This window comes from Musa acuminata, chromosome BXJ1-9 (genome assembly GCF_036884655.1).
Source record: "Musa acuminata AAA Group cultivar baxijiao chromosome BXJ1-9, Cavendish_Baxijiao_AAA, whole genome shotgun sequence".
NCBI classification, from domain to species: Eukaryota; Viridiplantae; Streptophyta; class Magnoliopsida; order Zingiberales; family Musaceae; genus Musa; species Musa acuminata.
Window position 1 is genome coordinate 16,610,516 of NC_088335.1, and position 72,089 is coordinate 16,682,604.

The following is a 72,089-nucleotide window of genomic DNA, read 5'->3' on the forward strand; positions in this document are numbered from 1 at the left end:
TAGTGTCGACCCTGATCCTAACAAAGCATCTGTTCTAATCAACTCTATGAATTCTACAAAATAGAGATGATATTCTCGGACTTTTGGTTACTAACCTATTTATAACTCCTTTTTGGAAACTAGAATTCATACAAAAATTATTTTTTTAAAACTAAATTAATATATCTTTCGAATGACACCTAGTTTGTGTAAATTGGAGTATAATTGGTGATTCAAATAATTCATGAAACATGCCTTTCAAATTCTGCTAGAATCGAGCCTTTGTCGATTCTACCTATTCTAGTTTCATCTCTTGGGCATTGAATTTATCTAGCATTCTTCCTTCAATTTAGCTATATATGATTGTTTGGAATCCTTATATACTCTTGCTTTTATTTCCTTTCAAATATGAATATATTTGTGAAAGAATATATTTGCATCGTATTGTCTCATAAAGGCACATATACATTTTATTATTCCGCGTGTACTTTTGATATATGCCCATTTTATTGTTCATAATGTCCTTTTGTACTATGTTTTTTATAAGATTATTTGGATCTTTTCTAGAAATGGTAAAGTGATTATTTGGACTTTTTCTAAAAATGGTAAAGGAATTATCTAGAACTTTACAAGAAATGATAAAGGGTGTATGCTTAAAGCCCGTGATTCTCTAGAGTATATTTAGGATCCCACTTCACCTTCTATATATTTGATATGATATTCAGAGTTTTGGTTAGGTGCTTCTATATGTGCTTTGGATAAGAATAAAATGAATGCAATGTCAAATATAACATTTGAGCTTCTGTTTCATATTTATTCATTAATATATTCTGAAATACCTTATACACCATTGATATGCTTCGAAATATTTCGTATGCTATTGATATGCTTCGAAATATTTTATATGTCGTTGATATGCTCCAAAACATTTTTCTTTTGCCATTGATATGCTCTAAAATGTTTCATATGCCAATGATATTCTCTGAGAAATTACATTTGTTATTGATATACTCCGAAATGTTTTATATTTTATTGATATACTTCGAAATATTTCATATGCTATTGATATGCTCTGAAATATTTCATATGACATTGATATGCTCTGCGACATTTCATACGTAATTGATATGCCCCAAAATGCTTCTTGCATCATTGATATACTCCAATTAATCTTTACTCCCTTGTTATGAACAAAACATGCTTCGAATGAAATGATATTATAATTATGCATTTGATGAGTGACTATCTATAAACTCTTATATCCCTTTCTTGTATTTTGATACCTTATTTGTTTGAAATTGTTATCTTTTGTCATAGATATGTTAGCCGCTTGCTGAGCTTTATATGCTCACTTTGTTGCTATATAAATTTTTTATGATAGCTTATCGCTCACTAAAATGTTTAAATTGGGCTGAGGCAGTGGAAAGCTAGAGAACTTTAGGACAAATCCTTAGTGGATGATATGTATTTGATGTATAAGTACACTTAGTGTCTAATGAAATATTGATGGTAAATATGAACTTATAAGTTTGTAAAAGTTTAAAGGACCTCTCATATTTAGGATCTTGGAATATTAAGTTTAATTTGTGTAATGATATGAACATGTGGTAAATATTAGTTTTGTGATTGTATAGAATTCTACACTTGTAGATTTAAAGCAAAGATATGCATATAAAGTGTTACAAATATTCATGATAAAATATTGCTTTGACTTGAATTCAACTTGAATTCATGGTTCTATCAATATGGCATATTGATAGGGGGAGTTAAAGTTAACTCTGTCATCAATTGGTTGTCATCATCAAAAAAGGGAAGATTGTTGAATGTTAAATTTTGATGATAAAACCAATTGATAGTGTTTATCTGATCTATGTTTAAGTGATGCAGGACTAGCTTTAATCATAAGAGGAAAATCGATTAAAGTAGGAGGAATAAAACGTTGGGCTAGAGCAAACATATCAGAAGATTGGATGTCAGGCCGGAGGATCGGTCGACGTGTCGGTAGAAGGCTTCGGACCATGAATTCAAACACAGAGTAAAGAAGATCGGACATTGCGCTAAGGAGATCGGATGTTGTGAGAAGATAATATGCTGATTGGGCAATACGCCGAAGGAGAGGACGATGCGTTGAAGGATCAAACGAAGCACCGGAAGAACCAATGACATGTCAGACAACATAGGATTCGCTTGTAATCGATTATGTCTAGATCGAGTTAGTTTAGAGTCTAATTGAGTCGGTTTAGAATGTAATTAGGCTAACTCAATTAGGGACCAACTAGGCCCAAGTTTGGGTTGTGTTGGGCCAAGTGAAAGGCCCAAACAATGACCCAACAGGTGAAAGGCCCAAATAGTGGCCCAAACAGTAGTCCAAATAATGACTCAATAGGTGGAAGGCCCAAATAGTGGCCCAAACAGTTCCTAGACACAGTCTCCGAGACTGTGCCACCGACGGTTCCACATGTTGGGTCATTACTAGGCCAAGTGAAAGGCCTAAACAGTGGCCCAAATAGTGCCCAAACACAGTTTCCGAGACTATGCCACCAACGGTTCCACCTATAGAGAAGCTTGGAGAAGCTTGAAGAGGAACTATAAAGAATACCTTGTAGAGATGGTGAAATAGAAGCTTGGAGAAGCTTCAGGTATATTCATGATCAGTCTCCATTTGTCAAACTCTCATGATAACACATGAGTATTAGATACCGGTAGTGCCTATTATTGAATCTCGAATTTTGATGATAAAATCAATTGGTAAATTATTTGATCTAATCTATATGTTGAGATAAGTATATAGGATTAACTATGATAGAAGTAAGGCATAAGCATATGTTGGGCCAGAGTCCATGATCGAACGATACGTCAAAGATTTGAATGATGTGCCGAAAGTTTGCCGAAAGCTCGCCAAGAGTTCATCGGGAGCTCGCTGAGAGTTCGTCGAAAGTTCACCGAGAGTTCGTAGGGAGTTCGCTGAGAGTTCGTCGGGAGTTCGTCGGAAGTTCGCCGAGAAGTTCACTTAAAGATCGCCAAGAGAATAATCTACATACTGGATAGAGATTTCTTGTTTAAATATCATAATTTTTGTAGTTAGACCTTAAGTTAAGTTAGGATTGGGAGGAATTCCCACTAACTCAGTTAGGGGCTAACTGGGCTCTTAATAGGGCTGAATTGGGCTAGTTGAACAACTCATTCAACACCTGAAGTCACGGTCGGTGATGGCACCACCAGGGCCGACTGTGGTATCGCTTGGGACTCAATCTCTTAGGTGCTCTATGCGGTGGTATCGCCAGCAGTTATTAACTATCAGGTGATGGTACCGGTAGAGCTCAGTCTCTGAGAGCTTTGTCATGCGGTGGTACCACCCAGTGTTAGAGTATCAAGTGGTGATACTGCTAGTACTCTGAAATCTAGGAATATGACACTTTTTTACTCAAATTCTAAAGTCATTAGGGCATATAAATACCTCACCATTTTCTGCATGAAAGGGCACTAAAGTGTGAACAAAATATTGAAGTCTTGGGGTGTGAAAGTAGTAAAAGTGCAAAGAGTCCTCCTCCCTTTCTAGTATTATGATCATTCAATTGAGGTGTGAGACTTATAAGGGTTGTCTCCTAAACCCGTGAAAAGGAGAAGAGAGCTATAAAATGGTGATTTGTCTTCGCCCATTGAAGGAAGACAATTAGTGGACGTCGGTGACCTCGACGAAAGAGGAATCAAAAGTGAATGTAGGTCACAATGATCGAACCAATATAAGTTCCGATGTGCTCATTTCGATTCTGCTTTTCATTACTGCCATTACTTTCTAAGTTAATTGTTAGTTTATTTACTCTAAAGTTAAGCACTTTCCAAGATTAGTTTTCAATGAACGAATATTTTACAAAACCGATGACCATTTCCGTTGCACTAATTCACCCAACCCCCCCCCCCCCCTCCTAGTGTCACTCTTGATCCTAACAATTGGTATCAGAGCAAGGTCACTCTCGTTTAGTTTAAAACCCAAGAGAGATGACATTTGCTGGCAACCAAGAGGGTCATTCAATTACACATCCACCCATATTCAATGAGACGGATTACACATATTAGAAGACTAGAATGAGGATTTTTCTAATTTCTATAGATTTTGAGTTATGGAACATTGTGGAAAATGGCTTTCATAAGTATTCTCTTCCAATGAACGATTGAAATGAGTTGGAGAAGAAGACTTTTAAATTTAAATGCCAAGGTTCTAAATGTCTTATTTAGAGATTTAGATAAAAACGAGTTCAATCAAGTGTCTATTTGTGTAACGACTTTTGATATTTAACACACACTCGAAATCACTCACGAAGGCACTAGTAGAGTAAAAGAGTCGAAGATAAATCTTCTAGTTCATACTTATGATTATTTCGGATGAAGCCAAGCGAAACTATTGTTGATATGTACATCCATTTTATGGATATCGTCAATAGTTTAAAAGCTCTTGGCAAATGTTTTTCGAACTTTGAACTTGTTAATAAAATCTTGATATCCCTTCCAAAGAGTTGGAACCCTAAAGTAATAGTCATTCAAGAGGTCAAGGATTTAAATAACTTCCCTCTCAAAGAATTTATCTGGTCACTAATGACCTATGAAATGACTTGCAATGCTCATGAAGAGCTTAAGAACAACCTTCCAAAGAACAAGAAGAATATAACACTAAGAACTCATGAAGACACTTGAAAGAAGTTCAAGTGATGAGGACTATGATGATGACTTGGCACTCATGATAAAAAGGTTCAAAAAATTTATAAAAAGTAATAAATTTAAAAATGACACTAAAAATAAAATTGAACCCAATAAAGAACAAGTTATATGCTATGAATGCAAGAAGCCAGGACATTTCAAAAGCGAATGTCCCCAAGTAAAGAAGAAGCAACCAAAGAAGAAGAAAGCACTTAAAACAACTTGGGACGACTCAAGTGCATCTGAAGAAGAGGAGACAACCAACAAAGAGCAAGTTGCTCACTATGCATTAATGGCATATAGCGATAAGGTAAGTAACTCGATCGAAGCTCATTTATCTTTTGATGAACTATTAAATATTTTTCATGATTTATTTGATAAATATAAATTAGTTATTAAAAAGTATAAACTGTTAAAAAATGAGTATGCTTCTCTTGTTAATGATTTTGATAGATTAAAAATTGAGCATGATAATAGTTTAGCTCATTGCACAAAATGTGATGAATTAGAAACACTTAAAAAGGAGAATTTGTAACTACATGAAACTCTAGAAAAATTTGAAATAGGTAGTAAATCCTTAAACATGATTCTTGCAAGTAAGAATCATATTCATAGAAGAGATGGAATCGGCTTTGTGAGTTAACACTCATAAAAATCCCACCATCTTTGTTAAAGACCCAACTTTGCATGTTTCACCCCAAAACAAATATAACTTTTGTTGTAAATTTGGACATGTTACTTATCAATGTCCGTTTAAGAGATATAGACTATACAAATTAATTTGGGCTCCTAAAGGAACTATAAAAAACTCCATGTAAAATGATAAGTTAAGTCGATCGATTTTTTAGGCACACAAGGTCAAATGGGTACCTAAAAATCACCCTTTTTTTAGAAATGTTTACCATCACAAGTTAGGAGCAAGAGATAGTACCTTGATAGTAGATGCTCAAGACATATGACTAGAGATCCATCTCAAATTTTTAAGCTCACTAGCCTAGACGAAGGGTATGTCACCTTCGGAGACAACAACAAAGGTAAAATCATTGGCAAAGGAATCATAGGTAACAAATCCAACTTTTTGATTGAAGATATATTATTAGTTGATGGCTTAAAGCATAATCTTTTGAGCATTAATCAATTGTGTAATAAAAGATATATCATTAGATTTGAATCTAATGCTTGTATTATTGAAAAGTCATACAAAAACACATCTATGATTGCCCTAAAGCAAAATAATATATACACTATTGACATTGATGATCTTTGTAATGAAATATATTTTTCAATTTTGAATGACGATGCTTGGCTTTAGCATAGGAGATTAGGTCATGTTAGCATGAAACTAATCTCTCAAATCTCATCCAAAGAACTTGTAAGAGGTATTCCTAATATTAAATTTGTTAAAGATAATATGTGTGATGCATGTCAATTAGGAAAATAAATAAAATATAGTTTCAAAACAAAGAATCAAATAAGTACCTCTAGACCATTGCAATTGATTTATATGGATTTGTTTGAACCAATTGATACATCAAGCCTAGGAGGTAGCAAATATGCCTTTATAATTGTGGACGATTATATTAGGTACGGTTGAATCTCATATTTTGATGATGAAATCAATTGTAAATTATTTGATCTAATCTATATATTGAGAAAAGTGTGCAGGATTAACTACGATAGCGGTAAGCAATAAAGCAAATGTTATGCCGAAGTCAAGGTCGAGACTTCATTGGGAGTTCGAGAGTTCGTCAGAAGTTCTATCGGAACTGACTAAGAAGTCCAGGAGCTTGCCAAAGAAGCTCATCGAAACTTACCAAGAAGATCGTCATAAAGTCCAAGAGCTTGTCGGGAGTACGCTGGAACATTGCCGAGAGATCGTCGAAAATTCGTCGGAAGATCGTTGGAAGAACAATTGATGTACCAGAAAAAGAATACTTTGTTAAATGTCTTAATTATTATAGTTAGAACTTAAGTTGAGTTAGGATTGGGAGATAATCCCACTAACTCAGTTAGGGGTCAATTGGGCCCTTAATAGGGCTGAATTAGGCCGGTTGAAATAGCTCATTCAACACCTGAAGTCATGGCCGATGGTGGCACCACTTGGTGACCCAGTCTCCCAAGTGGTCTAGGCAGTGGCACTACCAGCAGCTAATGCTGCCAGTAGTAGTACCGCTAGAGCTCGGTCTCCGAGCTCTATCAAGTAGTGGTGTGTTAGAACCCTTGTAGATTCTAAACTTGGGGTTGATCTCTATTGAATCTCGGATTTTGATGATGAAGTCAATTGTCATTTGTTGTCTAATGTATGTGTTGAGATAAGTGTGCATGATTGACTATGATGAAAGTAAGACATGCAGCAGGAGTTGCGCCGGAGTCATGACAATGATCACGTTGGGAGTTCGAGAGCTCGACGGAAGTTCGAACAATCGTCGGAGGTTCTGTGGGAACAAATCTGAGAAGTCTAGAAGCTTGCCAAAGGAGCTCATCGGAACTTGCCAAGTGGATCGTCGCAAGTCCAGGAGTTTGTCGGAAGTCCGCAGGAGTATCACCGAGGGTTCGTCGGATGATCGACGGAAGTTCGCCGGAAACTCGCCGGAAGAAGCGATTGACGCACCGGAGCAAGCTGCAGAATTTGTCTTAGGAAATAATCATAGTTAGCACATTGATTAAGTTAGAAATAGGAGGTGATCCCATTAGCTTAATCTTCGGGCAATTGGGCCCTTGAAGACTCAAATTGGGCCGAATGGATCAACCCATTCGGACCCAGGTTGCTGTGGGAGGTGCAACCGCCCAGGCAGGGAGGTAGCACCGCCCAGGCTATGTCTCCCAGCGAGACTAGGAGGTGCAACTGCTCCAGCCAAGAGGTGGCACCGCCCCGGGCTCAGTCTCCGAGCGAGACTGGGCGGTGCAACCTCTTCTATCAAGAGGTAGCACCGCCAGAGCTCAAGTTTCGAGCTCTGTCAGGCGGTGCAACCTGTACAGTCAGGCGGTACAACCGCCTGAGCTCGGTCTTCGAGCTCTGGCAGAGAGGTGCAACCGCCCCTGACAGAGGTGGCACCGCCCAGAGGCTCAGTCTTCGAGCTCTGCCAGGCGGTGCAACCGCCCCAGTCAGGAGGTGCAACCGCCTGATCCCGGAATTCAGGGAATTGACAGATTTGAGCTCCAAATTTGAACTGGGTTGGGGCCTATAAATACCCCACCCATTCAGCATTGAAAGCACAGAACACACACTCAAAATCTTGATGTCTTTCTGTGTTTCTTAGAGCTCAAAACTACTAGTTCTCCTCTTTCTATTCTTCAAGTTTGAGTTGTAAAGAGAGGAGAGAAAACTTCTGTAAGGGTTGTCTCCTAAGCCCATCAAAAGGAGTGAATCTGTAAGAGGGTGGTTGGCCTTCGCCTATTGAAGGAAGGCCTCTAGTTGACGTCGGTGACCTCGTCGGTGGAGGAAGCCAAAAGTGGAGTAGGTCAAGATTGACCGAACCACTCTAAATCTCGGTTTGCATTTCCTTTGATTATTTTACCTTCACTGCAAACTTCTCAATAGCTTACTGCCCTCTGCGATTTTACGAACGAGTTTCAAGGTTTAGACGTAAATCTGCATTTAGACGTAAAACTGCGTTTAGACGTAAATCGGCTTTCCTCGTACAATCATCATATTTCAGTTTACGTTTATGTTTTGATTTCAATCATAACTGTTTACTGCCTTCTACGATCTTACGAATAAGTTTCTAAGTTCAGAATTTTCCGAATCTGCGTTTAGACGTAAATCGGCTTTTCTCGTACGATCATCATATTTCAGTTTACGGTTACATTTTGATTTCAATCATAACTGCTTACTGCCTTCTGCGATCTTACAAACAAGTTTCTAAGTTCAGAACTTTTTAAATCTGCACTTAGACGTAAATCGTTTTTTATCGAACGAACGCAGCTTTCGTTTTAATCGCTGAAAAATTTCCGCTGCACTAATTCACCCCCCCCCCCCTCTTAGTGCTCTCGATCCTAACAATTGGTATCAGAGCCCGGTTAACTCTCAAACGGATTAAAACCCAAGAGAGATGGCTTACGCCGGAAACCAAGAGGGCCATTCTATTACACGTCCACCCAGGTTTAATGGGACAGACTACACCTATTGGAAAACCCGAATGAGGATTTTTCTTATTTCTATGGACGTTGAACTTTGGAATCTTGTCGAGAATGGTTTTTCAAAGTCTTCTCTTCCAATGATCGATTGGAATGATTTGGAGAAGAAGGTTTTCGCTCTTAATGCAAAGGCTATGAATGCCTTATTTTGCGCACTTGATAAAAACGAGTTTAATCGTGTTTCGATTTGTGAAACTATATTTGATATTTGGCACACACTCGAAGTGACTCATGAAGGCACAAGTAGAGTGAAAGAGTCAAAAATCAATCTTTTGTTACACTCTTTCGAACTTTTTCGGATGAAACCGAGTGAGACTATTGGCGACATGTTTACCCGTTTCACGGATGTCGTCAACGGTCTAAAAGGACTCGGAAAAAGATTTTCAGATTTTGAGCTCGTAAATAAGATTCTAAGATCCCTTCCTAAGAGTTGGGATCCTAAAGTCACTGCTATTCAAGAGGCAAAAGATCTAAACAACTTTCCTCTTGAAGAACTGATTGGGTCATTAATGACCTATGAGATGACTTGCAAAGCTCATGAAGAGCAAGAAGACATCCTTCCAAAGAACAGGAAGGATATGGCACTTAGAACTTTGGAAGACCACTTGAAAGAAAACTCAAGTGATGAGGACTATGACGATGACTTGGCACTTCTAACAAGAAAATTTAAAAAATTCATTAAAAGAAACAAGTTTAAGAATGACACTAAAAATAAACTTGAACCCAAGAAGGACCAAGTTATTTGCTATGAGTGCAAAAAGCCGGGACACTAAAAGAGTGATTGTCCCCAAGCCAAAAAGAGAACAACAAAGAAGAAGGCGCTCAAAGCAACATGGGATGATTCGAACGCATTCGAAGAAGAGGAGTCCAACACCGAGCAAGTTGCTCATTACGCCTTAATGGCCATCGGAGATGAGGTAACGAATTTATTAGATGCTGATTTATCTTTCGATGAATTATTAAATGCCTTCCATGACTTATTTGATGAATGCAAGATTATCAATAGAAAATATAAATTGAGCATGATAGTCTTACTTGTGATTTTGATAAGTTAAAAACTAAATATCATGATAGTTCAAATTCATGTATCAAATGCCATGATCTAGAAACTCTCCAAAAAGAAAACCTGCTACTTAAGGACACCTTGAAGAAATTCGAGGTTGGTAGCAAGTCATTGAACATGATCCTTGCAAACAAGGGTCACATTCCAAAAAGGAGTGGAATTGGATTTGTGAGAAGTCCTCACCTAAATCCAACCACCTTTATAAAAGGCCCCATCTTACATGTTCAACACCAAGCCAAATGTAACTTTTGTTGCAAATTTGGACACAAGACGCATTATTGTCCATTCAAGAAAATTAGTCCAAACAAATTGATTTGGGTTCCTAAAGGAACTATGATAAACTCTATGCAACATGATAAACAATGTAGATCTATCTTTGAGGCACCCAAAAGCAAATGGGTACCTAAAAATCATCCTTTCTTGTAGAAACCCACACCATCGCAAGCTAGGAGCAAGAGATGGTACCTTGATAGTGGATGCTCAAGGCATATGACCGGAGATCCATCTCAATTCTCTAAGCTCACTAGTATAGATGAAGGCTATGTCACCTTCGGAAACAACAACAAGGGTAAAATCGTTGGCAAAGGAACCATAGGTAACAAATCCAACTTCTTTATTGAAGATGTTTTGTTAGTTGATGGTTTAAAACATAACCTCTTGAGCATTAGTCAATTATATGATAAAGGATACACTGTCAAATTCGAATCTAATGCTTGCATCATTGAAAAACCATATAAGAACATGTCTATGATTGCATTAAAACAAAATAACGTATACACTATTGACATCAATGATTTGTGTAATGAAATGTGTTTTACGGTTATGAATGAGGATGCTTAGCTATGGCATAGAAGATTAGGTCATGCTAGCATGAAACTAATCACTCAAATATCATCTAGAGAACTTGTAAGAGGAATTCCTCATATCAAGTTCATCAAAGATAATGTATGCGATGCTTGCCAATTAGGTAAACAAGTTAAGGGTAGTTTCAAAGCTAAGAATCAAATAAGCACCTCTAGGCCCTTACAATTGATCCATATGGACTTATTCGGACCAATCTCTACATCGAGTCTAGGAGGTAGCAAATACGCCTTTGTCATTGTTGATGACTATAGCAGATATACATGGACCTACTTCTTAAAACAGAAAAATGAATGCTTTAGATATTTTACCAAGTTTTGTAAACTTGTTCAAAATGAGAAGGGTTCTATGATTTCATCAATTAGAAGTGATCATGGTGGAGAATTTCAAAACCATGATTTCCAAGAATTCTGTGAACTCAATGGATACAACCATAATTTCTCTACTCCAAGAAATCCTCAACAAAATGGGGTAGTAGAAAGAAAAAATCGAAATCTACAAGAAATGGCAAGAACCATGTTGAATGAACATAGCCTACCCAAATATTTTTGGGCCGAAGCCGTAAACACTGCATGCTATATTTTGAATAGAGTTCTAGTAAGACCCTTACTCACCAAAACTCCTTATGAATTATGGAATAACAAAAAACCCAATGTCTCATATTTTAAAGTCTTTGGGTGTAAGTGTTTTATCTTGAATGAAAAGGATAACTTAGGAAAATTCGATGCTAAGTCTGATGAAGGAATCTTTCTTGGTTATTCTTCGGTTTCTAAAGCTTTTCGTATTTTCAATAAAAGAACTTTAATTATTGAAGAATCCATCCATGTTATTTTCAATGAGATTTCCGAAATTAGGAAAAATGATCTTGATGATGATGTTAATTTTGATTCTTTGAATTTAAACGAAACCCCGTCTCCAACTAGCAACTTGGATGCATCCACTTCCCAGATTTCCTTACCCAAGGATTGGAAGTATGTAGATGCTCATCCTAAGGAGCTAATCTTAGGAGACACATCAAAGGGGGTTCAAACATGATCTTCTCTTAAAAATTTTTGTGCCAACGCCGCTTTTCTCTCCCAAATTGAACCCAAGTGTATTGACGAAGCCATAAAAGATGATTCATGGATTATCGCAATGCAAGATGAATTAAATCAATTTGAGAGAAATGAGGTGTGGACGCTTGTTCCTAGGCCAAATGACCATTTAGTTATTGGTACTAAATGGGTCTTTAGAAACAAGCAAGATGAAAATGGTATCGTGGTTAGAAACAAGGCTAGATTAGTGGCCAAAGGTTTCAACCAAGAAGAAGGTATCGATTACGAAGAAACCTTCGCTCCTATGGCTCGATTAGAAGCCATAAGGATGCTCCTTGCCTACGCTAGTAGTAATAATTTAAATTATTTCAAATGGATGTTAAAAGAGCTTTTCTTAATGGCTTTATTTCCAAAGAAGTCTATGTTGAACAACCTCCTGGATTTGAAAATAATAGTCTCCCTAATCATGTGTTTAGATTAACTAAAGCTCTCTATGGTTTAAAACAAGCTCCAAGCCCGGGCTTGGTATGAGAGACTTAGTTCTTTTCTTATTGAAAATAATTTCATAAAAGGCAAGGTTGATACTACATTATTCATCAAGATCTTTGAAAATAATTTTCTCATTGTTCAAATTTATGTTGATGATATTATCTTTGGTTCTACAAATGAATCTCTTTGTGAATCTTTTGCTAAAACTATGAGTCTTGAATTCGAAATGAGTCTAATGGGAGAGTTAACATTCTTCTTAGGTCTACAAATTAAACAACTAAGCAATGGCATCTTTATTAGTCAAACTAAATATGCTATGAGTTTACTAAAAAAGTTTAATATGAATAACTCAAAAGCTATTAACACTCCTATGAGCACCTCTACTAAGTTAGAAATTGATGAAAGTGGAGAAAACTTCGATCAAAAAATTTATAGGGGTATGATAGGAAGTTTACTTTACCTCACTGCAACTAGACCAGATATCATGTTCAGTGTAGGACTTTGTGCTAGATTTCAATCAAACCCTAAGATATCTCATCTCAAAGCAGTTAAAAGAATACTCAGATATCTTAATGGTACCACAAATCTAGGATTATGGTACCCAAAATCAGAGAATCTTCAGTTAATTGCTTATGCTGATGCGGACTTTGCTGGCTGTAGATTAGATAGAAAAAGCACATCAGGAACATGTCAATTCTTAGGACATGCTCTTGTTTCCTGGTCATCTAAAAAACAAAACTCGGTTGCACTATCAACAACCGAAGCTGAATATATTGCAGCAAGTGCATGCTGTGCACAAGTTGTTTGGATGAAAAACACCTTAGAAGATTATAAAGTTCATCTTAAAAATATTCCCATTAAATGTGATAACACAAGTGCAATATGCTTAACAAAGAACCCTATACAACACTCAAGAACAAAACATATTGATATCAGACATCACTTTATACGAGATCATGTTACGAATCATGATGTAATCATAGAGTTCATTGATACGAAACATCAACTAGTTGATATCTTTACAAAACCTCTAAGTGAAGAACAATTTGATTTTATAAGAAGAGAATTAGGAATGTTGATGTGTCCGAATACTTAAACTAGTTAAAATTATTTTTCGGACTTTATTGAATGATCAAAACACTTGATTAGTATTACATGCCTTGGTATCACTTGATCAAAATAACATGTTGGAAATTATGTGTCAAATATAAAAATATTTTTGAAAATCAATAGTTTACTCATATCCGAATGCATGAAAGAGGTTATTTTCGGATTTGCTTAACAATTTGAATGCTAAAAATCGGATTTTCCTGTACACTCTTATGAAAATTTTTTTTGAAAAATGAGTTTCCTCCTTTATACACAAAGAATTATAACATACAAGGAGAAGAGGTATTCAAAGTATTATATGTGTCATGCCTTCCTTTTATGTGCTTGATAACCTGCTTATATTGTTCTCCTCGAATCACATCTACCATGCTTTTTGTTGATGACAAAGGGGGAGAAATATATGAATTGATATGTTTACTGATGCTGATATGTTTGCTATCACTAATGATGATATGGTTGCTATCACTGATGCTGATATGTTTGCTATCACTAATGATGATATGGTTGCTATCACTGATGCTGATATGTTTGCTATCACTAATGATGATATGGGTGCTATGACTGATTGCTATCACTGATGCTATGATTAGGCTATACTTGCATCACCAAGAAATATAGGATTGCTATCATTGCTATATGCCCTGTATCAAGATATCAAACAAAAATTTGCATCGTACGAGCTGATATCTTACCATGTGATGCAATACTACACTTGCTAAAATATTCGAAATGTGTACATCATGTAATGATATCAAAATCTTGCTTCACAGCTTTACATGTCGATATCTTACAAAATAATGAATTGCTACACTACCATCATTCAAACTTATTATATTTGAAAATGTATGTCAAGCCTTGACATCATCTTCAAAGAAATACAGCATGATAGGAATCATGATGGGAATATGTCTCTTGAATTTATAAAGTTTTTAAATTCAAGAAGTATGGCATATAAACAGGGGGAGTTAAGGTTAACTCTATTATCAATTGATTGTCATCATCAAAAAGGGGGAGATTGTTGAATCTCGGATTTTGACGATGAAGTCAATTGTCATTTGTTATCTAATGTATGTGTTGAGATAAGTGTGCAGGATTGACTACAATGAAAGTAAGACATGCAGTAGGAGTTGCGTCGGAGTCATGACAATGATCACGTTGGGAGTTCGAGAGCTCGACGGAAGTTCGGACAGTCGTCGGAGGTTCTGCGGGAACAAATCCGAGAAGTCCAGAAGCTTGCCAAAGGAGCTCATCAGAACTTGCCAAGTGGATCGTCGCAAGTCCAGGAGTTTGCCGGAAGTCCGCAGGAGTATCACCGAGGGTTCGTTGGATGATCGACGGAAGTTCGCCGGAAACTCGCCGGAAGAAGCGATTGACGCACCGGAGCAAGCTGCAGAATTTGTCTTAGGAAATAATCGTAGTTAGCACATTGATTAAGTTAGAAATGGGAGGTGATACCATTAGCTTAATCTTGGGGCAATTGGGCCCCTGAAGAACTCATATTGGGCCGAATGGATCAACCCATTCGGACCCAGGTTGTTGTGGGAGGTGCAACCACCCAGGCAGGGAGGTAGCACCGCCCAGGCTATGTCTCCCAGCGAGACTAGGAGGTGCAACCGCTCCAGCCAAGAGGTGGCACCGCCCCGGGCTCAGTCTCCGAGCGAGATTGGGCGGTGCAACCTCTTCTGTCAAGAGGTAGCACCGCCAGAGCTCAAGTTTCGAGCTCTGCCAGGCGGTGCAACCTCTCCAGTCAGGCGGTGCAATTGCCTGAGCTCGGTCTTCGAGCTCTGGCAGAGAGGTGCAACCGCCCCTGACAAAGGTGGCACCGCCTAGAGGCTCAATCTTCGAGCTCTGCCAGGCGGTGCAATCACCCCAGTTAGGAGGTGCAACCGCCTGATCCCGGAATTCAGGGAATTGACAGATTTGAGCTCCAAATTTGAACTGGGTTAGGGCCTATAAATACCCCACCCATTCAGCACTGAATGCACAGAACACACACTCGAAATCTTGCTGTCTTTCTGTGTTTCTTAGAGCTCAAAACTGCTAGTTCTCCTCTTTCTATTCTTCAAGTTTGAGTTGTAAAGAGAGGAGAGAAAACTTCTGTAAGGGTTGTCTCCTAAGCCCGTCAAAAGGAGTGAATCTGTAAGAGGGTGGTTGGCCTTCGCCTATTGAAGGAAGGCCTCTAGTTGACGTCGGTGACCTCGTCGGTGGAGGAAGCCAAAAGTGGAGTAGGTCAAGATTGACCGAACCACTCTAAATCTCGGTTTGCATTTCCTTTGAGTATTTTACCTTCACTGCAAACTTCTCAATAGCTTACTGCCCTCTGCGATTTTACGAACGAGTTTCAAGGTTTAGACGTAAATCTGCATTTAGACGTAAAACTGCGTTTAGACGTAAATCAGCTTTCCTCGTACAATCATCATATTTCAGTTTATGTTTACGTTTTGATTTCAATCATAACTGTTTACTGCCTTCTGCAATCTGACGAATAAGTTTCTAAGTTTAGAATTTTTCGAATCTGTGTTTAGACGTAAATCGGCTTTTCTCGTACGATCATCATATTTCAGTTTACGGTTACATTTTGATTTCAATCATAACTGCTTACTGCCTTCTGCGATCTTACGAACAAGTTTCTAAGTTCAGAACTTTCTAAATCTGCACTTAGACGTAAATCGTTTTTTATCGAACGAACACAGCTTTCGTTTTAATCGCTGAAAAATTTCCGCTGCACTAATTCACCCCCCCCCCCCCCCCCCCCTCTTAGTGCTCTCGATCCTAACAATCTCTTTAGGGGATCGGCCTCCTTGGAACTCTATAGGGGTTCCTCCCTCCAAGTTGCTGCTCAAAGGCTGCAGAAAAGATTCATCTATTGCTTAAGAAAAGAGAAGGAATACATGGCTATTTATAGGGCTTCTAAACCCTAACTCCTAATAGGACTCCTACTTAAGACTCTTACTTCTAACCAACTCCTAATAGGACTCCTAGTCAAGACTCATATTCCCTTACAACTCCTAATTCTTCTCTAAGAAAATACCTCCTACATGAATGCCCCTCTCAATTAGGACTCTCCTAGCTAGAGTCCTAACAGAATGTCCCTCTCAATTAGGACTCTCCTAGCTAGAGTCCTAACAGTTTTACATGAATGTCCCTCTCAATTAGGACTCTCCAAGCTAGAGTCCTAACAGACCCGCCCTCTTCAAATCAGCCTTATCCTCGAGGCTGATGATTCGTGAATTCTGGGAATTTGATCTTCAAGTCGTCATAGTTCTCCCAAGTGGCATCTTCTATTGGTAGGTTCACCCATTGTATTAGCACTTCATTAGTGGGTTGTCGTCGTCGAGTCACGATCCGTCGATCAATAATGGCACTTGGCTGGGTTTGGAGTTCTCTTTGGGTAGTCATATTTGGTGGGTGGCTTTGGGCTGTCTCCAAGCACCTATTTAAAACTTTCGTCTGGCTGTTGGTTTGTGGGTGATATGTCGTACTCCTTTTCAATTTAGTACCCTGCATATGGAATAACTTTGTCCAAAATCTGCTCTTGAAGATGCAAGTAGAATTTGTCACAAGCACAATACGTCCCTTGTAGCATAATTCTTTTGAGTCCTGATTGTAATGAGCCACGGAGCTTGGTGCTTCCTCTAATTTTTTTTTTATCTTACTGGTCTCCGAATCTTCCTACCATTCCATCTTAATATCCTCAAGGAAGTAGTTGGTTGGAAGTAAAATGATCGAAAATTCAGCTTGCTCAGGTAGCTGCGAAAGCGCATCTGCAACAACATTCTCTTTCCACCTTTTGTAAGTTATTTCATAATCAAATCCAAGAAGTTTTGTTACCCATTTTTGCTACTCAGGGGATAATATCTTTCGCTCCAAAAAGTACTTGAGGCTTTTATGGTCGGTTTTAATTTGAAATCGTCGACCAATCAAGTAGGGTCTCCACCTCGTTGCTGCGTGCACAATGGCGAGCATCTCCTTATCATATGTTAACTTATTTTGATGGGAGGGAGATAATGTCTTGCTAGCGTATACGAGTGGTCGACCATCTTTCTTGAGAATGACTCTAATTCTGACTCCAGATGCGTCGGCCTCAATAACGAAGGGTTGGTTGAAATCTGGTAGTGTTAGCGCCGGCGTCGTCGTAATGGCTGCCTTAAGTTTGTCGAAGGCAGTGGAGGCTCTGTCCGACCATTGGAAGACATCTTTTTCCAGTAAGGAAGTAAGTGGTGCATTGATCTTTCCATAGTTTTTCACGAACTTACGGTAGTAGCCTGTTAAACCCAAAAAGCCATGTAGTAATTTTATGTTCCTCGGGGTAGGCCAGTTTTGCATTGCTTCAATTTTGAAGGGGTCCACCATCACACCTTCCTCTGATATGATATGCCCAAGATATTTTATCTTTTGTTGAAGAAAGTAAAAATTCGCAGTAGCCGTTGTGTGTTCGAAAGGCGGTTTTCGGTATGACTTCTTCATACACTCGTATTTGATAATACCCGGATCGAAGGTCTGGCTTTGCGAAGATTTGTGCTCCCTTTCATCTAGCAATTCATCTGCTATTGGAATAAGGTATTTGTTCTTGATAGTTATGCCACTGAGAGCTCAATAATAATGCATATTCGCCATGTTCCGTCCTTCTTGCATACAAGTAGCACCGGTGAAGAGTAGAGGTTGCAACTTGGCCGAATAACTCTTGTTTCGAGCATCTCTTTTACAATCTTTTCTATTTTATCCTTCTGGAGATGTAGATACTGATATGGCCGAGTATTTGCTGGAGGTTTGCCTGAAAGAATCATTATACAATGATCATTCCGATGAGTAAGAGGTAGGTTATGCAGCTCGTCAAATATATCTGAAAATTCAGCAAGCAAAGGAAATAGGTTTGGAACTTCAAATTCTATTGGCTCTCCTTTAATTTGCTTCTCAAGTTGTACCAAAAAGCCGCTGCATGCTTTATGCAAAACCTTCTTCATTTGTTGTGTGCAAATCATCGTTATGTCGCCCTCACGTTTCCCGTTCAGTATCACATGTTTCTCCTTACTATAAAATTTCATAATTAGTTGCATAAAATTTCAATAAATATCACCTAATGTCATCAACCATTTAATTATGAGCATGGCCTCATGATCATCAAGAGGGAGAAGGTAGAAATCTACAATTATCTCTTGGTCCTGCAGCAATAGTTTCTCCTACGGGCGCCTACGATCACAATTCAAAATCCGTCCGTCGATGACCTTAACGTCAAACCTGCTGCAATTCTCAATAGGTAAGGCCATCTGGATAGTAACCTTACTATTTAGAAAGTTATTAGAACTGCCCGTGTCGATGAGAACAGTGATCGGTTGTTGTTTGAGAAGGCCTCCAACTTTCATCGTTTGCGGGTTTGAGTAGCCGGCTAGTGCATATACCGTAACTTCAGTCGGTTGTGGTTCTTCTTCTGCATCTTCTTCTTCATGTTCAAGGCTATCTTCTGGATGTTCAATGACCTCTTCTTCTATTGGTTCAATCATAAGAAGTCTCCCTTTACTACAGCGATGCTCACGGCTCCACGGCTCGTCATAATGCCAACATAACCCCTTCGCATATCGCTCCCGAAGCTCTTCTCTTGTTAACCTCTTTGGTGTAGGGACTTGGTCAATAGCAGGGGGGGCTGAGGGCTTCAATATTACTGGTTGAGGAGCGACCCTAGTCCTCCGAGCTTCATGGTTCAATTGCTCCTCTTGATGTCGTGCGAAAGAGATGGCTGCCATAAGCGTATACGGTTGTCGCGCTTTAACTTTTCCTCGGATCTCCGGCTTCAAGCCCTCAATAAAGGTCCTCAATAGCTGTTTTTGAGACCAATCATAAGTTTGATTAGATAACCTTTCAAACTTGGTTTGGTACTCCTGAATGGTGGAAGTTTGTCGGATCTTTGCTAGTTGTCCATCAATATTCTCGTAATCGGTTGGTCTGAAGCGGATCAACAGTCCTTCTTTGAATTGTTGCCATGAAAGGACTCCATAAGTATGTTCAAACCAGTCAAACCACTGTATAGCATCCCCTTCAAGATGTATAGCTGTAATTTTCACCATAGATGCATCCGCGGTTTTGTGGTACTGAAAATATCGCTCCGCGTGCGAGATCCAACCAATTGGGTCTCCTTCTTCCCATCTAGGGAAGTCTACTCTCATGCATGGATAGTTGGGGTTGGTCATAGAGCTTCCCCTCTCTTGGAAGTCATATCTTCGGGCTTTGCGATTGGGCAAAGCTCTCTCCTTGATATGATTTATTCGGGCTTAGTGGTCGGCCCAATCTGAGTTTGGTAAAGAGCGTCCAAATCTTATCCTCCATTCGCACCTCGAAGGCTTCAAATTTAACATTGATCACTTCCTCAGATGCCATAGTATATGCCGTCAAATCTATGATATTAAGATCTCTCTTTTGTTGTCGGGTTAAAGGCATGTATTGGTTGAGAGAGGTGATGGTCGAAAGAGTTGGTGGATTGGTGAATGTAGGCTACGGTTTAGGATTGTTTTGTGGCTATTTTGGGTGCAGTTTGAGGGTGTAGTTTGGTGGAGTTTTAGGGCTATGGATAAAAGTTTTGGATCTATGGTAGATGGCAGCAAAGGTTTGATAGAAATCAGTGAAAGTTGCAGCAAGTATGTGCTGTCTTGTAAGATTAGAATTGTCGTCGAAGAAACAACGGTTTCTCGACGTAATTTCCACCAAAAACTTAAGAGAATTGAGGAGGGAATTGATAGCAAAATCACAGTTTATATGACAGCAAGGATATCTAATTTAATCAAGAAAATTTCAGCAGTATAACAGCAAGGAAATTGGTGCAAGTTGCGATTGCAGAATTCTCGTCGAAAAATTTTAGCGGGTTACGATGAAAATTTGCAGCAACATAAAATCGATTTTAGAGATAAATTTCTTAATAGATCAATCTTAGATGGAAGCCAAGATGATCTATGAAGTGTATAAGAAATTTCATTCAAAAAAGATTGCAAATAGATGGGTTAAGGCAACAATATGCGGCTGAAATTTTCTGCAGCACAGATTTTTAGGTATAGCAGATTGGACGTAAAAGATCAATGGTTTATATTGAGAATTTTTTGAAAAAACCAAAGGGAAATCTGCTGTTAGGAAGTGTCAAAGATGTTATAAAAATTTCATAGAAATTTGGATAGAAAAAGCATAGTAGCAAGATCAAACAGATGGTACTATGCGGCTGGAATTCTGCAATGTATCTTTCGTCGTAGAGATGAAAACTTTGTGACGAAAGGTTTATGCAGCAATATAGGAACAGTTTTTTTTTTTTTGATTTTCGAATAAGGATAACTAAATTGCAGTAGCAGTAAGGTAGGAAACCAGAACCTGTTGCAATTCACGGGGAGATCAAAGGATGATCCACGGTGGTGGAGATGATGGCGGAATTTGGCGACGATTTTTAAGCAATTGTGGGAATTGATTTGGGTGGTTGTGGAGGGCTGATGGATGGCAGTGGAAGGGTAGTGAGATGCCAAGAACGCTGCTCTGATACCAGGTGTTAAAACCCTTGTAGATTCTAAACTTGGGGTTGATCTCTTTAGGGGATCGGCCTCCTTGGAACTCTATAGGGGTTCCTCCCTCCAAGTTGCTGCTCAAAGGCTGCAGAAAAGATTCATCTATTGCTTAAGAAAAGAGAAGGAATACATGGCTATTTATAGGGCTTCTAAACCCTAACTCCTAATAGGACTCCTACTTAAGACTCTTACTTCTAACCAACTCCTAATATGACTCCTAGTCAAGACTCCTATTCCCTTACAACTCCTAATTCTTCTCTAAGAAAACACCTCCTACATGAATGCCCCTCTCAATTAGGACTCTCCTAGCTAGAGTCCTAACAGAATGTCCCTCTCAATTAGGACTCTCCTAGCTAGAGTCCTAACAGTTTTACATGAATGTGCCTCTCAATTAGGACTCTCCAAGTTAGAGTCCTAACATGGTGCCGCCAGACTAGGCGGTGGTACCGCCCAATAATGGAAGTGGTACCGCTAATATCCCGAAATCCGGGGATGTGATACTTTTTAGCTCCAATTCTGAAGCCATTGGAGCCTATAAATACCTCACCCTTTTCTGTATGAAAGGGCATGAAAGTGTTAACATAATCTTGAATTCTTGGGGTGTTAAAACATTGCAAAAGTGCAAAAGTCCTCCTCCTCCCTTTCTAAGAGTTGAGATTATTCAAAAGAAGTGTGAGGCTTGTAAGGGCTATCTCCTAAACTCGTGAAAAGAAAAAAGTGCTATAAAAAGGTAGTTGGTCTTCACCTATTGAAGGAGGACCATTAGTGGAAGTCGGTGACCTCGACGGAGGAGGAATCAGAAGTGGATGTAGGTCACAATGACCAAACCACTATAAATTATGGTGTGTTCTTTCCTTATTGCAAATTCTCTTTACTAAATTCAACTTTATTACATTACAAACTACCCAACCTTTTCTTCTCTACTTTTCAAAGTGAAACAAATGATTTGAGTCGAAATCGGTTTTTATCGTACGAAGTTTCTCGAATCAACGTAATTTTTCCGCTGCACTAATTCACCCCCCCCCTCTTAGGGCCGCTCTTGATCCTAACAGGGACACTTAGACATACTTCTTAGCACACAAAAGTGATTGCTTTAGATTTTTTTTAAGTTTTGTAAACCTGTTCAAAATGAAAAAAGGCTTTATGATTTTATCAATTCGGAGTAATCACGGTAGCAAATTTTAAAATCGTGATTTCTAAATTTTTTGTGAATTTAATGGATACAACTATAATTTCTCTACCCCAAGAAATCCTCAACAAAATGGAGTAGTAGAAAGAAAAAATAGAAATTTACAAGAAATGACAAGAACCATGTTGAACGAATATAGCTTACCCAAATATTTTTGGGTCGAAGCCGTTAATATAACATGCTATGTCATGAATAGGGTTCTAATAAGATCATTACTTTCCAAAACTCCTTATGAATTATTGAATAAAAAAAAAACTAATGTTTCATATTTTAAAGATTTCAGTTGTAAATGTTTTATCTTGAATGAAAAAGATGCCTTAGGAAAGTTTGATGCAAAATCTGATAAAGGGATTTTTCTTGGCTATTTTTCTATTTCTAAAGCCTTTTGGTCTTTAACAAAAGAACTTTGGTTTAGAAGTGTCTATTCATGTTGTCTTTAATGAAGTTTCTTAATTTAAGAAAAATGAGTTTGATGATGATCTTAATTTTGATGCTTTGAATTTAAATGAACACTCTCCTCCAACTAGCAACTTGGATAAATCTTCTTCTAAAACATCCTTACCCAAAGAATGGAAGTTTGTAGGTGCTCATCCTAAGGAGCTAATCATAGGAGATACATCAAAATGGGTTCAAACTCATTCTTCTCTTAAAAATTTTTGTGCCAACGTTGCTTTTCTTTCTCAAATTGAACCTAAATACATTGACGAGGCCTTGAAAGATGATTCATGGGTTATCGCAATGCAAGAAGAGTTGAACCAATTTGAGAGAAACGATGTGTGGAAGCTTGTTCCGAGGCTAAATTACCATTTAGTTATTGGTACTAACTAGATTTTTAGAAACAAGCAAGATGAATATGGTATTGTGGTTAGAAACAAGGCTAGATTATTGGTCAAGGGTTTCAACCAAAAAGAAGGTATCAATTATGACGAAACCTTCGCTCTTGTGGCACGATTAGAAGCTATAAGGATGCTCCTTATCTATGCTAGTAGTAATAATTTTAAGTTATTTCAAATGGACGTTAAAAGTGATTTTCTTAATGGCTTTATTTCCGAAGAAGTTTATGTTGAACAACCTCCCAGATTTGATAATGATAATTTTCTGAATCATGCGTTTAAATTGGCTAAAGCTCTCTATGGATTAAAACAAGCCCCAAGGGCTTAGTATGAGAGACTTAGCTCATTTCTTATCCAAAATAATTTCTCTAAAAGCAAGGTCGATACTACATTGTTTATTAAAAATTTTAAAAATAATTTTCTTGTTGTTCAAATTTATGTTGATGATATTATTTTTGGTTCTACAAATAAATCCTTATGTGAATCGTTTGCCAAGAGTATAAGCCAAGGGTTTGAAATGAGTTAAATTGGTGAACTAACTTTCTTTTAAGGCTTACAAATCAAACAACTTAGTGATGATATTTTTCTTAGTCAAACAAAATATGCATTAGACTAGCTAAAATAGTTCAAAGGCTATCAATACTCCTATGAGTTCCTCCACTAAATTAGACATTAACGAAAGTGAAGAAAGCTTTGATCAAGAAGCTTATAGGGGTATGATAGGTAGTTTACTATACATCACCGCAACTAGACCATACATCATGCTTAGCGTAAGACTTTGTATTAGATTTCAATCTAATCCTAAGCTATCTCATCTTAAAGCAGTTAAAAGAATTCTTAGATATCTTAAGGAACCACTAATTTAGGATTATGGTATCTAAAATCTAAAAACTTTGAATTAGTTACTTATGTTAATGCGAATTTTGCTGGATGTAGAATAGATAGAAAAAGCACATCGGGAACATGTCAATTCTTAGGTCATGCACTTGTCTCTTGGTCTTACAAGAAACAAAACTCGGTTGCACTACTTACGACCGAAGCCGAATACATAGCGGTTAGTATATGTTGTGCACAAGTTATATGGATAAAAAATACATTAGAAGATTATAAGATTCATCTTAAGAATATTCCCATAAAATGTGATAACATGAGTGCAATATGTTTAAGAAAAAAATCCTATTCAATACTCTAGAACTAAACATTTTGACGTTAGGCATCATTTCATAAGAGATCATGTTAATAATCATGACATATCTTTAGAGTTTATTAATATGAAAATCAATTAGCCAATATCTTTACAAAACCTTTAAATGAAGAACAATTTGATTTTATTAGAAGAGAGTTAGGGATGTTAAATTGTCCGAAGGCATGAGTTTGTTGTATTTCTTTTCTGAACTATCTTCCTCTTAATTCATCTCATGAATGGAGGTTTCATGAATTTATTTTGTTTTCCTCTTAACTTGGTATCAAATTTGCTTTATACCCTTGCTCCATCACTTAATGATGTTTGATATACTTAGTCTCTTCACTCAAGGAATTCATTGACAAATGCATCTCTCACGGATGTTACTCTTGTGATTTTTTAATGAGAAACAGATTTGATTTATTAAGTTTTATTCATGGATTTCTTTTTCATATGATGCTCCCTTCATTTTATTAGAAGAATTTTATGAATTTTTAGTGTGTGATGATTACTTGCAAGACTGACGATTTGATTTCATATTGATATCTTGATCCTTTTCATGAATCCCTTCTCTTTGTTAAAATTAAAGTAATGAAACTCATTTATTGTTTTGAATTTGACTTGCTTCAAATTATTTCATAAAGTTGGTTCTTAATAGATTTTTTCCTTACCTTTCTTCCTCTTCTTCTAATTTTTATGACAAAGGAAGAAAGAAACTTGCACATCTAAAAAATAACCAAAAAGCCCTTGAGTAAAAATATTAGCTTATCCAAAAAGGTTATCATGCAAAGTTTTTGCTTACCTTTCTTTACAGCTTGGATAAATTGGTATGAAACTTGCTTAATTTTGTTGCATTGTTGAATGGCTCTTCCTTTACCACACTTACATTATTAAATGGTTCTCCTTTTTGTTAATGACAAAGGGGGAAAAATATGGTAAATTGATGACAAATTAGCATTATGAATGTTTGAGATAAATGTATAAAATGTATCTTGTCGTAAATGCTTGAATGTTTTACGAATGCTTGAAATATAATTGAAATCATCAAATTCATCGCAACACATCGCAAATACTTGAAACATATCAAAATATATTTCATATGCATTGTATATACTTGAAATATTTCATGAATGATAATTGTCTATAATAAGGTATCATGAGCTTAGCTTGCTATTTACAATCGATATCATACCTCAGAATGATGAATTGTTATCTTTTATCAAGAATTGTCATCTTGCTAAATTTCATATTTGAAATTTGTATCATACTTGAAAACGATGATTGTCTATCATCATTTGACTTGAAAGTGGATGTCAAGCCTTGATATCATTTTTATAAATACGTGGTATCATATTTTGAATTGGTAAATCATGACAATTATAATGATATGCATGTTGATAAGTTAACTGAATATAGCTTATCAGTTTGATGCTTGAATTCAAGAGTGTCTTTTCTTAAGTATGACATATAGATAGAGAGAGTTAAGTTAACTCAATCATCAGTTGATTGTCATCATAAAAAAGGGAGAGATTGTTGAATCTCATATTTTGATGATGAAATCAATTGGTAAATTATTTGATCTAATCTATATGTTGAGATAAGTATGTATGATTAACTATGATAGCAGTAAGGCATAAAGTAGATGTTGGGCCGGAGTCAAAGATCGGATGATACATCGAAGATTCGGACGATGTGCCGGAAGTTTGCCAAAAGTTCACCGAGAGTTCATCGGAAGTTCGTTGAGAGTTCGTTAGGAGTTCACTGAGAATTCGTTGAGAGTTCGTTGGAAGTTAGTCAGAAGTTCGCCGAGAAATTCACTGAAAGATCACTTAGAGAACAATCGATATACCGGATAGAGATTACTTGTTTAAATGTCTTAATTATTGTAGTTAGACCTTAAGTTGAGTTAGGATTGGGAGGTAATCCCACTAACTCAGTTAGGGGCCAACTAGGTCCTTAACAGGGCTAAATTGGGCTAGTTGAACAGCTCATTCAGCACCTAAAGTCACAGCCGACGGTGGTACCACTTGGGACTCAATCTCCTAGGTGCTCTAGGCGATGGTACCGACTAGACTGGGCAGTGGTATCGTCGATATTTATTAACTGTCAAGCGGTGATACCATCGGTAGTTATTAACTGTCAATAGTGGTACCACTTGTCAAGCGGTGGTGCCGCCAGATCTTAGTCTCCGAGAGCTCTATCAAGCGGTGGTACCACTAGACTGGGCGGTGGTACCACCCAGTGTAAGAGTATCAAGCAGTGGTACCGCCTGTACCCCGAAATCCGGGCTTGTGATACTTTTTGGCTCCAATTCTGAAGTCATTGGGGCCTATAAATACCCCACCCTTTTTGCATAAAAGGGCACTAAAGTATGAACAAAATATTAAAAACTTGGGGTGTGAAAATATTGTAAAAGTGCAAAGAGTCCTCCTCCCTTTTTAGTATTATGATTATTCAAGAGAGGTATGAGGCTTGTAAGGATTGTCTCCTAAACTCGTGAAAAGGAAAAGAGAGCTGTAAAAGGGTGGTTTTGCTATTCATAGATGCCCTACAAGCTAATCATATGAGTGATGGCACGTGTGACTTGACACGCTTTCTATTTTGCTTATTATATTTTGGTATTTTATCACTTTATATTACTTGTTACTTGAATATATTGTGATATCCATAGACCTGTGCAATGGGAATCAGATCGTGATGAGATTACGATAATGAGATCGATTTGCCTTTAAACACAGATCCTAAATAATCCCGGTCATAAGTTACTCGAGAGGGACATCGAGATAACCGGACAGACTAGTGTGCTATATACCTATCCATATGATGGATGCAGCTAGTATCATAGCTGCTCATGTGGGGACACTAGGGATATAAATACAGGTGTTCATTGGAGAATGAGTTTATTGATTGATCCGCTTACGGAATATTAGATGGTTGATGATGCCTTATTGTCATACAGTGATTTTGTAGTCATAATGATATATCTAGTCCTTAGACTTGAGACACCAAGGATGTCCTATATGAGTTCTTCACTCTTTGATACCGGACTTATAGGTCTGGAGGTTCCAAATCTAGCACAACTGATCATTGGGAGTGGTAGTCAACCTTACAATGACTATTGAGTGTCGATAGAGGATCATTCATTCTCAGTGTTATAAGAAGAATATCCCATGTATTCTTGTTTAGACAAATCCTTAGCTAGGGTCATTCGGATTGAGAGAAAAAGAGTTCTCTAGGAGAATCTGATTAGAGCACGACTCGATTAGAAATCGTATGAGTCTGATAGCATCATGCCCAATATACGATCTCTGGGATATTAGATGAACGAGGGACTATAGGTATATGGTAACTAAGGATAGATAGGTCCAATGGATTAGATTCCCCTGTATTGTATGGGGACTACGGCGTAGTGGACTTGTACGTTCGTAGTTGATAAGTCAGAAGGAGTTCTGACAGGTATGACTCACGGCCAATTCGATATTGTGCCTAGAGGGTCACACACATATGGTAGACGTTATGATGAGTAGAAGTTCGGACATAAGATATCCGTCGGAACCTCTATCTTCTTAGATACAATCACAATCATCGGAGTAGGGAGGATACAATCGTTGTTCGTCTTTGAAGAGAACCACAAGGAAGGAGAGGAGAGTTGGTCATCTTCACCTACACTACAGTTACACTTGTTCAGTATAACTCCCCTTTAACTTTTGATTCAAACCTAATTCAACCTAAAATTCAATCCGATCCATTTCGATGGACCCGACACGAATCAATTTGACTTAAACTAAAACCAAATCGAACAAGCCCTTGGATTGATCGGGTTTGAATCAAACCGACCAATTCAACAAAAAAAAGGATCAATCCAATTGAAAAATATTTTGAGGATTTTAAACAAAAGAATAACCACTAATAAAAAATAAATATGAAAGTGCATCTAATACAATCTCATTATTGAGATTTTTTTGGGATAAATTACATTTTAGTATGAATTAAGCTTCAAGTTTTAAATTACTTGTGTTTCCTTGTGATGAAATATTTTCTCCAAGAACTTGCGAAGAAATTTAGAAGGAAATCTAAACATCGTTACCTAGATAAAAGGCTCATCATTGTTAGCCCTTCCAAAGGTACCAGAGGAACAGAGGGTAAGTACCGTTCCGTCAGAAGTACATCAGATGACACGTCTTAATCATCAAAGTGATGCCAAAAAGAAGAAGACAACAAAAAATCTACCGTGCCTTGCATAGTCATCGAACAAATGAAACGCTTTTTTCTTAACCAAAACTGCTACAGTTTTTCACGCAGATTACAAAACTTGTTCTGACATCAGACCAAGAAAAAGTACCGATGTAACGGATACAAAAACATCATAAAATAAAAGAAAATGAAGCCACTCAAGCAAAATATGCAATGGACTCGACCGTAACGTTAAATGCCTTGGAGAAAGCTCTGGAAATTGCCACTGTTGGTTCTACTTTTTTTCAAAGCCACTGCTGGTTCTTATACATCTCGTCCACTCTTTAAAATCTCTCAATAATCATACACAATAAGAACCAATTTAATTATTCACATGAAGTCATAATCATCCATGTCATCATAGCGACCTGCTGTGCCATAGTCGTCCTCCGCTTTATCTACGTGAAGCTGCTTTTTCTTTGTGCCTGTTAAATTGCACCAGTTTGAGAACCAAAAATGTACCCTCACTATCCTTGCCGGTTAGCAACACTACAATATTCAAAGTTTCTAATACTCACCTTGTTTCTTCTTGCCTGCGTTAGCTTCCTTTTCTGCCTTAAGTTTCTCATTGGCAATTGCCGTAACTGAAGAAGCTACTTCTTTCGCATCTGCTGCTTTTAGTGAAGTCATAGAGAGCCTTACAACATCTTTTAGAAGGCCAATGTAATGAAAGCTTTTCTAAATAACAAAATATAGCAGATCAGTGCCAGAAAAGAAAGTTTCAATATAAGCTCCAATAAATTTTTACAGTAGACTGCAAACCTCGTAAGGGCAAATTTTGTGAGAGAGGAGCAAAGCATACTCTAGAAAATCACTCTCTGATTTTGGAATAAAGCTATCCAGAGTTTTCTCAACGCCTTTCTTGGCAAACAACTCAGCAGTTGACTTGTAATCAGCTTCTTCAACAAGTCTGCTAAGAAGTCACATGTTAGCCCAAGTAAACACATGGTTCCAAAACAGATAAGGTAACTAGTAGCTTGTGGTCAACAACAATAACAACAAAGTCATAAAGTCCCAATTATTTATGGTAGATTATATAGATCTTTTATTGTCATTGAAATCTGTAAAAAATCATATGTTTAATTAAGTTCAGAATACTTAAATCTTTATTTATAGTTTCTATTAAAATCTTTTTAGGTCTTCCTCTATCTCTTCTCGTACCACTGACATTAATTATTTTACCTCTTTTGACTATTACATCCGGAGGTCTCCTAAGCATATGACTATATCATCCTAAATGATTTTTTCTCATTTTATCCTCTATCGAAGCGATAACTAATTATTCACGAATAAAAATATTTTTTTCTATCTTTTCTCATAACTCCACAAATCCATCTCAATATTCTTATCTTGGCAATATAAATTTTTTGTACATGTTATTTCTTAGCTATCCAACACTCAAATTCATAAAACATTGTTGGTCGCACAACTAGTAGTTTGTGGCCTTTTTATTTTTCCTCCCCCAATCACAACTCTTATGTCTTTATACCCACTGCCAATCTTGCCAAAAAACATCATATGAGAAGTATAACATAGTTTCAACCTTTGTTGGCGAAGTTTCTCAGCAATAGGATCAGCTAGAACTTCATTAGCTATTTCACTTCTCTTCACTTCAGGTAGTTTCTCTCTCTCTCCAGCACCTTTGTGGCCTGGCTTTGCTGCTTTAGTCTCTAGCTTCGGTGCCTGCATTAACAAATTCATGACCTATATGTCATTAATAAAACAAATAAATATTGGTGCTCTTGCTCAACCATTCCACCAAAAAAAACCACATCTTTTGACTTTTAGATAACAGTTTCCAAGATCTGTTCTATATAAGTGAAAAGTTTAAAGAAATTAACAAAGAAAGAATCTGTCAGTGGAACCCTTTTGCACACAAAGAAGGCCAAGAACTGCAATTCACAGGGACCCTAAAAGGAGACCCAAGAGAGTGCATTCTGATGATGAGGGTGCGGTCCGGTATCCCAGATGTATGCCGCTTGAATGCATCAAACATTATGTGAACATAGCTCCAGCATATCCACCTTTGCACTCTCAAGTAGTTGAATAGCATAACCATATTATAGTGTCACAGGAGATGCTCAGCTACTCAGAAGATAGTGATGTGGCCTTCACTGACATCCCCATGCAGTTCCTAGAAAAAGACGTTGCAGTTCCAGTAGAGTCGCAAGTTGAAGCAAGAATATTAGCATGAAGAAGCTAAATCCTCAATGCTGACAATCGTGGGACATTTTTAATATTAGTTCTTGATCGTACTAAATACTAACTGGAATGTTCTAGATATTTTTGAAAGTTCAAAGTACAATTACAATGGAAAACCAATATATGTAGCTAAAGGTTAGAGTTAAACTATCAAATTTGAAAAAAATGTAATTGTTTATCCAATCCTCTTGTTGGGACATTATGGCTGTGTTATTGTTTATCCAATCCAGTTAAAGGTTAGAGTTAAACTATCAAATTTGAAAAAAATGTAATTGTTTATCCAATCCTCTTGTTGGGACATTATGGCTGTGTTATTGTTTATCCAATCCATAGAGCTAATGGCTATTCTAAATATTCTCTACTGAATCAATTGATATAGAGTTCACATCAATTTGGCTGTCTAGAATTCCAAGACTTTTCCCATGTGTATGGAATAGCCATCCAATAAGAATCCAGAAAAATCTAGGATGATAATTCTATCATCAGCCCATTTGTAAATTAAACAAACATCTCATACAAACATACAATGTTCTGTTCTATGTTCCATTTCCAAATGACAGCACTAGAATAAACACAATATTTAATAACTCATGACGATCACCTATCATAGAGTTAGCCAAGGAGGTGATCCGGTCATGCACTGCAAGCGATAGTTAAACTAACAAGTTTAACTATTTCAGGAAAGCAATCAATGCTCTGGGTCATATGCTAGTAAACCAATTAATGAATAGTTGGAACAAAATGCTCCGCAATTGAATTACAGATGGAGATTGCAAAATATTGGGTTGCTTACTCTTTTACAGGCCTTCTATATAGAGGGCAACATGACTACTTTAGAGTCCATCTATGGCAAATTAACTAACCATCACAATAACGACCATGAGATACAGCAGAACTCTGGAACAAGAAGACCCAACAGGAGATATACTTTCTGTGACAAACTGTAGAACTAACAAAAGACCTTGGGGAAATACCAAAGAACTTTTGACATAATTTTTCATGAAATGAAGTGTCAGTACATCCAGTTATATTGACTTATCTACATGCTGATGAATGAATGTACTTATATATAGATGTGGAACCAGCTCAACTTTTGTTGAAATTTAGCAAAGAATTAATCCATAATAATTTTCCCATTATGTCATCAGCAAGAGAGTTGCCTAAATGTCTACATTCATTATGCCTGTAAAAATATATAATCTTAAAGAACACGGTTACCAAATACCAAGTACAATATATTTATAAACTGAAATATTAAATTTACCTGCACAGGAACTTCTTCATCTTCCCAGGATTCTTTGACATTTTCATCTTCCACATCCTCATCATCCCACTGTCCTTTTGGCTGATTACTAATTAGACCTGGAGGTGCAGGTTCAAAATCTTCTTCTTCTGAGAGAAAAAAATGAAGAAAGAAATATACATGACCAAATTAGCAAGCAAATGAAAGAAGGGACAGAACTATAAAAAGGAATCAAAATATTTTACTAAACAAGAAAACTATGTACTCAAAAGTAATGCTTCTAGGCGTTTTATGGAATTTTATGCAGATTTATCACACAAAAAGAGACATACAAAAAGATACATTTTTCCCCAAAAAATTGTTCCAAGTTTCTTATATAGAAATGTTAATAAGTGTACTACACTTCTCAATTAAGTGACTGGAAGTTGGATACTTGGGAGTTAAGATTGTGATGCCGCTGCAATCTAAAGTTTGCCTAAATTTAGGGCCAGCAACATAAAATATGCCTTACCATTAAGCAAGTTTGCACTGACCTTATATACATTTGTGTCAACATTACTCATTGAAAAAAAAAAGAACTTTGGTTGTTCTCTCCTAACAGCAATGATTAACAAGAACGACTTGTCTCGATCTTTCCAAGAAACAATTCTCATCTTCAAAAGTTTGCTCTCATCTTTAATCCAATTCGATTTACCTCAAACATATTAATTGTTTCCTATCACATTATTTCTTGCAACAACAACATCCTCCTATCTGCTACATTAACTCTATAGGCATGCTTCTTATCCTTCCAACAATTTTATTCACAAATCATAACTAAACCTATGATCATCCTATAAAGCATTATTTCAATCTATGAGGTGTTAGACAACTGCACAGCAGATCAGATGTTATTTGTGTCTTTAACCATCCTGATAGATAGTATTTCTGAACATACTATATAAATCTATCAAATATTTTAATTTCTTACTTAGATGTCAGTATGAATATTTTAGTAGTAATACAAAAGGAAATTACTTTTTGTCTTATGTTTATGCAAATACACGGGAGAATGATAGAATATGATTTTTCTCTTGTGTTTTCTCCCAATCGAAGATGAAAAAGAGCCTCTCTAGACTAAACCTTATCATTGTATAAAAAAAACAAGAAAGTTTCAAGCATGATCACAAACCAAATATCTATAAATAGGAGTTGTGGGATAAAAGCTAATTTCATCCTCCATAAAATCCAACGAAAGAGAACTCTAAAGCTCTCATAATAATATAGTAAATGATTTGCCTAACCTAACAAACTAAGAAAAGCCATCTAACCTAAAATAGCCAATGGAATTTCACCCAAGATTAGCCTTTTTGAACTCCTTTAAGTTAGATAATGGATGTCATCTAGACCATTGCTTCTCTTTGTCCTAGCCCTGCAGAGGATGATTTAGGGACGACCAGTCTGTTCCTTAAATTCACGTTATCCCTAAAATAAAGGGCCAACATCATATTACAAGATCACTTTCTCAACATTGTCACTTTTCTTTTCATGTTCATACACTGAGGTAGAGTAGAAATGACAGATAACAAGGCCCTCAAGTTGTTGAAGATCATCTTGATGTGCTTTTAAGGTGGTAGGAAGCTAAATAGCTTATGTATATTTGACCCCAGAGAATCAACCTGTATAAGCTTTTCACAATCTTTAGGAATTTGTTACAAAATAACACTTTTCTGCTGCTCTTGACATGGAATCTCATGGTCAAATTAAGCTCCAATTGCACTAAAATTTAAGGGGTTGTAGGTTTTCAAGTAGTTAATCTTACTAAGCACTAGTGTTTTTAAAAACATTAGGTGACAAAATGCACCAAGGTTCCAAAACGCCTGAGGCACTAGGTGCTCACCTAGGCACTCACCCGAGTGAAGCAATATGCTCCATAATATTAAAATATAAAAATATATATTTTAATAGTAACCAATGCTAAACAATTACAAAGAGGGGATTAACTGATGCTAAATAGTGTTAAAACAGTTTCAAACAGGGATTAACCAATGCTAAATAGCTTTAAAGTTTAAAGAGGGACTGAGCACAGTTCTGAAGAGTAATTAGCACTAAACAACTTTAAAGAGGCGAGAAGAAGAGTAACCGGCCTATGGAGGAAGGTGGGGAAGGAGAGGGTGGTGGTGGAGGAAGCTTCCGACGAAGGCAACGACAACGGAGGGAGATTCAGACGATGGCTTCAGTGGCAGAGGGAGCTAAGGCACACTCGATGACGGACCAATGGTGGATCAGGCAACGACGTGGGGTTTAGGGTTTCACTAGGAGCGAACGAGCAGGTGCGAATGGTTTAGTGTAAGGGTTTAGTTGGTTAGATTGAACCAACTTGACTGTTCAATCAAATCAGGCAAGAGCTCAGGTCACAATTCACTTAAGTACTTGCCCGAGGTGCCCAGGCAGCACTTCAATGAAGAACATCGCTCGAAAGTTGCGCAAGGTGCTCAGCCCTCACCTCATATCACACGAGCGCTTAGGAGAGCATCCTACTAAGTAATTTTCAGCAATTAAACAACATCTACTGGAAGCTAATTAGAGACAACCAGCTATTGCCTTGTGGCTTCAGTGTCAATTTACAGAAAGATAAAAATTTCAAGATACTATTGATACTTCACTTGATTGGTCTAAGGTTCACTTAATCATCCAAAGTTGACTTTAAAAGGGAGACAAATACAGGAAAAAACATTAAAAATGTGGGAGAAGCCATGACATCCTCTGGTGTTGCATCATCTTCATGCCTTTAACATCATTCAGAGAATTCTGCACTAGTTTTCATAAGTAGATTCCATCACAGCACTTCTGTTGCTGAGCCTCTTGATAAAGATGTGATTGATGTGTTTTGATGTGGAAGTCATTATTAATTACCTCACTCTAAGACCAGTTCATCTAATATAAACTTTTCTAGTGGATTTTGTTCAATTCAAAGAGGCAAAAGGGGACCCCAAGAGAGTAAAGGGAGAAAAATATATCAAGTTGTAATATTAAAAAAAAATAGAAAGGACTCAAGTATGACCTCAAGGCCTTAATACGAGTTGTGGGATAAAAATTAAATCACAGAACCCCATAAAAATCCTACTAAATTAAACCTCAAGAAATCACAAAATATAGTTCCTGATAGGCAAACAACTAGTCTAACATATATCATGAACATATTAGAGATCTTAGGCACCCAATAAACTCAAAAAGAAAAATAAATACTCCTTGAATATATAAGAAATTGAGCATGAAAATGTGTCTCGAAGTCAGAGAAATAGAAAATTATAATTTAATTCCAAAAAATCATTTAAAACCCATAAAACCCTTCATTGTCCACTTGGAAGTTGGAGGCAATGAATGTCATCTGAATCATTGACTCACTAAGTCCTGGGCTGGAGGGTATAGTTTAGGTTCTGGATGCCTTGGTGGAGAAATACATGTATGACATGTTGGTAAATTATTCTCATGAAACTGACAAAATGAATACACAGAACGCATATATGCCAAGTGCCTTCAGTCATTTTCAGGAACATAAAGAAAGTTTTTTAACAATCAATTAGAAATATCCATAGTAGAAAGACGAGGGTGGCAGTTAACAATAGTTAAATCACACCTAATCATTTATGTAATTTAAGATAGCTACGCAAAGACATGCCAACAAATAGTAATAGTAACGGTCATGTTATTGCTCATTACTAAACCTACAGCAAAGAAACCAAAATTACGAATTTCTAGTGCAAACACTTAGGAACAGAAAAACTACAACTAAATTCTAAAGACATTAATAAACGTTGAACATTTCACATAAATAATAAAAAACATAACAATCATAATAATCAGTTAACAATAAACAATTCCTATCAATTATTTAGACGACGACTAACCCCAATCGGCCATGGCTTTCCTTTTTCAGTCTTGATCCTGTATCCCTCCAACCCACCAACGTAGTAATCCGATCAAACGGTTCTACGACAAAAAAACACGAGAACACGACCAGAATAAGACCAAAATCATCGATCAAACCAGGCACAAACAAAATTACAAGAAGACGATAGTACCTCCGAGAAAGAAACCAAAGAAAGATTCGGCCGATCCAAGATCGGTCGTCGGAGGGTTTAGTGGGGAACAGAAAGCGGGATGAGGTATCCGGTGCCCGGCCGTCGATACGCTAAGCGGCGCGCAAGGCGGCCAAAGAAGGGCAGATCGCGACGGCTGCGTGGAGGCGGCAAGAGAGAAGCAATGAAAAGAGAGAGAGAGAGAGAGAGAGAGAGAGAGATGCAATGAAACCGAATGGGGTCGATCGAAGAAGCTGTAAGCGTGACCTGAATCAAATTTATATATAATTTACCACGTGTTTGTCACGTGCTTTTCACGTGTATATGGATTAATCCATGCAGCCATAAATCTTATCCAATTTATTATGACTGATTTCCATAAATGTGATTAGAATAAATTATATACACTGTCTTATTATTATTATTATTATTATTATTATTTATGTTATTGTTGTTTAAATTAGATCTACTATATTGGATATATTTCTAAATTCTAATTTTCTTCAAAAAAATTAAATAAAAATAAATCTCTGAAAGTAAAATTTTCTTGTGATATGGTAATCTATTTTTCGTGTGGACAAGGAGAGAAAAACAACTACCTAAAATCCATGAAAGCAACTTTTACTATAAAATAAACTTAATTTATATCCAAAAAATTATTTTAGGTGCATAAAAATGAAAATGAATAGGGTCATGATGGCAATGGTGCATCAACTTTTGAATAAGTACATGGCCCTTATAATATGTCCTCCATTTCTTATAAATAAAAATTGATTTATAGCATTGAGTGCATAAAAAATTTATGATATTACGAAGATCCGCCATTATACTCCCCCTCACCTCTAATCATTTTTCTCTTATTTTTATCAAATTTTAATTAGGTTCATGTTAAATCATAAGTGATTTTCAACTTTAAGTTCTGAAAGAAAATTATAAAAATAAGAATATCTAATTGAAAATTTTATTTGCTAAGCAAATAATAGACTTCATGTGAGTGTCCTATAACATAATAACGAATGTCATGAGAGTTACAGATTATTTTTTTAATGATCAATAAAATATACTTAGAAAATATAAGATGTCAAAGCAATTGATCAAAAGGACAAGAGAGTAATGATGAAACAGAAGGGACTTAGCTAAGCACTAATAAATGAGAAATATAAACTGTCTTTCCATTGTCTAAACTAAATTTATTTAGAGAATATCGAGATGTCAAGACAATTGGTTAAAGGGATGCAGAAGAGAATTAAACTAAAGGGACTTAGCTGCTCAACAATAACATACCACCGAAGTGGGTATGCTAATCTTGAAGGAAAGGATATCGATGTAAAGCTACAAATAGTCAAGTTGCATGCATATGAGAGCTCCATTGTACTGCAATTTTAGGACTTTTAAATAGCCACTAATTTTTCCTCGTACGATGGAGAGGGCACTGGTTGAGAATAACAATCGAGATGGTAGAGAATGTAGAGACAATATTCGGAGGGCTTCTTATCTTTACACAATATTTTGAGTTAGCTAAAAGTGAAAAGTGTGTAATGGCAGTAGGCAGCATTTATAGTATACCATTTTCTACTCAAAGCAATGGACAAACTCTAATGAAAGAGAATATGCAATCTTAGAGGATGATTGAATTATCCAATAATTAAGTTTAAGTAGAGTTGAAATCAAATGAACAATGAGCAATCGTCACATAAACCTCATAGAGAGTGATGTATTGGTAAATGCATAACAAGGTTAGAATGAAAAAAATCATAGATAACAATCTTCCACCAAAACACACAAGTTTGAATGGTTGAGCTCTAAGTACAACCTGATGTTATTAACTTAATATAGCATAGCACTATGCAAGTGAGAGTTCTTGACAAGAAAATTAATTTTAATAGGGATTTTAGAAAATAAATATAATATATTATCTTATATCTAACATTAAAAGGTGCATAAAAATAAAAGGTTGCACTAAATAGATTCATTGTGAAAAGATGAATGGATATTTAAATAGGTATATGACATTTAAAATATGTCTTTTAATCCTTATAAATATAAAGAGATTTATGTTATTGAGTGTGCAGAGAAGTTATAATAGTAAATATCATATTTACTATTTCCTCCGTACTCTCACCACACATCTGAATCACTTAAAGGTCATTTAATTCCCTTCCGATGCTATACAGAATAAGAGAAAGGGAAGCAGCAATAGCAGAAAGATGGAGAACCAGATGACCTTGCGAGTAAGGCAGCCTCACCGGAGGCCGTCTCTTTTCTCTTTGAAGATCCTAAAGTTCAAGTCCCTTGTATAATGCCTAGACGACTAGTTGAATATTGTGTTTTGATGTCTTATATCGTTCATGTATTTAACACTTAATTGAGTTACACTTGGTCTCCAGGTAAATGATGTTGTTGCCATCCTTCAAACCAGAGATCAGAGATCTTGTTTGTAAACTGGATGATGACATAAAAGATACATGCAACATCTTCCCCCATCGGACACTCGTGAATCTTAGGTAGTGTGTGTGTAATGCAAGTGTCTCTCAGAAGATGGTGTCATCACGAAGCCCCTTGGTGTTCAGCTAAGTACGCTCTTTCTGGCATCACCTTCTCAACCGATGGAAACGATTGCAACATTTTCCATGACTTCTCCGACATGTTAATAATCGCTCTCTACCTTGTAACACAACTCATCACAAGTTACCCATCTCGATAGAAACGCCATGTTCATTGCTTCCCACCAAAGAAAAAATTAGTTATCCACCTCTTTTGCCAATTTCACACACCACCAAGTTATTGACGGAATCATATGACCCAATTAATTTAAGATATTATATGTTAGGATCAAGAGCGTCACTAAAAGGGGGTGAATTAGTGCAACGAAAAATTCTCAGAAAGAAAGTAACTTGAAACGTAAGAGAGCGTAAGCACAGTGAAAGCAAGATAAGGAGGAGAAGTAGTTTGCTATGAAATAATTTACGGTTAAAGTAAATTACTCAAAACGAAATATAAACCAGAATTTAGAGTGGTTTGGTCAATGCGACCTACATCTATTTTCGGATTCCTCCTCCGTCGAGGTCATTGGCATCCACTAAAGGCCTTCCTTCAATAGGTGAAGACCAATCATCTATTACAGCTCTTTCTCCTTTTGTCGGGTTTAGGAGACAACCCTTACAAGTCTCACACCTCTCTTGAATGATCTCAAAAACTTAGAAAGGAAGGAGGAGGACTCTAGCACTTGTTTACAATACTTTTACACCATAATAACTCAAGATTATAATTATACTTCGATATCTTTTAAAAGGGTGAGGTATTTATAGGCCCCAATGACTTTCAAAAATGGAGCCAAAAAGTGTTTTATCCTGGATTTCTAGGGTACTGGCAGTACCATTGCCATTATTGGGCGGTACTACCGCCTGACATCTGACATTGGGCGATACCATCGCTTGACATAGCTCAGCGACTTAGCTGTAGCGGTACCACCACCCAGACCACCTAGGGTGCTGCTTTCCAAGCGGTGCCACCGTCAGGCAGGAATTCAGCATCCTAGTTAGGCCTTGACTCCGGCCCAAACCAACCCAATTCCGAGCCCAGTTGGCTCCTAACAGAGATGATAGGATTACCTCCTAAATTAACTCTAATTATTATTCTAACTATGATTAAGGCAAGCATGGTCTGGTACATCGATTTTTCACTCAGCGATTTTCCGGAGAACTTTTTGGCGAGTCCTCCGACGAGCTTCTAGTGAACTCCCAACCAACTCTCGGCTAGTCTTCGGCATGCTTCCGGCAATCTTCCGACGAGCTTTCGGCAAGTCGTGCTTCCGGTGATCTCACGATGAACTCTCGGCGAGCTCTCGGTATATCATCCGAGTCTTCAATTCTAACCCATCATCTGCTTTATGCCTTACTGCTATCATAGTTAATCCTGCACACTTATCTCAACACATGGATTAGATCAAATAATTTACCAATTGATTTTATCATCAAAATCCAAGATTCAATAATCTCCCCCTTTTTTATGATGATAACCAATTGGTGATAGAGTTAATCTTAACTCCCCCTATCTATATGCCATAATTAAAAAAATATACTCTTGAATTCAAGCATCAAATTGATAATTATCATCATGCACATCATGATTTACCATGTGTTCGTTGATAGAAATGATGTCAAGACATGACATCCATTTTCGAGTCAAAATCACATAAATTTTCAGCATCAAAGTAAACATGATATTGATAGAAATTTTTAGCATCAAGGTAAGCATGATATTGATAGAAATTTTTAGCATCAAGGTAAGCATGATATCATACTAATCATTTGAAGAGATAATATGGAAATCAAAGCACAAAATTATAATCATTAAAGTAAGTAACATTTTGAGTTTACAATATCAAGGTAAACAACATATGATTACAACATCAAAGTAAGCAGAACAAAAGAAGGGGATTTCATCTATTTCTTCCCCTTTGTCATCAGTAAAAAGTCATAATTAATTATTTAGGTGGTGGCCAGTCAAAATGTCTAAACAGAGCATTGAATTGTTGATGAATCTGTTGCAGCTCAGTCAAAATTTGATCTTGGCGTTATTTAAGTCGATCTTGTCATTGTTCAAATCGATCCATCCGAGTCCCTATATCGACGATAGATGAAGGATGTGCTTGCTCTACTGGAGGTGATTCTTCAAAGGGACCAGTTGGAGGAAATAGATTACCCTTAAAAATTGGTGTTTCAGGTTCTGGCTTAGGTTGGAGGGGATCAGTCCTTCTAGGCAGTCTAGTCCATATATCATTTCTGAATGTACATCTCATTCGTCAAAGTAGATTTTTATTTATGATACTAAATCTATCTAATTTTATAACTTCTTTGTCGAGTGGAATGACAATATCATAGGCATGAAGTAGTCTTGTGATTAAGCCATCATATGGAAGCATCATGTCCTTTTTTGATATTTCAATCATGTTTTGTTGGATTAGGTAACCAAAATAATTGTTATGTCCCTTCATAATCTAATACATGGCACCTAGTTCCATTTGGCTTACTTTATCATGATGATATTACTTTGAAGAATGATACTTTTCAGGATGTGATGAAATATTTTGGTGCTTAAAGGTAGTAAATGTTCACAGCTTTTTGGAAGAATCGTTAAGTTAGGATTGCCAAAAATTATTCCTAAGGCATCAACGTAAGTAGTCCTAACTATTTCATCATCCCATTGTCCTCTAAAATAACATCCTCTTTCTTTTACCGGAATTCCTATGATGTTGCAAATTGATCTATCCGTAATGGGTATATATGTCCTAATAGATAGGTAGTTACCCTTTCTTCTTCATCTACATTTAAATTAGGATTGCCAAAAATTGTTCCTAAGGCATCGCGATCCTTCTCATGTCTAGGGTAAATAGGTTCACTCATTTGAAGAATTGGGAGAATGTCTAGATTAGCAAACCATTAAATAGGTTCCAAATCAATTATTCATCTAAATCAATATATTTACCCTTATGAACATGTCTAAACTCTATTGATGAAAATTTTAGGGTATGTTGATTAGAATCGAAAAGTAGGGAGTTATAATTTTCATCTAATCTTCTCTCCCCTTTGTCCCTAGAGGATCTTCTAGAAACTATGAGACTAAACACATAAATGATGAGAGAACTACACATAAGAGACAAGATCTATTAATAAATTGAGAGAAGAGATTTGAGAATTACCCTTGCAGTAATCTTCTTGAAAGGTTGAGATTGATTCTTGAATTTGAAGAAGATGAGGGTTTCCTTGAGTTTCTAGACGAGGATCAAGAAAAATGAGGGGTGGAGAGGTGTTTAGAGGTGTGAGGAAGGAGTGTAGGTGGGCTTGGGGTTGGTTCTACCACCGGCCCTAAGTGCCATTTCATAGGGCAGAGGTTACGGGCGGTGGCACCGCTAGTTAGGCGGTGCTACCGCCTGCCACCCGAGACAAGTAGCGGTGTTACTGCCTGCTGGACGGTGCCACCACTTACGGGCAATGTGCACTGCTCACATTGGTGTGTGGTGCTATCACAGGTGATTCTAATTTTGCAAGATTTTTATTATTGTGAAGCACACAACCTTATTTACTTCATCATATAAAATTCGCATCATAAGAGGAGAAGATTCGTATTAAAGATTGTTCGTCATGATTCATTATATAAAATGCATACCATACTTAAATATTATATATAACTCATAAAAAAAATGCATACTGTAATTTCATGATTCACCATATAAAATTTGTACGCAAGCATTGTAACAACTCATATGGAAAAATGCATATGGCTCATTACGCATACTATAAGATCATGATTCAGGTGAGTGATTAAGAAAGTCCAAAAATAAAAATTTAAAAAATTCATGAATTTAGACAGTTTAACATCCCTAATTCTTTTCTAATAAAGTCAAATTATTCTTCATTTAAGGGTTTTGTAAAGATATCGATAATTGATGTTTTGTATAAATAAACTCTAATATTACATCATGATTATTAATAAGATCTCGTATAAAGTGATGCCTAATATCAATTTGTTTAGTTACAAAGTGTTGAATAGGATTTTTAGCTAAGCATATTGCACTAGTGTTATCACACTTTATAGGTATGTTTTTTATGTCAATACCATAATCCTTTAAAGTGTTTTTTATCCATATAACTTGAGCACAACATGCACCTGCAGCTATGTACTCAGCTTCGGTTGTAGATAATACAACCGAGTTTTGTTTCTTGGATGACTAAGAAACAAGTGCGTGTCCTAAAAATTGACATATTCTGGATGTGCTTTTTATATCTAAACTACATCCAGCAAAATCCGCATCAGCATAATCAAGCAATTCAAAGTTCTTAGATTTAGGATACCATAATCCTAGTTTTGGAGTTCCTTTTAGGTATCTAAATATCCTTTTAATAGCTTTTAAATGAGATTGCTTAGGGTTAGATTGAAATCTTGCACAAAATCCTATGCTAAACATAATGTCCAGTCTAGTTGCGGTGAGGTAAAGCAAACTACCTATCATACCCCTATAAGCTTTTTGATCAAAGCTTTCTACACTTTCGTCAATATCTAACTTAGTAGAGGTACTCATAGGAGTGTTGATAACCTTTGAACTATCCATGTTAAATCTTTTTAGCAAGTCTAAAGCATATTTTGTTTGATTAAGAAAAATATCATTACTAAGTTGTTTAATTTGTAAGCCTAAAAAGAATGTAAGTTCCCCCATTAGGCTCATTTCAAATTCTAGACTCATGTTTTTGGCAAATGATTCACATAAGGGTTCATTTGTAGAACTAAAAATAATGTCATCAACATAAATTTGAATAATAAAAAAATTATTTTTAAAATTCTTAATAAACAATGTAGTATCGACCTTGCCTTTAGAGAAATTATTATGAATTAGAAATGAGCTAAGTCTATCAAACCAAGCCCATGGGGCTTATTTCAATCTATAGAGAGCTTTAGTCAACTCAAACACATGATTAGGAAAATTATCATTCTCAAATCTAGCAGGTTGTTCAACATAAACTTCTTCGGAGATAAAGCCATTAAGAAAAGCACTTTTAACATCCATTTGAAATAACTTAAAATTATTACTACTAGCATAAGTAAGGAGTATCCTTATGACTTCTAATTATGCCACAGGAGCGAAGGTTTTTTCGTGATCGATATCTTCTTTTTGGTTGAAACCTTTGGCCACTAATATAGCCTTATTTTTAACTATGATACTATATTAATCTTGTTTGTTTCTGAAGACTCATTTAGTGCCAATAGATAAATGGTCATTTAGCATTGGAACAAGCTTCCATACTTCATTTCTCTCAAATTGATTCAATTCTTCTTGTATTGTGATGACCCATGAATCATCTTTCATGGCTTTGTCAATACATTTAGGTTCAATTTGTGAGAGAAAAGCAGCGTTGACACAAAAATTCTTAAGAGACGAATGAGTTTGAACCCCTTTCGATGTGTTTCCTATAATTAGCTCCTTAGGATGAGCATCGACATACTTCCATTCCTTCGGCAAAGAAGGTTAGGAAGTAGATGCATCCAAGTTGCTAGATGGAGAAAGGGATTCATTTAAATTCAATGTATCAAATTTAAGATCATCATCAAAATTATTTTTCTTAACTTTGGAGATTTTATTGAAAATAACATGAATAGATTATTCTATAACTAAAGTTTTTTTATTGAAGATTCGAAAAGCCTTTGAAATAGAAGAATAACTAAGAAAAATTCCCTCGTTGAATTTTGCATCAAACTTTTCTAAGGTATTTTTTTCATTCAAAATAAAACATTTACACCCAAAAACTTTAAAGTATGAAACTTTGGGGTTTTTGTTATTCTACGACTCATAAGGAGTTTTGGAAAGTAATGGTCTTACTAGAACTCTATTTATAACATAGTATGCTATATTTACGGCTTCGGCCCAAAAATATTTGGGTAGGCTATGTTCGTTTAACATGGTTCTAGCCATTTATTATAAGTTTCTATTCTTTCTTTCTATTGCTCTATTTTGTTGAGGATTTCTTGAAGTAGAGAAGTTATGGTTGTATCTATTAGATTCACAAAATTCTTAGAAATCACGGTTTTAAAACTCACTACCATGATCACTTCAAATTGATGAAATCATAAAACCTTTTTCATTTTGAACAAGTTTACAAAACTTAGAGAAATACCTAAAGCAATCATTTTTGTGTGCTAAGAAATAAGTCTACTATAATCGTCAACAATAACAAAGGCATACTTGCTACCTCCTAGGCTTGATATAGCAATTAGTACAAACAAGTTCATATGGATCAATTGCAATGGTCTAGAGGTGCTTATTTGATTCTTTGGTTTGAAACTACCTTTTATTTGTTTTCCTAGTTGACATGTATCACACACACATTGTCTTTAATAAACTTAATGTGAGGAATTCCTTTCACAAGTTCTTTGGATGATATTTGAGAGATTAGTTTCATGCTAGAATGACCTAATCTCCTATGCCAAAGTCAAGCATCATCATTCAAGACCGAAAAACATAATTCATTGCAAAGATCATTAATGCCAATAGTGTATATGTTATTTTATTTTAGTGCAATCATAGATATGTTTTTGTATGATTTTTCAATAATGCAAGCATTAGATTCAAATTTAACAATATATCTTTTATCACACAATTGACTAATACTCAAGAGGTTATACTTTAAGTCATCAACCAACAACACATCTTCAATAAAAATGTTGGATTTATTACCTATGGTTCCTTTGCTAATGATTTAACCTTGTTGTTATCTCCGAAGATGACATATCCTTCGTCTAGGCTAGTGAGCTTAGAGAATTGAGATGGATCTCCAGTCATATGCCTTGAGCATCCACTATTAAGGTACCATCTCTTATTCCTAGCTTGTGATGGTATATTTTTTTTATAAAAAAGGATGATTTTTAAGTACCTATTTGACCTTGGGTGCCTAAAAAATCGATCTACATATCTTATCATGTTGCATTGAGTCATTCGAGATTCTTTTAGGAACCCAAATCAATCTATGTGGACTACAGCTTTTAAGTGGACATTTGCAATATGTCCGAGTTTGCAACAAAAATTGCATTTGGTGTGAGGTGAAACATGCAAGGTTGAGCCTTTAACAAAGGTGGTTGGATTTTAATGAGAGATACTCACAAATCCGATTCCACTTCTCCTATGAACATGACCCTTATTGGCAAGGATCATGTTTAAATACTTGCTACCAACCTCAAATTTTTCTAAGGTTTCTTTGAGTAGCAAGTTTTCCTTTTAAGTATTTCTAGCTCATCACATTTCATACAAGGAGTTAAATTACTATTATGCTCAACCTTTAATTTATCGAAATCACTAACAAGAAAAACATGCTCCTTTTTTAACAATTTATATTTTTTACTAATTGATTTGCATTCATCAAATAAATCATGAAAAGCATTTAATAGTTCATTAGAGAATAAATTTACATCAAATGAAATTGTTACCTCATCTCCAATGGCCATTAGTACATAGTGAGCAACTTGCTTGGTGATGGTAGGCTCCTCTTCTTCAGATGCACTTGAGTCATCCCATGTTGCTTTAAGAGTATTCTTCTTTGATTGCCTCTTCTTGGCTAGGGGACATTCGCTCTTGTAATGTCCCGATTTTTTGCATTCGTAGCATATTACTTTATCTTTCTTGGGTTCAAATTTATTATTAGTGTCATTTTTAAATTTATTTCTTTTTATAAATTTTTTAAATTTTCTTGTTAAGAGTGTCAAATCTTCATCAATGTCCTCAATACTAGAGTTTTCTTTCTAAGTGATCTTCTTGGGCTCTTAGTGCCATATCCTTCCTATTCTTTGGAAGGGTGTCCTCAAGCTTTTCATGAGCTTTACAAGTCATTTCATAGGTCATTAGTGACCCAATTAGTTTTTCGAGAGGAAAATTATTTAGATCTTTAGCCTCTTGAATGATTGTTACTTTAGGGTCCTAACTCTTTGGAAGGGATCTTAAAATTTTATTAACAAGTTCAAAATTCGAGAAAGTTTTACCAAGTCCTTTTAAACCATTAACGACATCTGTAAATCAGGTGTACATGTCTCCAATGGTCTCACTCGGTTTTATCCGAAACAACTCATAAGTGTGCACTAAAAGATTAATTTTTGACTCCTTCACTTTACTAGTGCCTTCATGAGTCACTTCGAGTATGTGCCAAATATCAAAAGTTGTTTCACAAACCGACACTCGATTAAACTCGTTTTTATCTAATGCACAAAATAAGACATTCATAGCCTTGGCATTTAAAGTGAAAGCCCTCTTCTCCAACTCATTCCAATCATTCATTGGAAGAAAAGACATTTGAAAATCATTTTCGACAATGTTCTATAGCTCAAAATCCATTGAAATTAGGAAAAACTTTATTTTGGTCTTCCAATATGTGTAATCTGTCCCATTGAACATGGACAGACGTGTAATTGAATGACTCTCTTGGTTGCCGACAAATGCCATCTCTCTTGGGTTTTAAACTAAACGAGAGTGAACCGAGCTCTGGTACCAATTATTAGGATCAAGCACGTCACTAAGAGGGGGGGAGGGATGGGGTGAATTAGTGTAGTAGAAAATTCTTAGATTTTGTAACAGATTTCGTACGTTCGATGAAAATCAATTCAGAAAGAAAGCAACTTGAAACGTAAGAGAGCATAAGCGCAGTGAAAGCAAGATGAGGAGGAGAAGCAATTTGCTATGAAATGATTTGCAATTAAAGTAAATTGCTTAAAATGAAATGCAAACTAGAATTTAGAGTGATTTGGTCAATGTGACCTACATCCACTTTCGGATTCCTCCTCCGTCGAGGTCACCAGCGTCCACTAAAGGCCTTCCTTCAATAGGTGAAGACCAATCACTTTTTATAGCTCTTTCTCCTTTTGTCGGGTTTAGGAGACAACCCTTACAAGTCTCACACCTTTCTTGAATGATCTCAAAAACTTAGAAAGGGAAGAGAACTCTAGTACTTATTTACAACACTTTTACACCCTAATAACTCAAGATTATAATCACACTTTGGTACCTTTTCATGCTGAAAAGGGTGGGGTATTTATAGGCCCCAATAGCTTTCAATAATGGAGCCAAAAAATATCTTATCTCGGATTTTTGAGATACTAGCAATACCATCGTCATTACTAGGTGGTACTACCACTTAATATCTGACATTGGGTGATACTACTGCTCAGTCTGAGTAGTACCACCACCTAACAGAGCTCGGAGAATAAGCTCTGATGGTACCACCGCCTGACAAGGGCGGTACCACTGCTAGCAGTAATAACTGCTAGCGGTACCACCGCCCAGACCACCTGGGGTGCTGCTTTCTAGGCGATGCCACCGTCGGCCCTGGTAGTGCCACTACTGGCCAAGAATTCAGCATCCTGGTTGGGCCTTGATTCCGGCCCAAACTAGCCCAATTCCAAGCCTAGTTGGCCCCTAACAAAGATGATGAGATTACCTCCCAAATCAACTCTAATTATTGTTCTAACTACGATTAAGGCAAGCATGGTCTGGTACATCGATTTTTCACTCAATGATCTTCCGACGAGTCTTCCGGCGAGCTTCCGGCGAACTCCTGACTAACTCTCGAGTAGTCTTTCGACATGCTTCTGGCGATCTTTCGACGAGCTTTCGGTGAGTCGTGCTTTCGATGATCTCACGATGAACTCTCGGCGAGCTCTCAGTATATCGTTCGAGTCTTCAACTCTAGCCCATCATCTGCTTTATGCCTTATTGCTATTATAGTTAATCCTACACACTTATCTCAACATATAGATTAGATCAAAAAATTTACTAATTGATTTCATCATTAAAATCTGAGATTCAACAGCTATCCTTAAACCAGAGATCAGAGATCTTGTTTGTAAACTGGATGATGACATAAAAAGATACATGCACCATTTTCCTCCATCGGACACTTGTGAATCTTAGGTAGTGTGTGTGTAATGCAAGTGTCTCTCACAAGATGGTGTCATCACGAAGCCCCTTGGTGTTCAGCTAATCACGCTATTTCTGGCATCACCTTCTCAACCGATGGAAACGCGTGCTAACATTTTCCATGACTTCTCCGACATGTTAATAATCCCTCTGTACCTTGTAACACAACTCATCACAAGTTACCCATCTCGATGGAAACGCCATGTTCATTGCTTCCCACCAAAGAAAAAATTGGTTATCCACATCTTTCGCCAGTTTCACACACCACCAAGTTATTGACGGAATCATGTGACCCAATTAATTTAAGATATTATATATTAAAAATATAATTATATTTTGATTAAAGTTATCGATTAATATAAAATAATTCATTCAAAAATCCTCTCACATAATTTTGGTGAAAGGGATTATCTTAAATATCTCTCGCTTATACAATAATAATACCTCTTAGGTTCTAATTATCGTAGAATAATACAAATATTATCTCTTATTGTCTCTCATCTGCTTGATAGAAGAGTCTAGTTTCTTCTTCTATAGATCTATGACCCTATTTTAATTTAAATTCAAGACTAGCATTGAAATAATATATATTATTATTTTTTAATTCAAGTTTATTATAACTTTTTTAAGATAAATATACTGACAATGAGAGTCTTGTTAAGACTTCGTCATCAATTGATTGTCATCATAAAGAAGGGAGAGATGATTGAATCTTATATTTTAATAAAAAAAATCAATTGATGAATTTATTGGACTAATATACTCTTAATATAAGTGATGTAGGAATTACGTCAATCATACAACTATCAAAGGAGCAAATGTTGAGCTAGAGGATTGCTTGATGTGTTGAAGAATATCTTCGTGATAGAGGTTTGAACATTATACCAAAAAGCATAGATATCATTTTGAAAGGTGTTATGGCGAAGATGGCATGCCAAAAGGAGCAAGCAATATGTTGAGGATAAAATAATATGTGGAAGGTTTGGACAAAGGGTTATAAGATTAGAAGATATGTCAAATGCTTTGATGTAATGTCAAATATAGTTATTGAGCCAAGATCAAAATGTTCTATGTCAATTTGGATCATTTTCGAGCTAATTTTAAGCCATGCTTATAGTGACCTTTGGGCTTGAGTTAGGTTAAAATTAGGCTCATTATAAGGCCAAACAAGTGATCGACACTAGGCCTAGGCAATATTATCACTAGGCCTAGGCACTAATATCACTTGAGTTAGTTGATAACACAAAAATTGTAAAAGGTGAGAGATCTTTTATAAGAAAAACTGTTGGGAAAATACGACAAAGAAGATGATAAAAACACTATGGAAACAAATAACAAACACAAGATCAAGAATACTTTAGGAAAGATATTTAGGCTTGAAATATGTATAAACACTTTCCTAAAAACGAAATTTGCACCCTCTTCTCAATAAGATTGCTATGGGTTTGATGCAAATAGTTTTAGTAGATATGACAAGCCTTTAGAAGATCTGTATTGAGCAAACAATAAAGAATCTTCAAAGAGGAATTAGAGAATATCTAATTCAATCACTTGGAGAGTAAACTTGGAGAGTAAAGAAGAAGAATATGAAAAAGATGTCTTAATAATTTACCCTCAAATATCTATTTATAGATATTTTCTCAAAAGACACAACCTTTGAAAAATAACTACCAAAATAACTATAAAAGAAAACACCTTTTCAAATAAATCTTTTGAAAAGAAATTATTTTTTCTTTTTAATTTGAATAATTTATAATAATCCCCCAATTGTTCAAATTTAAAATTTTCTTCAAGTGATTAAATAGTATTTATGAATAAAGTAATATATCTTTCGATTTGAATATTACCTTAGTGTAAGCATCACAAAGTGAAGTCGAAATCCCAAATAGCATAAAAGCTTTGAATTTGTTATTCCTAATGACAACACCGGTGATACCACACACATAAATATAATATCCTTGTATTTCTCATAAAATCTCGCTCAGCCCTAATATGGCCTTAGGCTCATCCAAGTTCATGAACTTTTATAAGAGAAAACTCCAACTCTCAATCAAAGCGGCACCACTTCTAAGTTCATATAGGTGAAGTTCTCATAGTATCTTTGTCACTCTTTTGATATACTTGTCCTAACTTGACTAAACTTCATTAAGAGTATAATTAACTCAACCCTCATTCGGTGACAACTAGCACTTTAACATCTTTAGATGAGACTCATAAAATATTTCAAATTGCTGAACCACTCCACATGTCAATGACTTGTTTTTACTCTTTGAACTCTTCATTACTCATTTCATAATATTCAGTAGGGTTGCTATCATTGGTGGATCTTTTATTCAAGGAGTTTTAGCCCCATCCATTTTGATGTTGATATTACAACTTCTCTTTTAAGAGGTTTGGTGAATGGATCATCTTCCACTTGTAAAATAAGAGGAATTATTTTTGCTTTTCGTACACGAGTGCTTCTCCTTAATTTATGAGATTGCTCTCCAATGTCTTGTGAACTTGATTGATGTCCAATCAAAAGAATATTATATTGCTCACCAACCTTTTGAGATGTCTCCACTAGTGACTCTTCACTAGTTGGAGGATGAACATTATTACTTGAAGTCATTAAATGTTCAAAGAACTCCACATCTCGAGATTCTATTATGATATTAGACTTCAAATTAAGAAGTCTATATACTTTGTTATCTAAGGCATAGCCTATAAATGCACATCTAGGTCCCAACTTTGTCCTTTGAGGATTATTATTCTTACAATATGCGAGACACCCCCACACTTTAAAATAACCAATGTTAGGTTGTCTTCCTTTCCATAACTCATATGGAGAGATTTTATTCTTTTTAGAGGGAATTCTATTTAAGATATGACATACAACTAATAAAGCTTCTCCCCACAAATTATAAGATAATTTAGCATGCAACAACATAGCATTAATCATTTCTAGATAAGTTCTATTTTTTCTTTCTGTTAATCCATTTTGCTCAGGTGTTCTAGGTGCTGAACATTCATGAATTATGCCATGTTGTTCACAAAACAAGTTAAATTCATTAGGAAAGTATTCTCCTCCTCTATCACTTAAAGATTTATTTTGCTTCCCCAATTGATTTTCAACTTCTACTTTATATGCCTTAAAAGCATTAAAAGCATCATTTTTATGTTTCAATAAGTATACATATGTGAATCTAAACATATCATCTATAAAAGTAATGAAATATCTATTACCTCTTCTCGTTAATATGCCATTTAATTCACATATATCAGAATATATTAAGTCTAACAAATTAGTATATCTTTCAATATTTTTGAATGATTTCTTCATCATCTTTGATTTAACACAAATTTTACATTTATTAAGATCATCAAAATGACAATTTATTAAACCACACCTAACCATTCTTCTAATGGTGCTAGTTCCAATATGTGCTAATCTATCATACCATAATGAATAAGAATCAACAATATAAATAGAATCAACATCTTTATTAAATTTAGAATCATTGTCAACAATAGATAATTTGACCATTCCCTCAACGGAATAGCTTTTTCCAACAAAAGTTCCATTACGGGATAGAATTAATTTCCCGTATTCAAATACAGATTTAATTCCAGGTTTACTAAGGAGATTCCCACTTACTAAATTTCTACTCATATTCGGTATATGAAGAACATTAGTAAGAGTGACTTTCTTACCCGAAGTGAAAGTGAGTTCCATATTTCCCTTGCCAATCACCTTAGAACAAACTTAATTTCCCATTTGAATCTCTTGCCCTTCTGTGACTTTTTTGTAAGTCTTGAAGAGTGCCTTATCATAGCAAAACATAGATAGTAGCACAAGTATCGTACCACTAATCAGAAACCTTGTCAAATATGATATTCACTTCGCTCACCATAATGATTATATTATCATCTCCCTTAACGGAGTTGACTTCTAGTTTTTGGCCCTTTTTAAATCTGCAATCCCTAGCAAAATGACTAGGTTTTCCATAAACAAAACAACCTCCACTCTTTGGCTTCTTAAATTTTCTTTGATCCTTTTTGGGGCCAAAATGATTTTCCTTGTTTTGTTTGCTTTTATTGAAATTCTTAGGCTGATTCATAACATTTGCTTTTATATTGCCAAAAGAGTTCTCACTCTTTTCTCTCATCCTCGATTCTTTCTCGATTCGAAGATGTTTTTGAATTTGCTCCAAAGTAATATCCTTGGAGTCATGTAAAATCTTCTTCTTATTCCCTTTTCAAGATGAAGGCAACTTGGCTATTATAGCCTCTACTTGAAAAGGTTTAGGAAGCTCGATTTTTTCAACCTTCAATTGATTAACAATGACCTGCAACTCATGCACTTGTGCCAAGATTGACTTGTCATCCATAAACTTGTAATCAAAATATTTAGAAATCAAAAATTTCTTTGTACCTTCCTCCTCGACATGATACTTGAATTCTAAAGCATTCCAAATTACTTTTGCAGATTGTTTCATCGTATAAAGATCATAAAGTCGATCCGAAAGAGCATTGAGAATGTGTCTTCTACACATGACTTCATCTTCGATTCTCTTCTTTTGTTCAGCCTTAACTTCATCTGTGTCATCATCGGTTGGATCAGGAATTGGTTGAAGATTTGGATTAAGCATATAGAAGATCTTCAAAGCAGTCAACATGAACTTCATTTTATCTTACCAACGGGTCAAATTTGTTCCATCAAAACGATCCAAACGAACAAAATCTTAATTCAATAATTTGATGGTATTTGTGGCCTCCATAGTGAATTTATATAAACTCACAAAATATCATTTTTAGATTGTTGGGAAAATATAACAAAGAAGAGGATAAAAACACTATGAAAACAAATAATAAACACAAGATCAAGAATACTTTAGGAAAGATATTTAGGCTTGAAACGTGTATAAACACTTTCCTAAAAATGATATTTGTACCATCTTCTCAATAAGATTGCTATGGGTTTGATGTAAATAGTTTTAATAGATATAGCAAGCCTTTAGAAGATCTGTATTGAGCAAACAATAACAAATATTCAAAGAGGAATTAGAGAATATCTAATTCAATCACTTGGAGAGCAAACTTGGAGAGCAAAGAAGAAGAATATGAAAAAGATGTCTTAATAATTTACCCTCAAATATCTATTTATAGATATTTTCTTAAAAGACAACCTTTGAAAAATAACTACCAAAGTAACTATAAAAGAAAACACCTTTTCAAATAAATCTTTTAAAAGAATTTTTTTTTTTAATTTGAATAATTTATAACAATAACTTAGTATTAAAATTTTCTCTTAAGCCTTGAAAAGAAGAAGGTTGTCAGGGTTCACCCATTGGAAGTAAAATCGTTAGTGAAAGCTAATATCTCGATTGAAGAGAAATCGAGAGTCAATGTACGTCGAGAAGACCAAACAACTATTAAGTAATTTATCTCCCTTTACTAGTCTTTTGCTTATGACTTGGTAATATTTTCTTTACTCGCAACTTTACTCATATTCATAAATCGAGTTTTCGAAATGCACTGATTTTTTGATTCGATCTTAAAATGATTAAATTGCTATAAAATCAATTTAACACCCCCATCCCCTTTTTTTTTAATGTCATTAAGATCTTAATATTTTAAAATCATATCCTCAATATAGCTAACAAAACTACAAAGTTCAAAACATCAAACATGAATTAATCCTTTCTCATCAAATTTATTCTTAGTTTTATTCTTTCTTAGTTTGGCATATTTAAGATTTATTACGACACAAAATTTAAATGACTAGTATATGTATTTAGGAAGAATTAAAATTAAAGTAAAAAAGTCTTATAATATTTTAACTATTATTTAAGGAATAAGTAATAAGAAAAGAAGATTGAAAAATCCCATATCAAAGAATGGAGTACTCATACAGGACATGCTTTGTGTCTCAAGTCTAAGGACCATATACACCACTATAATGATAAAATTGTTGTTTGACAATAAGGCATCATCAACTATCCAACATTCCTTGAGTGGACTAATCAGTGAACTCATTCTCTAATGATCACCTGCACTATATCCCTAGTGTCCCTATATGAGCAGCTATGAGATCAGTTGCATCTATCATATGGATAGGTATATAGCACACTAGTCTATTCGGTTATCTCGATGTCCCTCTCGAGTAATTTATGATCGGGATTATTTAAGATTTGTGTTTAAAGGCAAATCGGTCTCATTATCGTTATCTTATTACGATCCGATTCCCATTGCACAGATCCATAGACATCATAATATATTCATGCAATAGGTAATATAAAGTGATAAAATACTAAATAATAATAATAAGTAAAAAGACTACGTGTCAAGTCACATGTGCCATCACTCACGTGATTAGCTTATAGGGCACCTATGACTAGCAATCTCCCACTTAACCTAAAGCCAATCACCTCTATATCTGATCTTTATCAGACCCTAGTGACGCTCGAAGACAATATAAGACAATGACTTTGTTAGTAGATCTGTGATGTAATCTTCGGATAGAGCTCTTTCCACTTCTACATCTCCTCTAGGCACGATATCTCTAATAAGTTGGAACCTCCTCAGAACACTTTTGATGAGACCCGAGTTCTCTCATTTGAGCAATTACCCCATTGTTATCGTAATATAAGGGAATCGACTACTCGTTACCTAGCATGACTCCTAGATCTGTGATGAACTTCTTCATCCAGACTTCCTCTTATGTTGCCTCTGCTGTAGCAATATACTCCTCCTCTATGGTCGAGTCAACAGTAGTATCTTGCTTGGAACTCTTCAAGCATACTGTTCCTCCATTTAGGGTGTACACATACCCTGAATTTGACTTGCTATTATTAACATCGGACTAGAAACTCAATTTCATGTAGCTTCAATCATAAGGCTACTACCTCTATATACTAATAAAAGAACCTTAGTCCTTCTCAAGTACTTAAGGATACATACTACTTTCTAGTGCTCCAAGTATGGATCCGCTTGATACATGCTCATGACACTCTGAGTATGCACTATATCAAGCTTGGTACATAGCATGCCATACATGATAGACCCTATCGTTGAGGCATAGGGTATTCTATTCATGTTCGTCATTTCTTCAAGAGTCTTTAGGGATATACTCCTAGAAAGCAATATCCTATGTCTCATCGGTATAAGGCCTCAGAATTTTCATGCCAAACCTTTTGATAATAGTGTCTATGTACTTGGACTGGGACAAGCTAAGAATGCTTTTAGATTTATCTCTATAGATCCGAATCCCCAAGATATAGGATACTTCCCCTAAGTCCATCATGGAGAAGTGTTTAGATAACCAAGCCTTTACTATGGATAATATTTCTACATCACTCACAATGACCAAGATGTCATCCATATATAATACTAAGAAAGTGATAACGCTCCCACTTACCTTCTTGTACACACAAGACTCATCTTCATTCTTAACAAAGTCATAAGATTTGGTTGCCTCTTCAAATCTTATGTTCCAATTTCTGGAAGCTTACTTTAGTCCATAAATGGACCTAAGCAACCTATATACCTTATTTAGGTAGTCCTTAGACATGAATCCCTTAGGCTGTATCATATACACCTCTTCCTCGAGGTTGCCATTGAGGAACACGGTTTTCACGTCCATCTATTAGATCTCATAATCATAGTGTGCTATAATAGCCAATAGTATTCATATGAACTTTAGCATAGCTACGGGTGAGAAGGTTTCATCATAGTTAACACCTTGCCTTTGATGATACCCCTTAGCCACCAACCTTGCTTTATAGATCTCTACCTTTCCATCTACTCCAATCTTTTTCTTGAAGATCCACCTGTAATCGATGAATATAATACCCTTGTGTGTATTAACTAGGTTACAAAACTTGTTGGAGTACATGGAATCAATCTCAAAATTCATGGCTTCTTGCTACTTCCCGAAGTCTATACTCGTAATAGCCTCCTCGTAGGTCTAAGAATCAATGTCCTCAACATCCTCTCCTTTAATATGTCCCACATATCTCTCAGGAGAATGTGATACTCTGCCGGACTTATATAAAGTTGGAACTTGTGTGCTAGGTACCTGAACAGACTCGGGCTGTGGAGTGATGCTTGAGCTAGGTTCTCCAACCTCACTCAACTCTGTCACACTCCCACTATTTCCACCAAGAATGTGTTCCTTCTCAAGAAACACTGCTATTTTGGCTACAAAGACCTTTTGGTCCTCGGGATGATAGAAATAATACCCACAAGTTTCTATGGGGTATCTCATGAACTTGTATCGCTCCGTCCTCGATTCCAACTTATCGGGGTTGTGTCTTTTAATATGAGTAGGACAGCCCTAAATCTTAACAATCTTGAGATCGGGCTTCTTCCCTTTCCATGTCTCATATAGTGTAGACACTACTGACTTAGTTGGAACTTTGTTCAGAAGGTTAGCTACGGTCTCCAGAGCGTATCCCTAGAATGAGATGGGTAGGTCGGAGTAGCTCATCATAGACCACACTATGTCTAATAGTATCTGATTCCTCCTTTTAGATATACCATTGAGTTGAGGTGTAAGGAGGTGTCCATTGGGATAGAATCCTATGGTCCTTAAGGAATTGGATGAACTCTATACTCAAGTACTCACCTCCTCGATCTGATCAAAGAGTCTTGATACTCTTTCCAATCTAGTTCTCCACTTCATTCTTATACTCTGAATTTCTCAAAGGCCTCGGACTTGGACTTCATCAAGTACATATGTCCATACTTTAAAAAATCATCAATAAAAATAATAAAGTAAACCACCTATGGCATAAGTTGACATAGGTCTACATACATCACTATGTATGAGTTCCAACAGCTTAATGACTCTCTCTCCAGTTCTACTAAAAGGAGAGTTTATTAGTTTTTCACGAAGGCAAGGCTCGTAAGTTGTATATGACTCATAGTCGAATAGATCTAGATATCCATCCTTTAGTAACTTTTGAATCATTCCCTTAGATATAACCTAGCCTACAATGTCATATGTATGCACTATTCACCTCATCTCATTTTTCTTATACACACTTACATTCATAATATGTGGAGTAGTGTCTAGTATAAACAAACCATTATGTAATATTCCTCTCATGATGATATCATCATCTAATGGAAATAATATTTTTGATAATAGAAGGAATAAAATAACATGCATCCAATGCAATAATAGCTCTACCATGCAGATGTAGGGTGATCTCGCCAATAGATACTGCAGCAACTTTTGCTCCATTGCCCATCTCGAGGTCTATCTCACCTCTCGCCAATCTCCTAGGTCTTGCTAGAACTTGCAATGAATTACAAATGTGATAAGTGTTAGGATCAAGAGTGGCACTAAGAGGGGGAGGGGGGGTGGTGAATTAGTGTAGCGGAAAAAGTCATCGATTTTATAAAATATTCATTCATTGAAAACTAATCTTGGAAAGTGCTTGACTTTAGAGTAAATGTGTTAGGATCAAGAGCACTTTCGTTAGTGTAGCGGAAAACTTTCAACGATTTAAAACAACGTTCGTACAATAAAAACACTTTCGATGAAAAACCATTTCGAAAAGTTCTTCAACTTAAGATTAAGCGAAGTACAGTTGAAGAAAAGCAATGGAGGCAGTTTGCAATTAAGATAGAGAGCAGAATATAAATGCAAACCGAGATTTAGAGTGGTTCGGTCAATCTTGACCTACATCCACTTTTGGCTTCCTCCTCTGATGAGGTCACCGACGTCCGCTAGAGGCTTTTCTTCAATAGGTGAAGGCTAACCACCCTTTTACAGCTTTACTCCTTTTGATGGGCTTAGGAGACAACCCTTACAGATTTTCACTCCTCTCTTGAATGATTAAAACTTAGATGAAAAGAGAGAGAAGAACTTTTGGCCTTTTAGAACACTTTTGAGCTCTCAAATTCTTAGAATAAGATCAAGATTTTGGTGTCCTTTCATGCAGGAAATTGTGAGGTGTATATAGGCCCCAATTGGTTCAAATTTGGAGCTCAAAAATGTCATCTCCCAGATTTTCGGGGTCTTGGCGGTACTACCACCATAACTGGGTGGTACTACCGCCTAGCATTGCTTGGAGACTGAGCTTAGTTTGTAGTTAAGATAGAGAGCAGAATGTAAATGCAAACTAAGATTTAGAGTGGTTCGGTCAATCTTGACTTACATCCACTTTTGGCTTCCTCCTCCGATGAGGTCACCGACGTCCATTAAAGGCCTTCCTTCAATAGACAAAAGCCAACCATCCTTTTACAGCTTTACTCCTTTTGATGGGCTTAGGAGACAACCCTTACAGATTTTCACTCCTCTCTTAAATGATCAAAACTTAGATGAAAAGAGGGAGAAGAACTTTTGGCCTTTTACAACACTTTTGAGCTCTTAAATTCTCAGAATAAGATCAAGATTTCGATGCCCTTTCATATAGGAAAGGGTGGGGTTTATATAGGCCCCAACTGGTTCAAATTTGGAGCTAAAAAATGTCATCTTCTAGATTTCCGGGGTCCTGGCAGTACTACCGCCATAACTGGATGATACTACCGCTTGGCATTACTCGGAGACCGAGCTCAAGCGGTACCACCACCTGACAGGTCGATACCACCACTCAGTATTTCTGGGAGACTGAGCTCCTAGGCGGTGCCACCACCGGCTAGGAATTCTGGGTCCGAATGGGCTAATCCATTTGGCCTAATTTGGGTTTGTCAAGGGCCCAATTGCCCCCATATTAAGTTAATAGGATCACCTCCCATTCCTAACTTAATCTATATGCTAACTATGATATTTAAGACATTGATACTACAACTTGCTCTAGTGCATCAATCGCTTCTTCCGGCGAGCTTCCAGCGAACATCCGACGAACCATCGGCGATGCTCCGGCGGACTTCCGGCAAACTCATGGACTTGCGATGATCCACTTGGTGAGTTCCAATAAGCTTCTTTGGCAAGCTCCTGGACTTCTAGGATTTATTCCCGTAGAACCTCCGATGACCATCCAGACTTCTACCGAACTCTCGAAACCCCAACGTGATCATGGTCTTGACTCCGGCGCAACTCCTGCTACATGTCTTACTTCCATCGTAGTTAATCCTGCACACTTATCTCAACATATAAATTAGATAACATATGACAATTGACTTCATCATCAAAATTCGAGATTCAACAATCTCCCCCTTTTTCATGATGACAATCAATTGATAACAGAATTAACCTTAACTCCCCCTATCTATATGCCATACTTGAGATAAGTCATTCTTAAATTCAAAGCCTTTGAATTCAAGAGACATATTGATAAGTTAAGATCATTTAACCTTATCAATACTCCCATCATGATTCTTATCATGATGTATCTCTCTGAAAATGATGTCAAAGCTTGATATCCATTTTCAGGTTTTATATTTCAAATGTGAAAAATAGCAATCGTAGCAATTCATCATATGGTAAGATATCAATATGTAAAATTGTGATGTAAGTTCTTGATATCTTAATATAATACAAACATTTCAAGTGTTTAGCAATCATAGCATTTTATCACATGATAAGATATCAATTTATAGAATTACGATGTAAGCTCTAGATATCTTAAATATGGCATAGTGCAAATATGGCAATCATAGCAATTTTATCACCAATTTATCATATATTTCGATGCAAGCATTTGATATCTTAACATAATTCAAATATGACACTCATAGCAATTCTATCATCAATTTACCATGTATTTCTCCCCCTTTGTCATCAACAAAAAGGAGAACTATTTAAGTAAACTTTAAGCATAAGTGCGGTAATGATTCATGTCATTTTTCAACAATGAGTGATAGGATACCAATTATACAAACATCTCAAGGAAAACATGACATAGAGATAGCTTTCATTACTTTTTCCTTTTTATTAGTCATTCTCTTTTTGCATGAAGGAGGAAAGCCATTTGTGAGCTTACTTGAATGAAGTTAAAATTGATAAGAGATTAAATCACGCTTTATTTTTGTAAGGATCGATATATGTATGTGAATCAAATCCTTGCAAGTGTTAAAAAAGATCTTCCTTTTTCAAGAAGGAATTTATAAGAAGGATTTATTTCATCAAATCTATTTCTCGAAAAAATATTTTTCACACGATAAGTTTATGAGAGATGCATTTGTTAATTGATTCCATATGTCAATGATATGAAACAAACTCGATATGACATATGCTTATGAAAGCTACATTAAGTCCAGAAGAGAAATACTAAATCATGTTAGGATCAAGAAAATTTGAAAATGAAATTTAACACTTTCATGCATTCAGACATGGTTTTGCTATAGATTTTCAAACACAATCATGAAGATAAAATATACTCATGATCATGGAAATTTTTGTATCCAAAACACATAATTTCTAACATGTTATTAAGGCATGTAATAGTATAAAATTCTCATTATAGCAATTAAGTGAATGAATTAAGAAAGTCAAAAAAATGAGTTCATGCATTTGGACACATCAACATTCCTAATTCTCTTTTAATGAAATCAAATTGTTCTTCACTTAGAGGCTTTGTAAAAATATCAGCTAGTTGATGTTTAGTATCAATGAACTCATAAGTACATCATAATTAGTGACATGATCTCATATAAAGTGATGTCTTATATCAATATGTTTTGCTTTTGAGTATTGAATGAGATTCTTTATTAAACATATTGCACTTGTATTATCACATTTAATGGAAATATTTTTAAGATAAACTTTATAATCTTCTAAGGTATTTTTTATCTATACAACTTATGCATAGCATGCACTAGTTGCAATATACTCAGCTTCGATTGTTGATAATGTAATCGAGTTTTGTTTCTTAGATGACCAGGAGACAAGGGCATATCCCAAAAATTGACATATTCCTGATGTGCTTTTTCTATCAAGTCTACACCCAACAAAATCCGCATTAGCATAAGCAATTAACTCAAAATTCTTGATTTTTGGATACCATAATCCTAAATTTATGGTACCTTTAAGATATCTAAGTATTCTTTTAATTGCTTTAAGATAAGATATCTTAGGGTTCGATTGAAACCTAGCACAAAGTCCTACACTGAACATGATATCTGGTCTAGTTGCAGTGAGGTAAAGTAAACTTCCTATCATACCCCTATAAGTTTTTTATTGAAGCTTTCTCTACTTTCATCAACTTCTAACTTAGTGGAGGTGCTCATAGGAGTGTTGATAGCTTTTGAGCTATCCATATTAAATCTTTTTAGCAAATCTAAAGCATATTTAGTTTGACTAATAAAGATGTCATTGCTTAGTAGCTTAATTTATAAGCCTAACAAGAAGGCTAATTCTCCCATCAAACTCATTTCAAATTCGAGATTTATAGTTTTAGCAAAAGATTTACATAGAGATTCATTCGTAGAACCGAAGATAATATCATCAACATAAATCTGAACAATGAGAAAATTATTTTTAAAATTCTTGATAAATAAAGTAGTATCGACCTTGCCTTTTATGAAATTATTTTCAATAAGAAAAGAACTAAGTCTCTTATACCAAGCCCTTGGGGCTTATTTTAAACTATAGAGAGCTTTAGTTAATTTAAACACATGACCAGGGAGGCTATTATTTTTAAATCCGGGAGGTTGTTCAACATAAACTTCTTCATAAATAAAGACATTAAGAAAATTACTTTTAACATCCATTTGAAGCAACTTAAAATTGTTATTACTAGCATGGGCAAGGAGCATCCTTATGGCTTCTAATCGAGCCACAAGAGTGAAGGTTTCTTCGTAATCGATACATTCTTCTTGGTTGAAACCTTTGGCCACTAATTTAGCCTTGTTTCTAACCATTATACCATATTCATCTTGCTTGTTTCTAAAGACTCATTTAGTACTAATAACTAAATAGTCATTTGGTCTAGGAATAAGCTTCCATACCTCATTTCTCTCAAATTGATTTAACTCATCTTGCATTGTGATAATCCATAAATCATCTTTCATGGCTTCGTTAATACATTTAGCTTCAATTTGGGAGAGAAAAGCGGCGTTGGCACAAAAATTTTTAAGAGAAAAATGTGTTTGAACCCCCTTAGATATGTCTCCTAGGATTAGCTCCTTAGGATGAGCATCTACATACTTCCAATCCTTAGGTAAAGATGTTTTAGAAGTGGATGCATCTAAGTTGCTAGTTGAAGAAGGGGTTTCATTTAAATTCAAAGAATCGAAATTAACATCATCATCAAAATTATTTTTCTTGATTTCGAAAATCTCATTAAAAACAACATAAATGGATTCTTCTATAATTGAAGTTCTTTTATTGAAGATACGAAAAGCTTTAGAAACCGAAGAATAACCAAGAAAAATTCCTTCATCGGATTTAACATCAAATTTTCCTAAGGCATCTTTTTCATTCAAGATAAAACACTTACACCCAAAAACTTTAAAATATGAAACATTAGGTTTTTTATTGTTCCACAACTCATAGGGAGTTTTGGTGAGTAAGGATCTTACTAGAACTCTTTTCAAAATATAGCATGCAGTGTTTATGGCTTCGGCCCAAAAATATTTGGGTAGGCTATGTTCATTCAATATGGTTCTCGCTATTTCTTATAAATTTCTATTTTTTCTTTATACTACTTCATTTTGTTGAGGATTTCTTGGAGTAGAGAAGCTGTGATTGTATCCATTAAATTCATAAAATTCTTGGAAATCACGGTTTTAAAATTCACCACCATGATCACTTCTAATTGATGAAATCATAGAACTCTTTTCATTTTGAACAAGTTTACAAAACTTGGTGAAATATCTAAAGCATTCATTTTTGTGTTTCAAGAAATAAGTCCATGTGTATCTACTATAGTCATCTACAATAACAAAGGCATATTTGCTACCTCCTAGGCCTGATGTAGAGATTGGTCTGAACAAGTCCATATGGATCAATTGCAAGGGCCTAGAGGTGCTTATTTGATTCTTAGATTTGAAACTACCCTTAATTTGTTTTCCTAATTGACAAGCATCACACACATTATCTTTGATGAACTTGATATGAGGAACTCCTCTTATAAGTTCTTTGGATGATATTTGAGTGATTAGTTTCATGCTAGCATGACCTAATCTCCTATGCCAAAGCCAAGTATCCTGTTAGGACTCTAGCTTGAAGAGTCCTAATTGAGAGGGACATTCATGTAAAAATGTTAGGACTCTAGCTAGGAGAGTCCTAATTGAGAGGGACATTCTGTTAGGACTCTAGCTAGGAGAGTCCTAATTGTGAGGGGCATTCATGTAGGAGGTTTTTTCTTAGAGAAGAATTAGGAGTTGTAAGGGAATAGGAGTCTTGAGTAGGAGTCATATTAGGAGTTGGTTAGAAGTAAGAGTCTTAAGTAGGAGTCCTATTAGGAGTTAGGGTTTAGAAGCCCTATAAATAGCCATATATTCCTTCTCTTTTCTTAAGCAATAGATGAATTTTTTCTGCAGCCTTTGAGCAGCAACTTGGAGGGAGGAACCCCTATAGAGTTCCAAGGAGGCCGATCCCCTAAAGAGATCAACCCCAAGTTTAGAATTCGCAAGGGTTCTAACACCTGGTATCAGAGCAGCATTCTTGGTGTCTCGCTGCCCTTCCATAGCCATCCATCAACCCTCTATAACCATCCAAAGCAATTCCCACAATTGCTTAAAAGATCGTCACCGAATTCCGTCATCATCTCCACCACCACGGATCATCCTTTGATCTCCCCGTGAATTGCAACAGGTTCTGGTTTCCTACCTTACTGCTGCTGCAATTTAGTTATCCTTATTCGAAAATCCAAAAAAAAAAAAAAATCGTTCCTATATTGCTGCATAAACTTTTCGTCACAAAGTTTTCATCTCTACGACGAAAGATACATTGTAGAATTCCAGCCGCATAGCACCATCTGTTTGATCTTGCTACTGTGCTTTTTCTATCCAAATTTCTACGAAATTTTTATAACATCTTTGACACTTCTTAACAGTGGATTTTCCTTTGGTTTCATCAAAAAATTCTCAATATAAACTACTGATCTTTTATGTCCAATCTGCTGCACTTGAATTGCAGAATTCAAGCCGCATAGCACCATCTGTTTGATCTTGCTACTATGCTTTTTCTATCCAAATTTCTACAAAATTTTTATGACATCTTTGACACTTCCTAATAGTAGATTTTCCTTTGGTTTCATCGAAAAATTCTCAATATAAACTACTGATCTTTTATGTCCAATCTGCTGCACTTGAAAATCTATGCTGCAGAAAATTTCAGCTGCATATCGTTGCCTTAACCCATCTATTTGCAATCTTTTTTGAATGAAATTTCTTATACACTTCATAGATCATATTGACTTCCATCTAAGATTGATCTATTAAGAAATTCATCTCTAAAAATGATTTTATGTTGCTGCAAATTTTCATCGTAACCCGCTGAAATTTTTCGACGATAATTCTGCAATTGCAACTTGCACCAATTTGCTTGCTGTTATACTGCCAAAATTTTCTTGATTAAATTAGATATCCTTGCTGTCATATAAACTGTGATTTTGCTATCAATTCCCTCCTCAATTCTCTCAAGTTTTTGGTGGAAATTACATCGAGAAACCGTTGTTTCTTCGACGACAATTCTACTCTTACAAGACAGCACATACTTGCTGCAACTTCCACGGATTTCTGTCAAACCTTTGCTACCATCTACCATAGATCCAAAACTTTCAACCACAGCTCTAAAACTCTACTAAACTACACCCTCAAATTGCACCCAAAACTGCCACAAAACAAGCCTAAATCGTAGCCTACATCCACCAATCCACCAACCCTTTTGACCATCACTTCTCTCAACCTATACATGCCTTTAACCTAACAACAAAAGAGAGATCTTAACATCATAGATTTGGAGGCATATATTATGGCATCTAAGGAGGTAATCAATGCTAAATTCGAAGCCTTAGAGGCGCGAATGGAGGATAAGATTCGGATGCTCTTTACCGAACTCAGATTGGGCCGACCACTAAGCCCGAAGAAATCACATCAAGGAGAGAGCTTTGCCCAATCACACCAACCCCAAAGATATGACTTCCAAGAGAGGGGAAGCTCTATGACCAACCCTAACTATCCATACATGAGAGTGGACTTCCCTAGATGGGAAGAAGGAGACCCGATTGGTTGGATCTCGCGCGCGGAGCGATATTTTCGGTACCACAAAACCGCGGATGTATCTATGGTAAAAATTGCAGCTATACATCTTGAAGGGGATGCTATACAGTGGTTTGACTGGTTTGAACATACTTATGGAGTCCTTTCATGGTGACAATTCAAAGAAGGACTGCTGATTCGCTTCAGACCAACCGATTATGAGAATATTGACGAACAACTAGCAAAGATCCAACAAACCTCCACCATTCAGGAGTACCAAACCAGGTTTGAAAGGTTATCTAATCAAACTCATGATTGGTCTCAAAAACAGCTATTGTGGACCTTCATTGAGGGCTTGAAGCCGGAGATCCGAGGAGAAGTTAAAGCGCGACAACCGTATACGCTTATTGTTGGGAAATCATAGGGGGCGACATCATATGCGCAGCGGAAGAACAAGAAAACAAAATCCCCGATTCCCAAAAAGATGTTCGTCGTCGTGCGAAGATTGGTGCGCAAAAATCCGCAAAACACAAAACTGCGTATAGAGATTGTGTTACTTAGGGATATCGTATGTCCCTGTTTCCTTGCAGATCCTTAGGAGAGGGTGAAGGAGGTCAAGCGTCCTCCTCTCTAGCGGTGATCCACACAGCAGGGTTGCGACGATGCTCCTCAAAACTCCAGGCCTTCTCTGAGGTGGAGAGGGAGAGGAGAATAGGAAGGGCAAGCAAAGACTCTAGCCTATGAGGCTGTGAATCCCTCCTATTTATAGAGATCCCGTGTCAAAACCCTAATGGGTCCTTTCCCTAGTGGGTATTGGATCTGCATCCAATAAGACAAGGGCTCCGTCGGATATCTCATATCCGAACCTCTACTCATCGCAATGCCTACCATATGTGTGTGACCCTCTAGGCCCAATATCGAGCTGGCCGTGAGTCATACCTGTCAGAACTCCTTCTAACTAAGTGAATTATTATCTCTGTAATAATTCACTCGACTCATCGACTACGGAAGTACTAGGCCACTACGCCGTAGTCCCCAGACGATACAGGGGAATCCAATCCATTGGACCTGTTTGTCCTCAGTTACCATGTACCTATAGTCCCTCATCCATCTAATATCCCAGAGACCGTATATCGAGCATGGTGCTGTCAGACCCATACGGTTTCTACTCGAGTCTCGCTCTAATCGGATTCTCCCGGAGAACTCTTTCTCTCTCAACCCGAATGACCCTGGCCAGGGATTTGTCTGAGCAAGAACACATGGGATATTCCTCTCATGATACCGAGAGTGGATGATCCTCTATCGACACTCAATAGCCCTCGTAAGGTCGACTACCACTCCCAATGACCAGCTGTACTAGATCTGGGAACAGCCAAACCTATAAGTCTGGTATCAAAGAGTGGAGCACTCATACAGGACATCCTTGGTGTCTCAAGTCTAAGGACCAGATACACCACTAGGACTACGGAATCGTTGTCTGACAATAAGGCATCATCAACCATCCAGCATTCCGTAAGCGGATCAATCAGTGAACTCATTCTCCAATGAGCACCTGTACTGTATCCCTAGTGTCCCTACACGAGCAGCTATGAGACCAGCTGCATCCATCATATGGACGGGTATACAGCACACCAGTCTATCTGGTTATCACGATGTCCCTCTCGAGTAACCTATGACCGGGATTATTTAGGATATGTGTTTAAAGGTGAATCGATCTCATTATCGTGATCTCATCACGATCCGATTCCCATTGCACAAATCCAAGGACATCACAATACATATGCATTTATGCAATAGTTATAAAGTGATATACGCCAAAAATATAATAAGCAAAAAGATTCTTTATCAAGTCACATGTGCCATCACTCACGTGATTGGCTTGTTGGGCACCTATGACTAGCAATCTCCCACTTGACCTAAAGTCAATCACCTATGTGTCTGATCCCCATCAGACCCCTGTGACGCTCAAAGACAATCTGAGATAACGACTTTGTCAGTGGATCTGCAATGTTATCTTCGGATGGAACTCTTTCCACTACTACATCTCCTCGGGTTACGATCTCTCTGATAAGTTGGAACCTCCTCAGAACACTTCTGATGAGACCCGGGTTCCCTTATTTGAGTAATCGCCTCGTAGTTGTTGCAATATAAGGAAGTCGGCTCCTCGTTACTCGGCACGACTCCCAAATCTGTGATGAACTTCTTCATCCAGACTCCCTCCTTTGCTGCATCTAATGCAGCAATGTACTCCGCCTCTGTGGTCGAGTTAGCAGTGGTATCTTGCTTGGAACTCTTCCAGCACACTGCTCCTCCATTCAAGGTGTACACATACCCTGAATTCGACTTGCTATCATCGACATCAGACTGAAAACTTGAGTCAGTGTAGCCTTCAACCTTAAGGCTATTACCTCCATATACTAGTAAAAGATCCTTAGTCCTTCTCAAGTACTTAAGGATACACTTTACTGCTTTCCAGTGCTCCAAGCCTGGATCCGCCTGATACCTGCTCGTGACACTCAGAGCATGCGCTATATCAGGCCTAGTACATAGCATGGCATACATGATATACCATATTGCTAAGGCATAAGGTATCATATCCATGTTCGCCCTTTCTTAGAATTTTCAATGCCAAACATTTTGACAATGATTTCTATGTACCTGGACTGGGACAAGCCAAGCATCCTCTTGGATCTATCTCTATAGATTCTAATCCCCAAGATATAGGATGCTTCCCCTAAGTCCTTTATGGAGAAGTGTCTAGATAACCAAGTCTTTACTGTGGATAGCATTCCTACATCATTCCCAATGATGAGGATGTCATCCACATATAACACCAAAAAGGTGATAGCGCTCCCACTTACCTTCCTGTATACACAAGGCTCATCTTCGTTCTTAACGAAGTCATAAGATCTGATTGCCTCATCAAATCTTATGTTCCAACTTCGGGAAGCTTGCTTTAGTCCATAAATAGATCTAAGCAACCTACACACCTTATCTGGGCAGTTCTTGGACACGAATCCCTCAGGTTGCATCATATACACCTCCTCCTCGAGGTTCCCGTTGAGGAATACGGTTTTCACATCCATCTGCCAGATCTCATAATCATAGTGTGTTGCAATAGCCAATAGAATTCTGATGGATTTTAGCATTGCTACGGGTGAGAAGGTTTCGTCGTAGTCAACACCTTGCCTTTGACGATACCCTTTAGCCACTAGCCTTGCTTTATAGGTCTCTACCTTTCCATCTACTCCGATCTTTTTCTTAAAGATCCACTTGCAACCGATGGGTACAATACCTTCGGGTGCATCAACTAGGTTCCAAACCTTATTGGAGTACATAGAATCCATCTCAGAATTCATGGCTTCTTTCCACTTCCCGGAGTCTATACTCATAATAGCCTCCTCGTAGGTCTGAGGATCAATATCCTCTACATCCTCTGCTCTAATATGTCCCACATATCTCTCAGGAGGATGGGATACTCTATCAGACCTGCGTAAAGTTGAAACTTGTGTATTAGATACCTGAACAGACTCGGGCTGTAGAGTGGTGCTTGAGCTTGGTTCTCCAACCTCGCTCAATTCTATCATTCTCCCACTGTCTCCGTCAAGAATGTGTTCCTTCTCAAGGAACACTGCTCTCTTAGCTACAAAGACCTTTTGGTCCTCGAGATGATAGAAGTAATACCCACAAGTTTCCTTGGGGTATCCCACAAATTTACATCGCCCTGTCCTTGATTCTAACTTATCGGGGTTGTGTCTTTTAACGTGGGCTGGGTAGCCCCAAATCTTAACAACCTTAAGATCAGGCTTCTTCCCTTTCCATATCTCATATGGTGTAGACACCACCGACTTAGTTGGAACTCTGTTTAGAAGGTAAGCTGCGGTTTCTAGGGCATATCCCCAGAATGAGATGGGTAGGTCAGCGAAACTCATCATGGACCGTACCATATCTAATAATGTACGATTTCTCCTTTCAGAGACACCATTGAGCTGAGGTGTATAAGGAGGTGTCCATTGGGATAATATCCCATGGTCCTTGAGGAAGTGAGTAAACTCTGTACTTAAGTACTCACCTCCTCGATCTGATCGAAGAGTTTTGATACTCTTTCCAGTCTGGTTCTCCACCTCATTCTTATACTCTCTGAATTTCTCAAAGGCCTCGGACTTGTACTTCATTAAGTACACATATCCATACCTTGAGAAATCATCAGTAAATGTAATGAAGTAGGAGTAACCTCCAATGGCATGAGTTGACATGGGTCCACATACATCACTATGTATGAGTTCCAACAACTCAGTGGCTCTCTCTCCAGTTCCACTAAATGGAGAGTTGGTCAGTTTTCCACGAATGCAAGGCTCACAAGTTGCATATGACACATAGTCGAATGGATCTAGATATCCATCATTTAGCAACTTTTGAATCCTTCTTTCATGGATGTGACCTAGCCTACAATGCCACAGGTATGCACTGTTCAACTCATCTCGTTTCCTTTTGGACACATTTATATTCATGATATGTGGAGTGGTGTCTAACATAAATAAATCATTATGCAATGTTCCTTTCGTGATGATCTTATCATCTAATAATATCGAACAACCATTGTTCTCAAAAACAAATTTATATCCACTAACTGTTAAACATGAAATGGAGATAATGTTTTTGATAATAGAAGGAACAAAATAACATGCATCTAATGCAATAAAAGCTCCACTAGGCAGATGTAAGGCGACCTCGCCAACAACTAATACAGTAACTTTTGCTCCATTACCCATCTTGAGGTCCATCTCGCCTCTCTCTAGTCTCCTAGGCCTTGCCAGAACCTGCAACGAATTACATATATGATAAGCACTACCGGTATCTAATACCCATGTGTTATCATAAGAGTCTGACAAATGGAGACTGATCATGAATGTACCTGAAGCTTCATCAAGCTTTTGTTTCGCCCTTTCTGCAAGGTACTCTTTGCAGTTTCTCTTCCAGTGCCCATCTTTACCACAGTGGAAGCACTGGCCTTTGTCCTTTGTTGGGTCTTTCTTAGCAACCTTTGCTTTACCTTGTTTGCCCTTGCCCTTTCCCTTCTTAAGGGACCTTTCTGCTTTCCTTTTCTTTCTGGTCTCACCAGTGTAGAGAACTGGCTTCTCTTTCTTAATAGTACTCTCTGCCTCCCTCAACATATTGAGGAGCTCTGGGAGAGTCACCTCAAGCTTATTCATATTAAAGTTCATTATGAACTGTGAAAAGGAATCTGGTAGGGACTGAAGCACAATGTCCACACACAAGTTATCCTCTAGGACCATTCCTAGACCTGTGAGTTTCTCTATCCACTCAATCATCTTTAGGACATGGTTCTGAACCGGTGTCCCCTCAGTCATCCTAGCGCGGAAAAGGCTCTTGGATATCTCATATCGTTGAGTCCTTCCCTGTTCCTCAAACAATTTACGGACATGTAGGAGAATGGATCTGGCATCCATCTTTTCATGTTGTCTTTGTAACTCTGGAGTCATAGAGCCCAACATATAGCACTGAGCAAGAGTGGAGTCATCAATGTACTTCACGTAGCGAGCGATCTCATCCTCGCTTGCCCCTTCTTCGGGCGTAGGCATCACTGTATCAAGGATGTACATGATTTTCTCCGCTGTGAGAACAATTCTCAAGTTACGGAGCCAATCCGTATAATTTGGACCAGTGAGGCGGTTGACATCAAGTATGCCACGTAAGGGATTTGAAAGCGACATTTTCTGAAAATAAAGATGTAGCAAAAATGAATAACATGCAGATTTTGCAAGAAATAAACTATCAAGATATGGACTTCTATCTTAATATGCTCCCACTATTTTACTAACGAGTCACGCGACACCCTCAGCACGTGAAACGGAAGTCTCCGGCAGACTTCTAGTGGGGATCAGGATCCAATCAGCGTCTTAGTGTAACCTCGAGGGACTCGACCAATCACACTAAGCCTAAAAGGTAGACAACTCTTGCCGATCACAACTCCTTGTGATTCCCGTCCTATTCGGCCTCCGAATCACCATGGCCTCGAGGGACTCGACCAACCATGATGCTCGGTTAAGTCAACACCTTCGTTACAAGATGAGTCTGATTTGATGATATACCCTCGAGGGACTCGACCAAGCATATCATGCCCTCAGGTCACCGGTGACATCTCTATGTCGTAAGCAAGATAGCGAATCGCGATATAGGTGAGTCTCGAGGGACTCGACCAACTCAACCTACACCAGGATTCGGTTCCTACTCATAACGATGGAAGGCCACGTGGGTCAATCTAATTGCCTCACGTTTACCGACTTAATATTATCGAGAGATGTTTCTATGATTTGGTCTCCTAATATGACATGTCACACATATACATATTTAATATATATCTACATCGCATGCAAATATATATACATATCTAGTATGTGTATAAGCAATCACACCAGATGATCATGGACCACAACCTAATATGATTAGGCCCGAGCCAGTAGGCATAATCACTCACATCAAGATCTATGTGTGCAACGGTGCATCTCCATGCCTTGTGATCGTCCATCTCGTCCTCGTCGGTTCCGTCGACATCTTGATGCATCTCCATGCATCACGATCGTCCGTCTCGTGGGTCCCGCTATGGCTTCCACGCTCCCGCTGCGCCTCCTCATGTGATTACAACTTAATCATAGGCACGCAGGCCCGACAATAAACGAGAAATATAATG

At 36.8% G+C, this 72,089-nt stretch overlaps 1 protein-coding gene across 1 annotated transcript; it reads right to left on the reverse strand.

The window, feature by feature from the left end:
• Positions 1–28,355: 28,355 nt before the first annotated feature.
• LOC135593389 (uncharacterized) lies at positions 28,356–36,091 on the reverse strand. Its single transcript, XM_065083377.1, has 7 exons — positions 35,851–36,091; positions 35,677–35,758; positions 31,808–31,935; positions 29,885–30,024; positions 29,104–29,251; positions 28,860–29,019; positions 28,356–28,766 (listed from the first exon to the last, which is right to left on the reverse strand). The coding sequence occupies exons 2-7, from the start codon at positions 35,687–35,689 to the stop codon at positions 28,672–28,674; spliced, it is 684 nt and encodes a 227-aa protein (XP_064939449.1). The 5' UTR covers positions 35,690–35,758; positions 35,851–36,091; the 3' UTR covers positions 28,356–28,671.
• Positions 36,092–72,089: the final 35,998 nt, after the last annotated feature.

What these genes read in the sequence shown, in the direction of transcription:
- LOC135593389 (XM_065083377.1), bottom strand. An exon ending in GAGAAACTTCGCCAACAAAG is followed by an intron (nt 29,252 to 29,884) that starts GTTGAAACTATG and finishes ACTTCTTAGCAG; the next exon opens with ACTTGTTGAAGAAGCTGATT. An exon ending in ACAAAATTTGCCCTTACGAG is followed by an intron (nt 29,020 to 29,103) that starts GTTTGCAGTCTA and finishes TTTGTTATTTAG; the next exon opens with AAAAGCTTTCATTACATTGG.